The sequence below is a fragment of the Lactuca virosa genome, chromosome 9, assembly GCF_052849685.1.
Source record: "Lactuca virosa cultivar CGN04683 chromosome 9, Lactuca_virosa_CGN04683_v6, whole genome shotgun sequence".
NCBI lineage: Eukaryota > Viridiplantae > Streptophyta > Magnoliopsida > Asterales > Asteraceae > Lactuca > Lactuca virosa.
Genome location: NC_136434.1, coordinates 95,325,007 through 95,397,095, shown reverse-complemented (window position 1 = coordinate 95,397,095; position 72,089 = coordinate 95,325,007). Strand labels below are relative to the sequence as shown.

Below are 72,089 nucleotides of genomic sequence, written 5' to 3'. Positions count from 1 at the left end.
TGCGATCTAACTAACTGCAAGATACTTCTTAACTTATTATCAAATCCACTAAGGTGTATTACTTGGTACTATTCCATGTAAACACTTTATTTATTAAGAGCACGAACTCTGACTGCTAAACGGAAACGTGTCTATTAATAAGGAACTCACCATTAATGTATCTCTTTCATTTCTTTCTTCTATACTAACAAGATTATCTCTTTCATCCATTTAGGACTCCAAAGAATATTCTTGATTCTTAATTTGTTGATTTCTAAATCATGTTATGACTTTTACTAGCACGACTCTTTAAGCCTTCTGCATCTCGAGTTTTCTTGAGATTCCAAGTACTTTGGCTTAAATCAATAATTCACTTAGATCTATCTCCATAGAATCTAAGTATCCTTTCTTGTTCCTATTATGTGTTCCATAGTGAAATAACTCCTAAACCAAGTAAAATTTTACACTTAGCAAAGTTAGCACATTGTTTCCTATTTCAACACAAGGGATAACATCGCTCTCACTAGATATATAATTGATATGGACTATCTTTTGTTTCTCGTAATTCAACATTTTGAATTTCTCATCAAAGAAAATGATCTAAGCATGAGATGCTTGTTATAGTCCATCAATGGGCTTCTCAAGTCTGCATATTTTTCACAACCCATATTGGTTTGAATAATTTTGTGTTCCTATCCATGATTTTCATGTTTTGAAGATCTATAAACACTACATGGTTTTAATGCCAAGTGTTTGATTAATCTAAATTTTAAACATACATGGACTGAATCGTATTCCTCATAGCATCTTCAATTGTAGTTTATAGGGACTTCTACAGCTTCTCATAGCTGATAGAATCTAATCATAATCAATCAGTGACTCACTTCCCATGTGACAATAAGTCAACAAGGTCCATGATGTCTTCTATGAGATCTATATGAAAGAGGTAGAGGGATTCCATTTTTCTTAATAGGTTTTAACCTCGAATTAAGTGCTTGTGTTTTTCTTTAGGCTCTTCGGTAGTTGAATATGGAGTCTTATCATGATCGATATGGCTCCTACTAGCTCTTTTGGATATCATCTCTCTCTTTCGAAAGACTTCCCTTCGAGCAACAAATACTTTGTTCTCAGAGGGTTTCCAAAAACATAGTTGGGGTGTCCAACGAAATAACTCATCTCATAGAGCGTTTGATAAACTTTCTTAGTTTGTACAAGACCAAGGACTTTTGTAACACTTATTGATGGTACGATCCATGAACTATTTTTAAGCACAGTACGACTCATCAATTACAAATCAAACAATGATTTGTTTCTCTATCCAACTATATTGCTTATGCCAGTACTCTGGTTTGAGACAATATGTGAACTGTTTCACAATTCCATTAAATTATATTTAACCTTTTAATCAAGATTTTCACTATCCTATTGGATATGAGTTTCTTATATTTTTGCTCAGATGACTCTGAACTTAATTTTGTGACCAATTTTGTGATAAATAGAGTGCCACGAAGTGACAACAACTGTAGCCCAAGCCCATAAATTTTTACTATTTCTTCCATATTTAAAGCCATTAACTCATAACCTAGGGTATCCTTCTTAGCCTCTAACCTATCTTAATGAAACCCTAGCCTCATTTCTTGTTTGTGAGCTTGATTGATTGAATAGAGGCCTTGTTCTTGGATTTTGTTGAATCTTGAACAAGAAGGAAGTTCATTGAGGTGTAAGGAAGCAAAGAGCTAACATGGATCCCTCATCCCCTTTAGATTTTGGAGTATTTGGAGGTATAAAGATCACATCTTGATCCTTGATGTTTTTGTTTCAAGTTTTGGCTCATTTAGATGTTTGGTTCCTTCCATGAATGCTCTTGGAGTTTGAGGAACTTCAGAACTTGTTGTGACTCTCAAATGATCCTTAGGTTTATGAAAATGAGAAAAGAGTCACGACTGGAGCTATTTTGGGCCCATGATCAAAGTAGAGTCATATAAAGGACTTAATGGATGTAGGGTTTTAGATCTAGCTTTGGGATGGAGTCCTAATGGATAAAGTTGGAAACTTTTTCCATTAAGTCAGTGAAAGGAACAAGATATGAAGTTATGGGCCTTAGTCTAAAGTAATTAAGCACTTAATGAGCATTTTGGCTATCTGTCAGAAGTCATGACGTGAGAATGGGTTTATCACGATGTAACGGTGCTCAAAATCACGATTGTTTTATCCTCGCTCTGTCACGACGTGACACATGGGCTGTCACAACGTGACGTTGACTTCGGGTAAGTTGTCCATTGACTTTGTGGACCTTTTACCGTTGACTTTTAACCCGTTTGACTTGGGGTCAAACTTGGAGGATTTTGGTTGTTGCCTAGGGGTTCATCTCTTTTGGTGATTAGCAGTTCATGGGTTTGAGCTGTGAAAGGAGTTAGATCACGACTGTGTTTCTTCGGGTGTGCTGTTCAAGTGAGTTTCTCACCATGCCACGTATCCCAGTATATATCCTTTGCATGTTAGGATAGAGTTGTTGTTAGAGCACAAGTATATTAGTGGCTAAGGTAACTCATTTGTATGTGTGTGTGTGTGTATATATATATATATATATATATATATATATATATATGTGTGTGTGTGTGTGTGTGTGTGCAGTATAGGACACTTAGTGTCATTGTATGCTAGAGTGGAAGGGTCTTGCGTGTTGAGTGTATGGTACTGTTAGTGGTTACGTTTGGTTAGGTTAGCTGGGGTAGACCAGACTGACCAACGAAGGACTTATTGAGAAGTAGTCAATGGTAGGAAACTAGGGAAGGATAGTTGATAAAGGTATGGGCATGTTGGTATATTGTTATGTTTTTATGTTACATGATTAGGTCATTAATGTATTTTTTTTGCACAACAGGTCATTAAACTTACAAGTTACATGTCAAATAAGTCACTTCCGTTAATTTTTAATGGTTCCCCGGTTACCGAATCTACGTGGCTGGTTGACTTGTACTACTATGGCCACACCATATTTTTTACTTTGTTAAAATTTAACAAAAGTGACTTAATTGACAAGTAACTTGTAAGTTTAATAACCTATTGTGCAAAAAATAGTTTAGTGACGAAATCGGGTAAATAACAATAGTTGATTGTGCTACACTGACATTTTCCCAAAGTAAAAAAATATGACGTGGCCACAAAAGTACAAGTCAGCCAGCCACATTGGCTCGGTAACTGGGGAACCGTTAAAATTTAGCAGAAGTGACTTATTTGACATGTAACTTGTAAGTTTAATGACTTATTGTGCAAAAAAAATACATTAGTGACCAAATAAGGTAAATGACAATAGTTGATTGTGCTACACTGACATTTAGTTTATTTGGGTTCTATGTAGTTTAAGTTGGATAGCCTGATAACTCTTGAGCTAATACCTGATTATGATGTTCTTGTCTGATTGTTTGCTCTTGGGTGGGTCATTTGTTCGATTGTCTAGCTGATCCCCGACTACATGTGACTTTATGAATTATATGGAAAGACTGTGGTTGGATATACTTTTTAAGCACTAATACAAGAATGTCAAAAATGATATAATTTTTCTGTTTCATTGTTGAATACTTCTCAAAACTTCTTTAGAGGCATGTCCTAGTATTCTATGCCAAATAACTTGTTTACTGAAAACCTCCATGATTATGTTGTTTTTGTTTAGCGGCTCCAAGTAATATAACTCATCACATTCCTTACCCGTCCTAATTAGGTTCTTTGAATGCAAGCCATATATAAAATAAGAGTCTGGAAGGAATGTCAGTGAACATTCCAAGTCACGAGAAAGTCGACTAACAGATAATGAATTGCAATTGAAGTTTGGGACGTTAAGGATGTGTTTTAATTCAAAAACTTGCGAAAGTTGAATGTTACCAGTCCCAGTGATGGGAACTGTTTCACCATTTGAGGATGGTGATTGTGGTGCCATCTTTGTTTTCTTTAATGAATTTAAACCAATTCTTATGAGAGGTAATATGTTCGCTAGATCCATAGTCAATAATCCATGAGTTTTTAGGGCTATTTGTATTAATCATTTTTGCTTGAGGAGTATATGGGATCTTACCTGCCATGTTTGCCTTAGGAGAGTGTTCTTGTAGTTTCATTGCTTGAATCATTTGGACAAGTTTGTTGTATTCTTCTTTGGTTATGTTCGGAGTGCTTTGTTCATTGATAACAACGACATTGACCGTCTTTGACTGAGATTTCTTTGTTGGTTGGCTTTTAGAATTAGTGGATTTTATATTCCACCATTCTGGATAACCGACTAACTCGAAGCAACAATCGATAATATGCCCTGCCTTTTGACAGTTTTTGCACCACCTATCATCATTCTTCTTTCCCTGATCATCTCTCCTTTGTTTGTGTGATTATTGGTTCTTGGTGGTTATAGATTAAAACTCCTTCCATTCGCTTGAAAAATTGTCGCTTCACCTGTGGTGTGTCGAGTGGATCCAACAATACGTTGTTGTTCATCTTGACTAACGAGATGATAAGCGATTCCAAGTGTAGGTAGTGGATCAGAACTTAGGATTTGAGTATTGATCATATTGTATTCTTTATTAAGTCCCACTAGGAAATCATAAATTCCCACCTTGTCAAGCAATCTTGTGATTTCTTTGGACATGTCGCACCTACATCCTTAACATTTGCTTGTTGGCAATTGAGTTATTTATTGGATTTCATCTCAAACACTTCTTTGTGTGGTATAATACGTGGAAACAGTCATTCCTACTTGGTTTATTGTGATGATCGTGTGTCTGAGCTCATAGGCCGTTGGCACGTTTTCTTTGCCGAATCTTTCTTCAAGATCAACCCATATGTCGTGGGCAATGATCGCATATTTGAAACTGCTTTTGATCTCTTGTCCATGGAACTAACGAGTCATCCCCGTACCATGACATTGCATCGTTTCCAGTTCATCAAATATGTGGAGTCGTTGGCAGGCATTGGCATCGACCCATCAACGAATCTTATATTGTTTTTCTACATATAAGGCATTAGTCATCTCACTTTTTCAATCACTATAATTCTCATCGTGAAGTAGATTTTCACCTACAAAGTTCAGACCTGGGTGAACTACGGAAGTAAGAAAGAATGGAGACGAGATGTATATGGTTTGTGTCTCCTTGCCGTTGGAATTATCGCCAGAGCCGCTGCCCGTAATTTTTCAAGAGGCAAAACTAGGTTTTATTCTCCAGGTTTTGCTTTGATACCATAAAAATTTTAGAAGAGAAGATCCATTATTTTCTTATTATTGAACGAATTACAACGCCCTCATATTTATAGGGTAACAAATGACTTGTAATGTAAATGTAAAACCTAAATAAGGAATTATCAAAAGAAATATAGGGTAAAACAAAAGAATTATAATGTTAATATAAAACCTAAATAAGGAATTATCAAAAGCTAAGTAAAACAAGGAAAGTGAATAAGGAAACAAAAAGAAACAGCCTATATCTGATATGTATCTCAACAATTTTGCAATATTTTAAATATTTTTATCTAACAAGTAGAGATACTTGATGAAGTTGTATCTCTAATTTTTCCGTTTTTGAAAGCATTTCAAGTAAGACATTGATAAGTTTGTTTAAATATGTTGGCTTCCATTCCCCAATAAAAAGATACAATGTTATATAGTTATTAAATTATGAGTGGGTATACCAAATAATCTCAAATAAAATATGAAGCAGATAAATTATTTAGTATGTATAATTTGAAAAACTCTGATATAGGTATTTGTAGTTTTGAATCCATTTAAGACATTATGTATTTCACTTGTTAACAGATCCATTTTACTAAATAATTTAGGATAAACAATAATATGAAAATTTTATATGCCACATGTGACATGCTTGTAAAAAAGAGAAAGGCAATTGCGGACGGAAACATATCTTCGGGTTCTGATATTCCCAACCACTTCTTGTGATTGCCAGCTAAATATTTGTTACATCATCCTTACAACTGTGCAAGCCTAATTTTCTAATTTAATTAATTACATTTTCATATTTAGAACTATAAAGATTCCACGTTTTAGAGAAATTTCTCCATATTTGAAGCGTAGTACATATTTAAGGATAAAAATGTTAACGTAGACAAGATATAATATCGAACAATTTGTGATTTTAAATAGTTATATACACAAAATAGTAAAAGAAATAGTCTTTTGCTTAATTTTTGTTATTAAGGCCAGTAGGTGTACAAACCAATCAATGTTCGTTGGTCGATGGACCTCCTCACGACATCCATTTTCCCGCAACTTCTTCCTAACTTTTTTTTTTTTTTTTTTTCCTTTTTTCATTTTAAAGTTATCACTATAAATTCTACATTTATTACTCCTTATTTCACACAACTTTATATCATTTTTTTTTGTTGTTGTAACCTCCATAACTCCATTTACCAAAATGAATACAAAAATCCCCCTAACAATCTCAACCTCAACCTGTGATCTGGTCCAAACAAATCGCATGGAAATGGTTCAACAACACGGTTTCGAAATGTTTTCGCTTTCGATCCATCACTTTACTGGCCACAACTTGATTACCCTATTTTTTCACCCCCACACCAACCACAACCACAACAATTTCACTATCAACATATACCACAATATTACTATATGCCACCCTAGCTAGATCAACATTATTTCTCAAATTTTCTCCTATCCCGAAATACATTCTGGGAAGTCAACCCCCGACCGAGTTGAAAATCGAGTTTGTTTGGGAAACACAACCACAACCGCAACCCAAACCTGAATCCTTTCTGATACCACCCAAACCCAATGGAATAGGAAAGGGAAAAGCTCCGATAAAAAAAAGAAAAGAGACCACCTCAACAATGGACACCAGATGAAAAGAAAGTACTAGCGGAATCACGGGTCGACATTTACGAGGTTCCCGTGAACGGAAATACTCAACCAAACAATCATTTTTGTGACACATTATCAATCTCAACGAAATTAGACGTGGCGAGTACGGTACAAAGAACCAATATACGACCTAGTTTTGTGAAATGAATAAGATGGTTACAAAGTTCAAGTGGATGTATAACAACTTGATGAGTCCATGAAAAAATGGGAAAAGCTATATAAACATTTTTGAGATACGCTTGACATATTTAAAATTAACAATAAAAGGAGGTCATTCAAATTTGTCGAAATCTGAAAGTTTTTATCCGGTTCCCAAAAATGGAAAAACGTTTACGAAAAGAAGAAGGTAACTCAAAAAGACTCAGAAACGAGTTACACAATTTCATCGAATGCTCATTTTGGGTTTGATTTGAACCAAGATGATGAGCTTAGCTCGAGATAGTCCACCCAATTAGTAGAGATAAAACAAAGAAAAATACAACTTTCATCTAATGCATGGGGTTTTGCGATAGAAATTTCATATTGTGAATTATTTATTTTTTGTTCTAGCGCTTCTTTTTTTTTCTCACACTTTTTTTTTCTCTCTCTCAATTTGCTTTATCAAAATGCAAACATGTTTTGAAATTCAAATTATATATTTCGAAACTATTTGTTTCTTGCATGTGTCATCAAGTTTGTATTTTTCTTATATTGTTTTTTATTAACTTTTTTTTTACTATATAATGGTTTTTATTATTAAGTTAATAAAATATTATTCTTTTATTATTTTAAATATTTAGAAATTTATAAAATTATAATTCAATATATTTAATTAAAAAATAAAAACAAAAGTAAGATAAGATGTGACCATTGTATATCAGCAAGGATAATAAAGTAAGGATAGTAAGGGGAGGTGATGGAAAATGGTGATGATAAGAGAGTGAAAATGTGAGAGATGATGAGAGATCCACCTGCCAAAATAATTTTTTATAGTTTGTTGAACGTGAACTATTTTACTAAAATAGTTGAATAACACAAATAAAGTTAAATTATGAATCTTTTTAAATCATAGAACCAACAAACTAATCTTATTTATATAATTCTAATATTTATAGTGGACGATGCATGTTCACAAATTAAAAAAAAAAAAAAAACTCATTTTCTTTATTTGTTTTTAAATTTTTATGATTAATATTTTATTAAAGAAACTAAATATATCAAAATTCATAAAAAAACATTTTCTACAATAGACATCCATATTAATATATATAAAAGTAAAAAAAAAAATTAATTTTACAGCTTGTTCAGATGCACAGTGTGAATCTCGAATTTGTATGTACTTCAGATTTACAATATGAATCTGAAAACTGAATTACATATAGTTTAAATTCACATTGTGAATGCTAAAAACTAAATTATATACAATTCAGATTCACAATGTAAATCTGACGAGATCAAGCTGTAAAAAATATAACACCTTGTTTTGAGTCGTTTCTAAATTCAGGGACGTGACCCAAAGATCAGTTATTATAAGGCTTCGGGTTTTAGGGAAAGAGAGGTTTAGACCCATTTGGATGTGGATAATATGGATTTTGTGCTCCAAGAGTTCGGTTTGTGCTTTGGAGCACAAGGGTATATTGGTAAAGTAATGGGTGGGTTAGGTTGTCTAACCAGTACGTCGGGCGTACTCCTGAGTACGTTGTGCGTACTGGGCCCGCACCCCGATTCTGGATCAGCCACGTACACTGGGAATATGAGCCAGGTACGCCGTGTGTACGTTCGTCTGTGGGCTATTGGAGTTTTTGGGCTCGAGTTTAGTTGGGCTTTTGCTTTTTTGGGTTTGGGCCTTAGACCTTTTTATGATATTGGATCATTTATGGGCTTTAGGCCATCTTGGATCTCTTAGGCCTATGTTTGGCCTAAGGGTCCTTTAGTTTGGGCTTGGGCCATTAGTGGGCTTAGTTTAGGCGTAGGCCATTGTTGGGCCTTATGATTATGAGCTTAACCTTAGATAGTAACTAAGGTTGGTATTGATTATGTTCAATGTGAGGAACCTTTGTGCGGCAGACTTAGGCTTGGAATTTGCTATCTTTTAGATTAGGAGGTGAGTTTCCTTCAGTATACTCGTGGGTCGAAGGCACCAATGTCGGTCTACTAGGTTATGTTTGTAGGATGATAATTGTCTTTGTGACAATTTCCTATTATGTGTGTTGTCTCTTTGACTCTTGTTGTTATGATTATATGCTAGTTGTAGGGGTGAAATAGACTCGATATCGGTTGAAAGAGACCGAAGGGGTTGAAATATGACCAATATCGGTTGAAAGAGACCGAAGGGGTTGAAATATACCCAGTACCGGTTGAAAGAGACCGAAGGGGGTGAATAGACCCAGTACCGGTTGAAAGAAACCGAAATGGTGGAAATGTACCCAATACCAGTTGAAAGAGACCGAATGGGGTGAAATAGACCCAATTATGTTTTGACTGTTACAGATGTATGGTATGAGGTATTTTGGGGAAGCTCACTAAGCTTTGTGCTTACAGAATTCAGTTTACGGTTTTCAGTTTATGTTTCAGGTACTTCTAGCTCGAAAGGGAAGGGCCTGACTTGATCGCACCGCAACCGCCCATGTTTTCCGCATTATGTGATTTTGAGATTTTGTACTCTGATGTTATTTCACTATGATACACTTTCGAAATCACTATCATTTTTTCATTTTTAAATCAAGATAAATATCCAATTTCATAAAGTTGTAATCAATATAAAACCATTTGTTCACAAGCCAAAATCCAAAATCAGAGTTAATAAGAAAACATCGCAGGAGTCTCAAATTATAAAAATAGCTGATGAGAGTGTGTATAGTCATGTCTTCACCTTCCCACAATCCCTAGAAGTACCTGAAACATTTTAATTCACAACTGTAAGCACAAAGCTTAGTGAGTTCCCCAAAATATCACATATGACACAAATAACCAAACATAACAGCAACGACCAGCTTCAGCTAACCGCCTGTTTTAGCCAACAGCCTACTTTAGCTAAGTGCATGTTTCACCCAACAAAGTATGAAAAATTACATGCATCAATAAAGGCTCTAAGCTTATTGGACCCACTATTATATGTTTGGGTTGGAATATACCCCACGATTGGGCCCACTATTTTGTATAATATGTGGTATTTTGGGGGAACTCACTAAACTTAGTGTTTACGGTTTATGTTTAAAATTTTTTCAGGTCTGGTTTCAAAAGGAAAGGCCCGACTTGATCGCACTGCAACCCTTGGGGATTTATTCCACATTAATTGTTTACAATTTTACTCTGATGTTTTCAGAATACTTTTACTCTGATCGTCTTTTTTAACATTGAATGAATGGTTTTGACTTACTAAAAATGAATTTTTTACTCATTATTTTTGGGACGTTACAAAGCTAAATCCAAGAGATGGGGATAAAGATGATTACCATATTTCATTCTAAGCAATTAAAATGGAGAAATGTTTGGACGTGATTACATTTTTTAGCAATCTGATTCTCTACTGGTGACGCTCTTAGAAGTCAGAGGCGGCGAACCCTAACGGAGGTGTGCGACGGTGGAGGTGGGAGATGATGATGGTGGTTGGGATGAGAAGTGGTCGGTGACATACGACTCACCCTCTACACTGAACATGAAATGGAAGGAGATAGGGATCGACGTTAGGATCAGTCGTTGGGTATGACGATGAACCTTTGAAGATCGTCTTCGTCGGCCAACACAGTTGTTGCCTTCATTCTCTTTCTCGTAAACTTATTTCGTCGTAGTGTTGGTGTAGAGGCGGTAAAGCAAAAGTAATGGGCTATACATTCGGTGCACTGCAGACACAAACAAAGAACAAAAGACATGTGTCCCCCGTTGATCCTACCTAACAAAGTGTAACATCCCAAGTTCGGAAGCAAGAAGTTGGAGGGTGCTAAGTGTAAATTTAAGAAAGGGACTCGACGAGTAGGTCCGCTTACTCGCCGAGTCGGAGCGGGATTCTATCGTGGCTTAAGTGGCCAACTCGCCGAGTCGGCGGCTTGGACTCGACGAGTTGGTGCTGGAATGAGAAACCCTAATCCTGAGGGTTGCACCCTATTTAAAGGACTTTATGTCCTTCTCCCAGCCTCCTAATCCCCCAGAGAGTTCCAGAAAACCCTAATTTCGTGTGAGACTTCATTGTTGAGGAGATTGGAGCTTGGAAGCGGAATTTGGTGGAAGGAGCTTGAGAAATTGGAGGCTAGAATCAAGGGGCTTGCGTAGATCTGGGATCTACATCTGTTTGGGCACATCTCAGAGGTAAGGAGCCATTATCTTAAGCTATTTCCTTTTTGGGTTCATCCTTGGTGGTTGATTTGGAGTTCCTTAACTTGTTTGAGATCTAATTCGGGTTTGGAGCTTAGATCTGAGGTTGCTACTCCAGATCTAAGCTTGTGATGGTCCATAATGTCATAAAGCTCCTGTCTAAGAGTTATTGGTGAAGCCCCTTTGTCATAAACCCTAGCCCTAGAGTGTTTTGGGCTTATATCTCCTTGGTTTCACGTAAAGTTTGCAACTTTATGTGAGGGTTAGACTGTAGAAGAGTGAATCTATGGATTGAAGCCCCTGCATGGCTCGAAAAGCCACTGTATGGATTGAGAACTGGAGAGACTCGGCGAGTCACATGGGTGTACTCGACGAGTTGTATGAACATAGGCATGGACTCGACGAGTTGGAGAATAACTCGGCGAGTATGTTGAAGATTGCCTTGGACTCGGCGAGTCTGGTCGTAGAACCCAACCTCTTTTGGTTAAAGCTTTGGATTAGTGAGTCGGTTGGCGACTCAGTGAGTTGGTTAGGATAGAATTCCGAGATCGTTGAACTCGACGAGTTGAGTCGTGTTATGGGAGTTTCTGAGTATAAGAACTCTACGAGTCGACGGGTTGACTCGGCGAGTAGAGTCAACCAGGAAGGTTGACTTTAACTGAGGACTTTGACTTTGACCGAGAGTTGACCAGTTTGACTTCCAAGGGCATTTTGGTAATTTTGGTATTTATGGAATTGGTTCCTTGGTAGTGTGCTGTGGTGAAGTTCGTGTCGGTGGTCGGAGCAGCTTGGTCGTATCTCTTCAGTCGGCAATTGCAGGTGAGTTATCCTCACTATATCGACAGGGTCTACGGCACCAAGGCCGGCCCTTTATCGGATGGAAATTCGGGTATTGTTTGTTATGTTATTGTTTTGCTAGATCTGCATCCTGGTATTTAGGATGGTGTTATGTTAGTGACCTAGTTAAGGTCGGTACCCGGCATATAGGGTAATGTTATGCTAGTGACCGGTTAGGTCGGAATCCTGGTTAGGATGTTGATATGCTATGTGATCTGTTAGACTGTTTGTCTGGTTAAGGATTTGTTATGTGATTAATGGTTTTATGTGCACATGGTTGTTTGACAAGGGTTGGGTTGAGGCGGGTCCTGCTTTGTGCTGTAGGCCAACATACCTAGGGCGGACCGGATATTCCGAAGGCCCAGCGAGCGGTCCGGATAGGCTGAAGGCCCCAAGAGGGCGGACCAGACGTGCCGAGGCTTGGAGAGTGGACCAGGCCGACTGAAGGCCCGGTGTGGGCGGACCAGTCATACTGTAGACTCAGAGAGTGGACCAGGTGGATTGAAGGCCCGGTGCGGGTGGACCAATCACACTGTAGACTCGATGTACATGGCTAGACTCGGAGGGTGGACCAGGTGGACTGAAGGCCCGGTGCGGGCGGACCAGTCACATAGTAGACCCGAAGCGTATGGCTGTTCTATTTGTGATATGTTATGAGTATGCTTATGTGTGGTTGGTATTTTGGGGGTAACTCACTAAGCTTTCGGGCTTACAGTTCAGTGTATTGTTTTAGGTACTTCAGGAGATCGTGGCAAGGCGAAAGCGTGATCGTACCGCTCCTCATGTTTTATGATTTATGTGATATGGTTCTAGGGGATACTCTGATGTTTAAACTATTTTGAAAACGAGATGTATGAACTTAATGGTTTTTGAATGAATTAAAATGTTTTAAATTGGCTCAATTTTTATGGGTGTTACACAAAGAGGATGGTAGAAGCGGTGGAGGGACCAAATAAAACGATTATGGGGGACGAAACTAGAACAAAATGAAAGTTGTGTGACCAAAGTTAGAAATGACAAAAGGAAGGGACAAAAATTGACAAAAGCTGAAAATGATGTGGCTAAAGCCTAAACTCCTAGAAATATTCTATTGTTAAGCCTTTTAATATATATATATATATATATATATATATATATATATATATATATATATATATATATATATATATATATATATTAATGATTTTGTTCCATTCATTTGCAAACTATCTTAATGATTAAGCTTTAACTTCACATTCCATTTCTTAATTTTCAAACATGGAATTAGTATTTAGAATTCAATCACTTAAAAAAAAATCAAAAACCTCCAAAATGTTAATGAACAAAAATCAAAACGCCAATTGATTGACTTACAAAAGAAATCTAAATAATGCAATATACTTTTGTCAATTTACTATAATAATAATAATAATAATATATGACGTATCAAAATCAACATCACTAATAATTGCCACATAATATATATAAATATGAAACTACAAATTTTCCAATCAAAATCATTATCACATGTAAGCTTTGATAATGACAACTAGCGAAAAAAATATATTTTCCTTTTCAAAGTTAGTAATTTAAAAAAGAAAAATGCATAGGTTTATTAAATGTGTAAATCCAAATTTAAATGGAGCAATAATTAAAGCGGTTCTACCTTATGCTTTTCTAAACTAGAGTTTAGGGTTCTGGTTCTAGATGGTCTCATATTCTTCAAACTTAATCCAATATTAATATATTTCAAATCTCAATTACTTCTTTACTAATTGTCCGATAGACATTATCACAGTGAGTGATATTGATTCTTGAAGACGAAATGCATGCGACCTATCAGTACGATTTTAAAAACTGAAACATCACATTTATTTTCTATTCTTCTATTTCGATTATCAATTGTTCAAATTATCAACATCAAACAATATGTGCTTCACTCCTTTTCTTGTTTTCCATTATTTATTAGGGTTAGCCGATTAGGGCTGATTATTTTCATGCCATTGATTACAAAATACAGATTTTCAATTGTCAAGTCTTGAATACTTCTGTGTGGATTTTACTTTTGGAATTTCCGAATTTGGGTTGGAACAAACTCAAAGAAGCAGTCAGCAAGTCATGGCTATCAAGTAGCATGTATTTCCATTAATCCATTACTTCTAGTATTTTGTTTTTCCAATTGTAGTTGTCTTGGTGATTTAAGAAAAGAAGAGGTTTTATAACGTTAAGTACAGTAAAGGCCACATGGCTTCATATTTTTGTTCGCTTAGAGTCCTCAAACTGAGTGAGCCGCCCCAAGTACTTTTTTTGGGAACGACGTACATTTATTAAGCCACTACCTAAAAAGAACAAGGCAAGGCAAAGAAAACAAACAAACAGAGGCTACACAATGTTAAAAGGGAAAGAACACTAGTCCACCCATATACAATTCCCAAACTGCCCTCTATGATTAAACCAACGAAAGACAAGGGAAATAACATTTTCAAACAAACCCACCTTAGAAATTCACACCTAGCTAAAGAGCTAATCATTTCGCGCTCTACTAATACACCACATGTAACCATAAAAAATGGCTAAAAGAACCTTGCGTTTCTTTGGACAGTTGCCTCACTTGGCAGCAATAGCTATAAGCTCCCTGATGGAACTGAAGTTCCACTGAGGGATGTTGCACCAACCAAAGATTTTTTGCAGAACATCATGAGCCTAAGAGCATCCGACAAACATATGATCAACGTCCTGGAGAGAGCTCAATCAGTAGGGATTCTACCAATGCAAGCCCGCCAAATAAAACAATTTACTTTTAAAGGCACCAACGAAATCAAAATAGTGGTGTTATACATTTCATTCGTTATGAAGGAGTCGATTAATAACCTTAAATCGTGCACATAGAACTTTCCATCAATGGATAGAAATGAATTCCAAACATCAATGGAATTGCTCAGAGTTGTAGTCGACACTGCACCTTTCAAGGCTTCAAATTCATCAATTTCCACCTGTTGCCTCGACTGCCTCTTCCACGCCCAAACACCCTCCCTAGCACAGATTCAGTCACTTATACTACATGATTTTTTCTTATATAAAGCAAAAATACGAGGGAATATCAAAGCGAGATCCTCGTCCCCGCTTTAATTTACAAGCTAGAAAAGAGTGCCCTTACCAGACCCAATTTGGGGCATCATAACCGAAGGGAGGCTTATAGTGATGTCTTCACGGGTGGTGATCGTCTTTGTGATGTTTTGCCAAACACATGGGACATAATTTTTTGGAAAGATTCGAAACTGGTTTCTTGGATAAAGTGTGAGTCCCACAAATTACCTTTCTCCACAGGGCGTCCGGGTTCATTTTGAACTGCCAAATCCATTTAAACAACAAGACCCAATTTGGAGAGGTCATCGAACCAATGCCCATCCATCCTTTGTCCTTAGGAACTAACACAAACTTACAAGAAACCCAATGAATTCGGTTCTTCTTCTCGTTACTTCCCCACAAAAATCTCCTCCGACATCTCTCAAGCAAATCCGTAACATCCCAAGTTCGGAAGCAAGAAGTTGAAGGGTGCTAAGTGAAAATAAAGGAAGGGACTCGACGAGTAGGTCTCTTGACTCGCCGAGTCGAAGCGGGTGCGTGGCACGGGGTTAAGTGGCCTGACTCGGCGAGTCGGCGGCTGGACTCGACGAGTCAGTGCTGGTCGAGGAAAAACCCTAATCTTCGGGGTTACACCCTATTTAAAGGACTTAATGTCCTCCCCTCAGCTCCCTTAGCCCCCTTTGAGACCCTAAAACCCTAGAATCGTGAGTGAGAGCCATTGGAAGCAAACTGGAGCATTGTTAAGTGTTTTGTGAAGAGATCTTGAAGATCAAGAAGCTTGGATCAAGGAGATTTGTGGAGATTCAGATTACTCTTCAGCAGGAGGTCGTTTTGGAGGTAATGAATCGTTATCCTTGGCTTTCCCCTTTCTAGATCCATTTTCATGGAAGTTTTAGGGCTTGTTTGGAGATGATATGATGAGATCTTGGTGTATAAGTTAGATCTGGAGTTGAAACTCCAGATCTGAGCTCTATTTGGATCGAAGATGCAGAAAGCCCTTTTGGTTGCTATGCAAAAGCCTTTCCCCAAGAGTTAAGACCCTTTCTAGCTTGGTTTTTGGTATTATGGGGCAAGAAGCACGTAAAGGTAGCAACTTTATGTTGCTAATGGACTCTAGAGACCCCGATCTATTGTTTGGAGCAAAGGAGCAGCTCTGTGTCTCGAGATTTTGGGAATGCACGTATGGACTCGACGAGTCTGGGAGATGACTCGGCGAGTCGGGCTAGAGATCAGACTTTGAGTCATGTAGTAACTTGGCGAGTCGCATGGGTGACTCGGTGAGTCTTATGATGATGAGCTTGGACTCGACGAGTTGGAAGAACAAATCGGCGAGTCTATTGAAGATTGTCGTGGACTCGGCGAGTCTATTCTTGGACTCGGTGAGTCTGGTCGCAGAACCCCTAACCCCTTTTGGTTAAGACGCAGATCAGTGAGTCGAGGGGTGACTCACTGAGTTGGACAGGATGGGACTCGGAGATCGTTGGACTCGACGAGTCTTGGGGTGACTCGGCGAGTAGACTCGGGTTATGGGAATTTCTGAGTATAGGGACTCGACGAGTCGACGGGTCGACTAGGCAAGTAGAGTCAGTCAGGGAGGTTGACTTTGACTGAGGACTTTGACTTTGACCAAGAGTTGACCAGTTTGACATCCAAGGGTATTTTGGTGATTTTGGTATTTATGGAATTGGTTCTTTGGTAGTGTTCGGTGGTTGAGTTCGTGTCGGTGATCAGAGCAGCTGATCTTATCCTTTCAGTCGGCAATTGTGAGGTGAGTTATCCTCTCTATATCAACAGGGTCTACGGCACCAAGGCCGGCCCTTTATCGGATGGAAATCCGGGTATTGTTTGTTATGTTATTGTTTTGCTAGATCTGCATCCTGGTATTTAGGATGGTGTTATGTTAGTGACCTGGTTAAGGTCGGTACCCAGGATATAGGGTAATGTTATGCTAGTGACCGGTTAGGTCGGAATCCTGGTTAGGATGTTGATATGCTATGTGATCTGTTAGATTGTTTGTCTGGTTGAGGATTGTTATGTGATTGATTGTTTTATGTGCACATGGTTGTTTGACGGGGGTTGGGTTGAGGCGGGTCCTGCTTTGTGCTGAAGGCCATCATACCCAGGGCGGACCGTATATTCCGAAGGCCCAGCGAGCGGTCCGGATAGGCTGAAGGCCCCAAGAGGGCGGACCTGACGTGCCGAGGCTCGGGGAGTGGACCAGGCCGACTGAAGGCCCGGTGCGGGCGGACCAGTCATACTGTAGACTCAGAGAGTGGACCAGGTGGATTGAAGGCCCGATGTGGGCGGACCAATCACACTGTAGACTCTACGTACATGGCTAGACTCGGAGGGTGGACCAGGTGGACTGAAGGTCCGGTGCGGGCGGACCAGTCACATAGTAGACCCGATGTGCATGGTTGTTCTATTTATGATATGTTATGAGTGTGATATGTGTGGTTGGTATTTTGGGGGTAACTCACTAAGCTTTCGGGCTTATAGTTTCAGTGTATTGTTTCAGGTACTTCAGGAGATCGTGGCAAGGCGAAGGCGTGATCGTACCGCTCCTCATGTTTTATGATTTATATGATATGGTTATGGGGGATACTCTGATGTTTAAACTATTTTGAAAACGAGTTGTATGAACGTAATGGTTTTTGAATGATTAAAATGTTTTAATTTGGCTCAAATTTTATGGGTGTTACAAAATCAATAACAGAACTTGATGCTCTAAATAGCAAGAAGTAAAACAACGGTAAGCTACCAAGGAATGCTTTCATGAAAGTAACTCTACCTCCAAAAGATAGCGTTTTAGACTTCCATGAAGATATTTTTCTTTCAACTCTCTCAATGACGGGCATCCAATTCTTTATGGGCCATGCTTGATCCCACTGGAAATCCTAAATATTTAAATGGAAAGGAAGTCGACTCACAACCAAGAACACGACCACAATAAGCAATCTCACCCTCCGAAACACCAACGCCATCAACCTTAGACTTATGAAAGTTTACCTTTAAACCGGAGGCCGCATGGAAACATCGATGGATACAGGCCAAGTTAGCGAAATTACTACTCTCCCAAGTTCCAATTAAAATAGCGTCATCAGCGTAACAAAGATGCGATATCTGTAACGTCCTATTTTCATAACCAAAAATTTTCATTTTTATTTTAGGTAAAACATCGCAATTATAAACTCCATGTTAAGAAATTAATTGTTCCAAATTACATTTAATGAAAACAGAGTAATAAAATAAATGCAGAATCACACCTTCGCCATCCCACAATCACCGATGATACCTGAAAACATAAACAACCGGGTATGCATGAAGTTGATTGGTTTTATAGGTTACAAAAAAACATGTGGCGGAAAATAACTTAACTCTTAAGTTCACATGAAATCTAATTGGATCTATGTTTCACTATTGAATTTTATAAACTATGAACATCAAAGAACCCTATGGAAAGTCTAATTTAATCGAAACTCATAAGTGGGTTAGGGTTTACATAACTTTTGATTATTATTGTAAATAACCAATGAAACCCTTCTTCAAAAGCTCTTGGAAGCAGGCACCAGAAATCTCATGCATCTGATGGTTCAAGCCCAAACCCTAGCAACTAAGGAAACTTCGAGAGAGAGTGGAGAGGGGATGATTTTCGGCTATTCTCTTTAGAGAAGGAGTGGCCAAAAATATGAAGGGTTAAGGCCCTATTTATAGTTGCACCAAGAAACCCTAATTTGAATATAATTAAATTATTTCAAATTAGGTAATTATCCAATCTCCTAATTATATTCAAGGGATATTCTAGAAACCTTAGAATATACCTCAAAACCGTCCACCACTTGTGGAAGGTTCGAGAAACCCTTTTGTTTAACTATTGAACAATTAAAGCTTAGGTTCTTTACTTTTAATTAATCCAATTAATACTAAAATCAATTCTCATTAATTTCTGATTAATTCTTAATTAAATAATATTATTTCTAATTAATTTATCATTCTCATAATATATTAATAAATCACTTATTACTAGTTATTAATAATATAATAAATTAATAAATCAGCATCTCTCTCCAAAAGTCATCATATTCAATTACTAGGTTTGAGGGCAACCCAAACGGACTTTACTAATAATTCATGTATATACAATTTAGTTATTGGCTTAGAGACCTAATCCAATAGATAAGTCTATAACTACAATTGCAAGTATAAATTTATTATTAAACAACAAAGGGTGCTTCCTAAAGCAACTCCCTTCTCTGATCTGATCATACATCAGTCCTAAGATAAATGATCAAATATTACTTCGTTCTACAAGATATCATATGGACGCGAGACATGGATTAGAATCAATCTCTTGTCCAAAATTTTATTTCTCGATTTCTGATTTGTGATGATGTCATAAAAATTCTAATTGAACACAACAATTCAGTCATGGTTGGGCCCAACACTACAAGTCAACACCAAATCACCGAGGGGCCCAAACATATCGCTTTTCCCATTAGGGAAAAGGAACGAATAAACTTTGACTTATATGCTTGTATCCTTTACTCACCAAATCATACGTGACCCTACATTTTATAACATCATGTTACTGATGCGTTTTCGCAATACCAATGCATAACTGACTTGTAAATTACAACTCATATATCTCCCTTTTAAGAATATAAGATCTTATTGTCTTAGAATTACTTTTGAAAGATTCCATTAAGTAATTCTCTGAGCATGGGTTTATCCAATACTCAAATCTCCATTTCTAAGTACTCATGAATGTTGTAACAACCTCGTTGTTATTTCTAATCTCTATAGACAATCTACAAACCAATTCATGACAGTCTTAATTCACTACTTACTTTCAAAAGTATGAACAACTGTGGAATATGAATAATTAGATTATCCAGGAAGTAAAACATGCAAATCAAAACACAAGAATAAATAATTGACAAAGGCAGTAAATAAACTCATAAATAATCTCTATTATTTAATCAACAAAATCAATTAAATTTATTCTGTTACAAATTTCAAACTAATAATCTAACTACTAAAACAAATATTATCTCTCAAACCAATGCTCCTAGCATGTTGATTATGCTTAACCCTACTCAGAGCCTTCGTGGAAGGATTTGTAGGATTGTCTTCTGATGACACTCTCTTCACCAGGATATGGCTTTCTTCAACTCAATGTCTGATGTAATGTTACTTTCGGTCGATATGTCTGGATTTACCATGATCTATCGGTACTTTGGCCAAAATAACCACTCCTACATTATCACATAAAAGTTCCATTGGCTCCTGAGTGGCCGTAACTATTCCGAGATTGCCAATGAAGTTCTTCAGCCAAGCTGCTTCATATGATGCTTCACTTGCTTGTATGTACTATGATTCACAAGTAGAATCAACCGCCATGTCCTTCTTGGAACTTTTCCAAGTAACAGCTCCACCATTGAATAGGAACACCCAGCCAGATTGACAACGAAAGTTATCTCTATCTGTTTGAAAGTTGGTGTCATTATACCCACTCACTGTCAATGCAACGCCCGGTTCCTGGTACGTATTTAAAAAAGAATTATTCATATTTGTTAAGGGACTCGATGAGTTGGAGGCGCCAAACTCGTCGAGTAGGAACAGGATATGTTAGACGCGGGACTTGAAGCCTACTCGAAGAGTCGAGGAGCCTCGAATCGACGAGTAGGTCTGCCAGAGTGAAACCATAATTTTCAGGGTTTGCACCCTATTTAAAGGCCTTAACACCCTTATTGTGGCCTCCCTCATCGCCTCCCATAGTCCAGAAAACCTTAATTCGAAACCCTAACCTATTTTAAGTGTTCTTGAGCCATTGTTGTGTACTTTTGGTGATTTTGAAGCTTGAGAGGAGAGAAGAAGCTTGGGGGTTCAAGAGGAAGCAAGTGGATCCAGAGTTTGTGCTCCATTTCCAGCTCACCTGAGGTATAAAGTTTATACCTTGTCCATTCATCTATTAGATCTCTTTTTGGAGTAGTTTAGGGGTTTAAGGAGCCATTTTTGGAACCATTCATGAATGCAAGCATGTCTTGGGGGGGGGGGGGTATTAACTTCAGATCGGGAACCTTTGAGGGGCTCCATGGCATAAAGGTGCTAACTTTATGGCGATGAGAGTCTCATGCAACTTGTGAACCTCATTTTAGGGCCTTTTGAGCTAGATAACCCATGCATGAACGTAAAGTTTTTAACTTTACGTGTTATATCGACCCTAGGAGGCAAGATCTACGTTTTGGATGCATTAAGCTCGACTAAAATGGACTGTATGGATTTAGACTTTAGGGAACTCGACGAGTCGTTCTTAGGACTTTGCGAGTTGGGTCATGGTTCCCCAACCTTTACTGTTTCTGAGCAAACTTGTTGAGTCTGGAAGATGACTCAGCAGGTTGGACGTGTTTAAGGACTGGAAGATCAAGGAACTCGACGAGTCCAAGGATGGACTCGGCAAGTTGATAAGCAAATGTCCCGACTTGTATGAAGGAGAACTTGATGAGTCCAAGGAAGAACTCGACAAGTTCGAACGGAAAGTCCCGATTCTGTCATAAGGAGAAACTCGTCGCGTTAGAGGGTAACTAAACGAGTTAGATCGCGAGTTCGAGGTTCTTTGAATCATGGAACTCGACGAGTTGACGGACCAACTCGGTGAGTTTAATCAACCAGAATGTTGCCTTGGAAAAGAAGGTTGATTTTGACCAGGGTGTTGACCTTTGACTTGACCATTGACCAGAGTCGTCCCTTAAAAGGGTTATAAGTTTGAAATAGTAATTAAAAAAGATGTTATGTGTAGGAGTTTGAGGAGAGTCGATCCGAGCACCGAGGACAGTTCAGTTACTGTACGACATTGAGGTGAGTTACCTTCCAGTAGAAGTGGGTCTAAGACACAAATGCCAGCCCACTAGTAGGTGATTATAGATGAGATGATTGTCTTTGTGATAATTGTCTGGTATTCCACTATCTGATATGTTTTTTGTGCCAGTATGCTATGTTGTTATGTAGTAGAGATAGCAGGTGAAATAGTCCTCGGTTATCGGTTGAAAGAGACTGAAGAGGAGGCCAACACCCATATATGCTAGGCTGTATACGATTGATATGGTTATGCTAGATTATTATGTGGTAGTGGTAGGGGGTGAAATAGTCACCGGTTACCGGTTGAAAGAGACCGAAGGGGGGGGCACCGCCCAGATATGCTAGGCAGGTTACTGGTTGAAAGAGACCGAAGGGGTGGCCAGCACCCAGATATGCTAGGCATTATGTGATTATATGGTATGTGGTATGATGGGGAACTCACTAAGCTTTGTGCTTACGATTTTCAGTTTTGGTTTCAGGTACTTCTTCCTCAAAGGGAAAGGAGCCGGCATGGTATTAGCGCATCACACACACGATTTTCCGCACTAGAGATCTATGGGATTTATACTCTGATATGATTTTGTTATGACATGTTCTGACTATGGATACATTATTTTGATATATGTATTATTACTATGTGATTTTCAGACAAATGATTTTATATTTGCTTAATTTAAAATGAAATTTTTGGTCCGTATTTTTGGGATGTTACAAGTTGGTATTAGAGCCTTGGTTTGAGGGTTTCGGACACACCTTCGGGGGTGTCTGGACTCAAATCGAGGGTTTGAAATATTTTATAAAAAAATAGTTTTTCTAAAATTTAAAAATAAAGAGTTTCGAGAAAGAAGAAGGTGTGTGTGGTGCGTGCAATCGGCCGAGCTTAAGTAAGTTTTCCCTAAGATACCCATACATGTTATGTTATGATATGATAGGATAATGAGAACTGCATGCTAGATTAGGGCTGAGGATTTAGGAAGGATGCATTATATGCCTATTATATGTGTATGAGAACTGCATGCTAGATTAGAGCTAAGGATCTAGGAAGATGCCTTATGTGCCTGCTATATGTGCTTATTGAATTTCATGCTAGAACTGATTAGGCAGTGATGAGATGGACTGAATAGGATATGCTTGGTTTGTTACTCAATGCTCGAATGTTGCTTGCTTTGTGCTTTAAGGAGTTCTAGATACCTTTAGCTAACTAGTAAATGAATACGTTGAGTTACATATTGCGAGGACTAAGTAATTTCAGAAGGTTAGGTCTAACCCTATTTCGCAGTTCTTGTTTGAGTCCAACCGTTGTAGGGTAGGACCTCTCATTCGAAGAATTATCTGGTCTGAGTGATATGTAATGGTATTCACGAGCTAGTTAGGTAAAGGTAACAAGAATTTCTGATGCAGCTGATGGCGGAGAGTAGGTCGGAGAGTTACCCTAGGGTAAGCCTAGGATGAGATTAGAGCAGTGAGCAGTAGCAGTAGAAGGGACTTGGTGAAGTCAAGGCAATCCTTGAGGAAACTATGGATAGATGTGGAAGGTAGTATGGGCCCATAGTACTGAAAGAAGAGGATCCATACACAGGTCAAGGAGGGCTGAGATAGAACCAGGGAACTTGTAGAAAGTGTCAAACCTCTCGAGATTATATATGACCCTGACGATTCTATGTTTTGTTTCAGAATTGTGGTGACACATGACGAAGCAGGAGGTTCAGGGTCTGGGTCAGGATCAGGTTCAGGTTCGGGTGCAGGCTCCGATCCAGTTGATGACGGACTACACAAGTTCATCGCGTTTGAGATCACGAGAGGCATCCTTGAGGCGACCCCGGTTATTTTCGGGTCGATCAAGGAAGGGATTATCGAGCTGATGGAGGATCGCCACAGGGCGTTCAGGAGCGACGTGGCAGCTGGCCAGTTAGGGACATGCATACTCTCCTTCAAGGATTCCAGGGGATGTGGTGCGCCAGACTTCTACGGGGTGAAGGACCCCATTATGGCCAGGAGGTGGATTGCAGACATCGAGTCTGCTCAGTTGACGAGCTTCTGCCCTGTGGGGTCGAAGGTCCGGTACGCTGCAGGTTGTTTGAGAGACCGAGCTCGAGATTGGTGGGAGGCGGTTAGTGATTATTTGGGAGCCCCAACCATTGAGGCTAAGACTTGGTCGAACTTTGTGACCAGATTTAGGGCGGAGTTTGCGCCGGCTGAGGAGCTACAACAGTTGGCCAGGGAGTTTCTGGATATGAGGCAGACGACTGAGTCGGTGGCGGAGATTACCGCCAAGTTTCGGGAGAGGGCCTTACTGGTGCCTCAGTATGCAGGGGATGAGGAGATGAGGAAGACAAGGTATCACGACATGTTGAGGGCTGACATCCGAAAACATGTCAGCTACTCGGCATGCTCGACTCTGGAGGACATGATTGCAAGGGCGAGGGAGAGGGAGATTGACATAGAGAACCTCTTGAAGAGGAAGGCGGAGGTTGGGCAGGTTACTGAGGTTTCGAGGAAGAAACCCATGGGATCCAACTCTAGGTCGAAGGGCCAGCAGGGCTGGGGCCGCTGTGGGAAATGCGGAAAGGCGCACGAGGGAGTCTACAAATTAGGGGATCGGGCTGCTATAAGTATGGCAAGCTCGGACACGTTGGCAGGGATTGTGCTGCCCCTACCCCCACCCTCCAGACATCATACCTGATTTGATTTCATTGCAATCAGAAGGGCCACAAGAAGGCCAACTGCCCTCGATTGACATCAGGAGCGCCATTGGCGGCGCCAGCTCCAGCTACCTTACAAATCACGGATGGTCGACAGGGCAAGACAGATGCTCCAGTGGTGAGGAGCCAGGCCTTCCAGCTGGCCGCCGAGGAGGCGCATGCCGCACCGGATGTGGTGACGGGTATGTTTTCTTCTCCCTAACTCTTATTACATTTTGGTTGTGTTATTTATGTTATATGTTATATGTTGTTAGAACAAAGTTCTAGTAGGATCGATAGATTCTAAGCAGAAAAACAATTAAAGACATAATGATGAACACAGGAATGGTTTAACTGATGTCGAATGATTAAACTTTAACACCTCAGAAGAGATCGATTAAGAACTTCGACTGTAGAGGTGTTAAGGGTTACAAAGCAATAATCGCGATAATCACGTTAGTTTCTAAGGCATACATGCATGCACTATTTATAGCTAAACCCTATAATAATCACGGATGGACAGGCCTAATTCGGATATACAATACTAAGCCCATGATGCAACATAACATACCCAACAATCTCCCCCTTTGCGTCAATGGAGCCGAAAGCTCAGTTCGGTTGAGCTATAGAAGACTTCTTGATAGTCTTGAACACCTTCGGTATGATGGCCAAAAGAGTATGACGAAACGTGATATACCACCGAAGCATGTCCGTGAAGTTCTTCTTGTCTGCCTCAGAGTTCTGCTTGCACCGATGGATGATACTAATTATGTGCTCTAAGCAGTCTGTTGAGAACATATGTTTGTCAACAAGAGCGAAAAGAAATCTATTGGCATCGCCTCATGTGAACATCACCGTGAGATGTGTAGAATCAATTTGGCCCATCTTCATTTTATTCACATCTCCAGGTTTTGTTGTTGGCTTTACATGGGTTTCTTATTCATCACTTTAGCTATCTCCTTATCCATTGCAGCTACTTCATGGATATAGGAGGCCAACATCCTCTTCAAATGATCCAGGATCGGCTCGTATTCTTTCAGATTAGTGAGCAGTATGTTAAACAACAAGATCCAATCATGAGGATTCAAATTTGGAAGTTCTGCCAGGGATATAACCGAAACTGAGTTTGCTGAACCTCGAGTTATTTTGAAATTAACATTGATAAACTTCCCGGCAGATGAAGGTTTCAGCACCTTGACAGTAATAATCTTCTGTGCACTCCATGTCAAGTACTGAGGTTGACCGAACTTCAGATAAAAATCGATAAGTTCGCGATCAACTTTAGGATGAGGGAAGGGAACTTGGACAGTCGAATCAAAGCAATGAAATGTAAATGCCTTTCGTGTTATAGGCATATCGAACTGTGAGTCCCTTGAATTTTCACAATCAAAAGAAGCGACAGGTTCCAGCCAGTACACGCTTGGAAACTCTATTGCCTCTTTGATGAGTGTTTCTCTTGTCCAGAGAGGAAACAAGGCCTTTTTACAGTTTATAGCATCTTGCTCTTCCTTGTTCTTTCGCTTCCTTTCTTCAGCTTCCTTCGCAACCCGAAGGGTTTCATCCAGTTCTTTATCCCTTTTCTTTCGTTTCAGGGATTCGGCTATAGTTTCATCTTCATCACTATCATCAGCCAATCCCTTTTTCTTATCTTGATTACCAGAACCCGAACTTCATTACCCTTCGGTTCGGTTTTGACAGTGACCTTCGGTTGAGTAGCATGAGCACCTTGTCCCCCTTGTTTTGGAGGTACGAATCTCTCCGAAACACCCTTCATTTCATGTAAGAGAGGAAGGGCAGGAAGAAGCTTGGAAGTCAGATGATTCTTGATGGTCAGAGTAAGGATTGGATCATGAGCACTAAGAAGATTGGTAAGCATATTCTTGACATCCCCAGCACAACTCTGAAAAACAGCTCGCTCTGTTTTTAACAATGAAATCTCCTTTTCAGCTTGAGCTAATTGCACTTTCTGAACGTCAATAGTAGAGGCTTGTCGTGCAAGATCTTCCTTTAATGCACTCTCCTTTGCTAAATCAGCTTGGAGTGTTTGAAGATGAGAAGTCACTGAGCTAATTAGAGAAGTGTTCTCTGCTTGAATGGAAGAACGAACAGACTCAAATTTAGCTTGCTCCTCTTTTAGTGACTTTGATAAAGAATCAATGGAAGCGTTTACTTTGGCTGTATTTGTATCAGCATGTCCTTTGAGTGATTCAAGAAAAATCTGAGAGCTGGGAACAAGTTCTGCAACTTCAGTAGTGGCCTTCTTGCAAGAAGAAGTAGAATCCTCAACGGCCTTCGTCGATTTGTCAATGGCCCCAGTATATTGCTCAAAAGCGGTGTCCATAAAAGCCTTGAGTACAACATCGTTGTATGACTTGTTAGAGGCAAGCAATTTATCAAGATTTTCATCAATACTCTGCAACTGTTGTCGTGAGACAGGAGCCTCTTCATCGTCGTCTGTTGGAAGTCGATAAGGACTGTAATAAGTCGAGTCAAACTCAACATTATCACCACCAATAGTATCACCAGAATCGGTTGAAGGTGAGGATGAAAGAGGTTTGGAAGTAACAGGAGGTTCGGTTTCAGTATTCGCCCCCGTATCAGATACGTTGACGTTTACTAGAGGTTCGGTTATTGTGGTGGTAGGAGGGGTTGTAGTAGTGGCTTGTGAAAAGATAGGAGGGGGTAAAGGAGTTGTAGAAATTGGTATGGTACTAACTGGTGGTGGTGGTGGTACAAAAGTTGTGGTTTTTGATGTAGTAGGTGATGGAATAGGAGCAACCAAAACTGGAACAGTGGTGGAGATGGAGGAGGTGTTGGAACTGTGTCATTAAGAGGTTCGGTTGGAGTTGGAGAACGAGGAGGTGTGTTACCTCTCGGTGATTCATGATGCTGAATTTCCTCTTCTTCATCCTCCTCATCATTATCTGAGCGTGAAGGAGAAGGACTCTTTGATTTCTATGCCATTTTTTTAACCTTCTTTGGAGCCGAAGAATCACCCTTGTCAGCCTTTCGCTTTTTAGACTTGGAAGGTTTAGAAGAAGGACCTTCGGTTGTCACTTTCTTGGTAGTTGCCCTTTTGCCTCGATTGGCTGGCTTCTCCACAACATCCAAAGCAGCTTGCTGTTCAGGAGTCAGTACTCTCGGTTCTTTGGGAGGAAGCTTTCGGTATTCAGCCATCACCTTACTTTCGGCTGACACACACCTGTACATCGTCTCAGGTATGGAACCATTGTGGGAGAACTTTGTGGCATCAGAGAAGATGATCTTCTTCGTATGAAAGGTAGCCACAGACGAGACCAGGGCATCCTTCATTACTGGAATCTGCAAATAATCAATAGCCCTTCGCGTGATGATGGTCCAGAAGCGACCACAAGAAATTTCAGAATGTCTCGTTGAAGTGTTGAGACTTTGCACCACTTGTGACCAAATAATCGACCCATAGTCGAGATTAATCCCATTGTAGAGACCATAGAGAATGGTCAGAAAACCCTTACTGGTACCATCTGACCCAGCAACCCTCTCTGCCAAACTTTTGTTGAGAAGAGTAAGCAATCCATTCCATTGCAGCGGGAAACATGATTTCTTAACATTCGTCACTGTGGTAAGAACATCAGTGTAGCCTATATCGTAGAGCAATGTAAATAGTTGGGTTGTGGTTATGAAATCCAGAGAGATAACAGAGGCATCGACGACAAGCTGTAACAGGGAACATAATCGTCTTTTCGAAATTGATGCCTTGGGTGAGAAGATTTGAAAGTAGATCCTCTCCTTGTTCTTGTCATAGGTTGTAGTAGAATAGACTTCAGATAGAAGAGACATTGGGACAGATTCCACTTGTGTGAGTACGATAACCAGTGGAGAGTATTTAAGGCATTCAACAACTTGGAGCATGTACGAATCATACAGAAACGAGTTCAGTTGAATGATCATGTTTAGATTGGGTTTGATCACGAGCAATGAGGACGAAGCAGTTTGATCTTGAACAGATGAGGAATCTGCCATTGTTGAGATAAGGAAGAAGATGAACAGTTGCAGATCGTCTGGTGTATTGAGAGAATTTGAAGAAGGTAAGAAGGTACAATATGAGTGAGAAACCCTTTATATACCGTTGCCACGAGAGAGAAAGAATCTTCGTGATAATGATACGATCACTGAAACGTCGCCTGAAAAAGCGCGATGTGACAGCTTGGTTTCCCCAGATAGACGTCATCAAGCATGGGTTTAGGAACTGTTCAAATTCATGCGCCCAAAATCTTATCCACATATCGTCTTTTCAAATTCACCTTCGCTCCAGATGTGATAACAGCCATTTTCGCGCCTAAAAGAAACTTCAAACAGGCTATAGGAAACAACAACCAGAATGTTGGAAAATCACAAAGTATTTTCGTGCAAGAGTGTGACAAAAATTAAGAAATAAAGCAAAATGTGTATAGGATGTGAGTGATGTCTGTTAGAAGACATAAAGCAGATGATTCCGGGCAAGAATCTCTTCCTTCAAAGTCAAGAGAGACTTGAAGTGCTTGCGTGGTTTCCCGAAACAATACGATCGAGTGCTTGTAAAGAAACACCGAAAGGCTTCTTTTAAATAATAGGCTAAGGGTGGCTTATCTTCAACCGAACGTCGATTCTTAACATAAGACCGAACGTTGGATGAAGTACTTGTGAGACCGATGTGGTCTGTTGAACAAGTAGGTTGGATATAATTTGCTGTGACTAAAGATGTTATATAAATCTCAAAAACAAAACTAAACTGGATCTTTTTGGGAAGAAATGTCTTGGTGTTAGACAATTTCATAAAAGATCACGCAAAAAGAAAATGAGATTGTGTTAGGTAACAAGATCTTGAATATAAAGATTCACCGTCAATTCATTGTTGGTGTTGGATTGTGGGTTTCACTCAGCACGTGGTTTACGTATCTAAGATCATAAACACAGATTTTATGCAACCATAAACCTCATTGGTAAAAGTTGAGAGTCTCAAGGGTTACAGTGGTGAACCGAAAGTTGATGGAGAATATAAGGAAGGTGGTTAAGGAACCGAAAGTACCTCTGCTATATAAACGTGACAAAGCAGAAAACTTTTAACTCATTTGAGAAGAGTAAGGTAGCTCTTGACTTGCGTGGATTTTAACAGCCTGATTGGGAAGAAACGATAGGTATAGATTGAATCATTAAGGCCTAGCTCTTAGTCTTAGAGGCTTCGGTCGACATGCAGCAGCATGCTTCTAGGGACACTTAACTAGTTCATATGAAAAGAATCATACCTGCCTTAGCTCCAAATTATATTGCACTGAAATACTTGGGACCTAATTAAAAAGAACAAGCAAACAAACAAACCACACAAACAAAACAAACTAAACAAAACAAAAAAACTTTTAGAAAAATATTTTTGGAGTTTTGAAATTTTCTGAAAAATAATAAAAACAGAAAAATAAAATAAAAGAAAAAATATTTTTGGATTTTTGAAGTTTTCTAAAAAATAATAAAAACAGAAAAATAAAATAAAAGAAAAAATATTTTTGGATTTTTGAAGTTTTCTGAAAAATAATAAAAACAGAAAAATAAACCAAAAGGAATTAGCACAAAATACTCGTAAAAAATAATAAAAAAATGAAAGAGAAAATAGAGTAAGAAATAGACTTAAAAAAATAAACAAAATTTACAGCCGAAACCAAACCTTAAAAGAGTGAAGCGAAATAAGCCGAGCGTTCGGTTCATTTCGGTTCCTTAAAATTCCGGAGCCGAAATAGACCGAGCGTTCGGTTCATTTCGGTTCCCGAAAATTATGGAGCCGAAATAGACCGAGCGTTCGGTTCATTTCGGTTCCCGAAAAATCCGGAACCGAAATAGACCGAGCGTTCGCTCTATTTTGCTTGTCTAATTTTTAGAGAGAGATTTGAGGATTCGGTACCGACTCTGCTTCCATCATTCCCAAACCTTGTAAAATTTTATTGAAGCTTGCTTCTGGTAAGGCTTTAGTAAATATGTCAGCCAGTTGATCAGAGGACCGAACGAAATGTACTTCCACGTTCCTATCTTCTACATGGTCCTTGATGAAATGGTATCTAAGTGCAATATGCTTAGTCTTTGAGTGTTGCACTGGATTGTGGCATATTCTTATCGCATTTTCTGAGTCACAATAGAGAGGTATTTTCTTCATGCTTAGCCCGTAGTCCCTTAGTTGGCTTTGTATCCATATCACTTGAGAGGTACAGGATGCTGCAGCTATGTACTCAGCTTCGGCTGTTGAAAGAGACACACAGGTTTGCTTCATGGACTGCCAGCTAACAAGTTTTCTATCAAGGAATTGGCATCCACCAGTTGTGCTCTTTCGGTCCAGACCACATCCTCCAAGATCGGCGTCAGAAAAGGCTTGAACAAAAAATCCAGATCTAGCAGGGTACCAAAGACCGAGAGAGGAGGTTCGCTTCAGATAACGGAAAATATTCTTCATTGCCACCATGTGAGGTTCTCTTGGATTAGCTTGAAACCTGGCACAATAACAAACAGAAAACATAATGTCTGGTCTACTAGCCGTTAGATACATAAGAGAACCTATCATTTGACGATAGAGTGTTATGTCAACAACAGGTTTTTCCAAAGACGGTGTTAACTTTGTGCCAAACGCCATAGGAACCTTCACTTTTGAATCTCCCGTCATACCGAACTTTCCCAGCAAGTTCTTGGTGTAGGCCTCCTGGTTGATAAAAATATCTTCTGGTCCCTATCTTATATTCAAACCAAGGAAAAAATTAATCGGACCCATTGCGCTCATTTCAAATTTAGTCTCCATCAACTTCCTGAATTCAGCCGTTAAGCTAGGATTCGTGGAGCCAAAGATGATGTCATCGACATAAATCTGAACTATCATTACATATTCGCCCTCTTTCTTTCGGAAGAAGGTTGGGTCAACCGAACCTTGCTTGAATTTTGACATTTTAAGAAAGCGAGTTAAATTTTCATACCATGCCCTTGGTGCTTGCTTCAGACCATATACAGCTTTATCTAACACATAGCAGTGGTCAGGGTATTTCTCATTCACGAACCCAGGTGGTTGCTCAACATACACCGTTTCCTCTAGTTCTCCATTCAAGAAAGCACATTTCACATCCATTTGGAAAACTTCAAAGTTTTTATGAGCAGCATATGCCAGAAAGATTCTAACTGATTCCAACCTTGCTACAGGAGCGAAGGTCTCCTCATAATCTATCCCTTCTTCTTGGCAATATCCCTTTACTACTAACCGAGCCTTATTTCGTATAACGTTCCCCTCTTTATCCAAATTATTCCTGAAGACCCATTTTAAGCCGACCACCGAAGCATCCTTTGGAGTGGGAATCAACTTCCAAACTCGATTACGTTCAAACTCATGGAGTTCATCTTGCATGGCTTGTACCCAATCAGCGTGATCAAGTGCAGCATTAACCGTCTTCGGTTCGACTTTGGAGACAAACAAGTTAAACATACAGAATTCAACATTAGAGAATAATGCAGTTTGTTTCGCTTTCACTTGAGAACGTGTCAGAACTCGCTCAGATGATTCAACAATTATTTGTGCTTTAGGATGATCCTTAGTCCATTTCGTTAGAGGAGGGTAATTTGGGTCATAGGCTGGATCCAACTCTGCATTTACTTCTTCTTCAAGTTCTGATTGATCACCTTCGTCATTTGAATTCTCTTTCTCCCCCTCAAATGGCGAAGCGTATCCCATGTCAGGTTCAGGATGCTCCCCCTCGGTTGGAGTTGGATGCTCCCCCTCGGTTGGAGTTGGATTCTCCCCCTCGGTTAGAGTATCAGGGGTTGTTTTTGGTGCAGATGAACCCTCCCCCTTGAACGTTGAGCTGTTGTTTGGAGAGTCAGTTGAGGGTTGACCATCAGTCGGTTTAGGAGGTTCATTTTCCGTTTCCTTTGCAGCTTCATCAATGATCTTTTTCAGATTATCGATTTTGTTGTCTGCTGCTTTCGCCTCTGAGTGTGCAGCCTTTTCTGGTTCATCAAATAGCCTCATGTATTCTTCAAACAAGTTGGAAATGGGAACCGAGACTTGTCTTGATTCAGGAAATATTTCCCCCAAGGCACTTTCGTTTCTTTGAATTTTCTTCATGTAGTTGTCATCAAAGGTCACATAGTATGTCTCTTCAATACGTTTGGAACGTTTGTTCAAAACTCTGTATGCCTTTGAAGTGAGTGAATAACCAAGAAAAATTCCCTCATCGGCTTTGACGTCAAACTTAATTTGGTTCTCTTTGGAATTGAAAATGAAGCACCTCGAACCGAACACGTGGAAAAATTTGACGTTGGGCTTTCGATTGTTCAGAATCTCATACGAAGTGATAGAGAATCGTTTGTTGAGTAAGGATCGGTTATGAGTATAGCACGCGGTTGCAACTGCATCGGCCCAGAAGTATAGCGGAAGAGAAACGAAGCTTAGCATGGTTCGGGCTACCTCACATAGAGAAAGGTTTTGTCTTTCAACAATCCCATTCTGTTGTGGTGTATAGGGGGCCGAGAAGTTGTGAGATATCCCCTTTTCAGCCAGAAAGTCCTCAAAATCTTTATTCTTGAATTCAAGCCCATTGTCGCTTCTGATATTCCTCACCAGCTTTCGCAGCTGCACTTCCACTTGCTTGATGAACGTCTTCAACTTGGGAGTCGCGTCTGATTTCTGTTTAAGAAAGAAAACCCAGGTGAAGCGTGAAAAATCATCTACTATGACAAGAATGTACTTACTACCACCGAAGCTTTCGATAGCCGAAGGTCCACACAAGTCAATATGCAAAAGTTCAAGAGCTTCAACAATCTTTGTATTGATACGTGTAGAATGGCTCTTTCTGGTTTGTTTGCCCATCTCACATGCTGCACATAGGTGTTCCTTATCAAACTTGAGAAGAGGAAGGCCTCGAAAATGATCACCAAGCACCAACTTATTAATGTCTTTGAAGTTCAGGTGTGATAGGCATCGATGCCACAACCAGCTTTCATCAGTGTTCGCCTTTGACAGCAGGCATATTGCTGGTTTTCCTCGAATTGGGTTGAGATTTAAAGGATACATCCCTCCCTTGTGTTCAGACTTCAACAGAACCTTTTTGGATTTCTTCTCAATGATTTCTGATCCCTCATCATCGAATGAAACCTTCAAACCAGTTCCCACAACCAATTGTGATACACTGATGAGGTTGTGCTGCAACCCTTCCACATAAGCTACTTTTCTAATCGAGAAGTCTCCGTTGGTTATCATTCCATATCCTTTGATTGTGCCATAAGAGTTATTTCCATACTTCACACATCCACCATCCTTAAGGGACCGAAATTCCCTCAGCTCTTCCCTCCTTCCTGTCATGTGACGTGAGCAGCCACTGTCTATGTACCATTCGTCATCGAACTGCTCATCACTTATAACCTGCAAATTCAAGCAGATTTAGGAACCCAAAGTTTCTTGGGCCCCGGTGAGTCTTTTACAGAAAAAGGAATAGCAGTAGAAATATCAACCAAATAAGTTCGTTTTATTAGAGTTGTTTGGTCTTTTCTTTTGATGGTATACACCTTGATTTTGTTTTTATCTTGTTTAAATTGTGGTGTATTAGATGGTGTGTTGTTAGATGGTTTTGGGATATTCCTTTTAATCCTAGGGTTAACTGACTTTTTCTTATTATTGATATCTGAATCAAGCTTTCCCTTTCCTTTGATGTCCTTCACTGAATTCGATTTTCTTTGGGAGTAGGAAGGACCGAAACTCGACTTTCGGTTGTTAGCTTTGGCGTTGGGACCGAAACTAGACGTTCGGTTCTGAGCGCTGGTGTTGGAACCGAAACTCGACGTTCGGTTATGAGCTTTGGAATAGTAAGAGATTGGACTAAAATTTTCTTTCCCTTTTAGCTTTTCCTTTTCTTTGGTAATGGACTCTTTCTTGGAAGGAACGTAGTTGGGGTTTTGAGATTGCCAATAACGTTTTCGCTCATTCAGATTTTTCATGTATCTTTGATTTCTTTGGCGTTTCTGTTCAGCTAACTCCTTCTGAGATTTGTAAATATTGAAGCTTGATTTTGGCTCCTCCTTTTGAGTTTCGGCAGTCTTGGAAGGAACGTTCGGTGTTTTCTTTGGTTCTTCAGGGATCTCTTTTGTTCCACTTGTGCTTGGTTTGTCAAAACTTGAGGGTTTGTTGATGGGTTCTGCAACGTATCTACCTTTTACCCTCCAAGAGGTTTGCTCCGATAAGCCGATGGTTTCGTATGCGTTATCAATAGGGGCTGACCAGAAATAATCGTCGCACCCTTCAGCATTGTCTTTGTCGACCAAGATTTTTAATTCTGCTGTTTGTTTTGCAGTGACCCCTGTAACAGCATATACCTGATTTGGCACAGTTTGAACCTTTTGATAAACCATTGCTTTATCTTTGAGTTTCTGTGGCTTGTCCTTTGACAGGCGAGCGTATTCAACCGAGTTTTCAGATATGAGGGGTTTCTCATTCTCGGTTTGGTTTTTCATAAAATTAGAACAATCAACCACGTCTTCTACCGAGATTTCGCTCATCTCACTTTCCTCATCAAATTCAGACATATTTTCTATATTCATTTTATGTTCTGAAATTAATTTGGTGTTAGACGAGTCAAATGATTAAATGGTCTCGGACTTAATTTTTAACCTATCATTTTCATCTAAAAGATTTTTGAGCATACACTTATGTTCCTTAGAGTCAATGAAGGTCTCTATTTTGTCCAGTCCGATTTTATAAGCGATGGATGTCTCTTCTGAGGACATTATGGATTCACATTCAGCAATGACCTCATCCTCCTTAAATTCAAGAAAGGGTAAGATCATCTTATGAATCTTTTTCCCTATTTCACAACTTAAGTGCAATTGAGCAATATTTGTATATAAGCGTTTAGCAATTAAACAAAAAACATTCCTTTGTTTCAAAAACTTTAAATTTTCTCGTTGCAAATAAATAATTTCATCCCTAGCCCTATTTAACTCTGTCTCCTTCAGCTCAATCCACATCCTTCTCTCCTCACTCTTTGAAGACACCCTACTGAGTTGGTCAGTTAGGTTAGAGTTCGGTAAGAGAGTTTGCATGAGACTACCACTTAAGTTAGAAAATTTAAAATTTAATTCATTTAATTCTTCTTCATAATTTGTTACTGGAACTTTAAGTGATTCAAGGATGGATTGTACTTTTTTGATCAACCGATCACAGTCGTTGATATTCTCGCTCACGGGCTTGGCTGCAAAGCACTTGTCCTCAGTTAGGTTCGGCTTCTTACTCGCACTTTCGGTTGGTCTACCAGCTGTAACCATCAAACATTTTCCAGCCGAACCTGTATCCTTCGCCACATAAACTCTTCCATGTGTGGGCTTTCTCACTTCTTCATCCTCAGAATCGGTTGACCAGACTTCAACGCCACCAAACTCATCTTCATCCGCATTTTCCTGCACAATTAAGGCATTCATTGAACTGTTAGTTGCCTTCTTTTTCTTGATCTCTTCCAACTTTCACATGTAATACGCCTCATCATCTTCACCATCTCTTTTCTCAGCCATCTTCCTCAGCATGCAATCTTTGGCAAAGTGGTTCTTGCCATGACAGTAATTGTAGTCGAATCCAGAGTCTCCTGCAAGCTTGCTCTCCTTCTTGTCGTCATCCTTTTGAGAAGTATTCTTCGCTTCATCTTTCACCTTCTCAGAACAGTAACTTCCCTGCCAGTTTCGGTTCTTATTGACAGGGAACTTCTTTCGTGCAAACCTTTTTGGATTGGTGACCATCATTGCATACTCTTCGCTTGTAAGGTCACATTCAGACATATCTGACTCCTCCTCTTCTTCTGCAACACTTTTGCCTTTTGAGACAAGGGCTAACGATCCCACACCCGAAACTACCTTCGCCTCCTTGGTTACCACACTCTCATGGGATTTGAGTATGCCCACAAGTTTCGCTAGTGAATAAGATTTGAATTGTTCGTGAGCTTTCACTGTTGAAACCACTGCCATCCATTCTGGCCTTAAACCATTCATGAAGGTTACCTTTTGCTCGATCAATTTTCTTTCTATGCCATGCTTGATCATCTTGATAAGGAGATTATTGAAGCGATCGAAGGTTTGTATCAGTTTCTCTTCTGGTTTCTGTTCGAAAACTCCAAATTCAGAGAGTAGCAAGGTTTGAATACAGTGTTCTGGATCTTCATCGGTTGAATAAAGTTCCTTCAACCTATCCCAGATTTCTTTAGCCGTTGTGTATGAACCAACTAACCGAAAAGTGTCAGATTGTAGTGCGAATCTGATCATTCTCATGGCCTACACATTACATAGCAACTTGTCCTTTTCATCCCGTGGCATCTTATCTACGTCCGCCACAAGCTTATTATATTCTTTTTGAGACTTCACTGTCGTGTTCGTTCCAGAGTGAACAAACGGCCCAAGCGTGATAGCTTCCCAGATGAGATAACCATTATCTTCAGATCCAACCACGTAGTCTTCACAGTGATGCGCCCATACTTCATAATCTTGAGTGTAAAGAATGGGAACCCTTGTAGTGGATCCAATGTTGTTAGAGATGTTGATGGGATTAGTTTGAGAATCTTCGTGAGACATGGTGAGCCTTTCCTTAGAACCGCTAGAATCCGACCTCTAAACTTGAGATTAGGGTTTTATCAAACACTAGAGTTACCGTCGACAGGAAGAAGACGACTTCTTTATATTCGATAAAAGCGGAAACCCTAAAGAATTCTTAATACAGAAGGAATGTGTATTGATCACACAGTCTCCTGCTCTGATACCAATTGTTAGAACAAAGTTCTAGTAGGATCGATAGATTCTAAGGAGAAAAACAATTAAAGATGTAATGATGAACACATGAATGGTTTAACTGATGTCGAATGATTAAACTTTAACACCTCAGAAGAGCTCGATTATTAACTACGACTGTAGAGGTGTTTAGGGTTACAAAGCAATAATCACTATAATCACGTTAGTTTCTAAGGCATACATGCATGCACTATTTATAGCTAAACCCTATAATAATCACGGATAGACAGGCCCAATCCGGATATACAATACTAAGCCCATGACGCAACATAACATACCCAACATATGTGTTTTGTTAGGATCATTCCATGTGAATGATATTCCAGTACAGGTGTTATTTTACTCGGGGGCTACCCGATCATTTGTCTCTCTTGCTCTTAGCAATAGGTTTTTGAGTCATCAGGGATGTTGGATTGCCCTCTAGGGGTCGAGATTGCTGAAGACCGATCTGTCCGGGCATTAGAGGTCTTCATAGATTGTGTTTTGAGGCTATATGACGAGCGCTACCTTGTGGATTTGGTTCCCATTCTGTTGCGTGGGAACAAGGTTGTCATAGGCATGGATTGGCTGAGCCCTAGTGGGGCGCTGATCGACTGTGCGCAGCAGTTGGTGCGTGTCAGGACCCCGAGTGGGGGAGAGCTGGTGATTCATGGCGAGAGGCCGCAACATGGACCAGCTATGTGTTCAGCAGCGAGGGCTAGGCGCTACCTTCAGCAGGGTTGTGCAGGGTATGTCGCCTACATTATTGATACCCGGGAGGCGGGTAAGGCGACTGTGAGTGATGTACCAGTGGTGCAAGAGTACCCAAACATATTTCCAGAGGAGCTGCCTGGGATACCTCCGGAGAGACAGGTGGAGTTCAGGATCGACCTAGTCCCCGATGCGGCCCCGGTAGCCAAGGCACCATATCGGTTGGCTCCTCCCGAGATGTAGGAGTTGTCTACACAGCTGCAGGAGCTATTAGACACAGGATTCATCAGGCCGAGCAGTTCGCCTTGGGGAGCCCCGATCCTGTTTGTGAAGAAAAAGGACGGGTAACATCGGATGTGTATAGACTACCGGGAGCTAAACAAGGTAACAGTGAAGACCCGTTACCCACTCCCGATGATTTATGATTTCTTCGACCAACTATAGGGGGCATCTTGGTTTTCAAAGATAGATCTGCGTTCAGGCTACCATCAGATGAGGGTCAGAGACGAGGATGTGCAGAAGACTGCTTTCCGGACTCGCTATGGCCACTACGAGTTCATGGTGATGCCCTTTGGGCGCACCAATGCTCCTGCCGCGTTCATGGACCTCATGAACCGCGTGTGCAGACCGATGTTGGATCGGTCTGTGATCGTCTTCATTGATGACATCTTTGTTTACTCCAAGACGCAGGAGCAGCATGAGGAGCACTTATGAGAGGTTTTGGATACCCTGAGGAGGGAGAGTTTGTACGCCAAGTTCTCTAAGTGTAAGTTCTGGTTGCGCGAGGTGCAGTTTATGGGGAACCTTGTCAACTAGAATGGGATTTTGGTTGACCCGGCCAAAGTAGAGGTCGTGATGAGATGGGAGGTTCCGAAGTCTCCATCTGAGATTCAGAGTTTCCTATGGTTAGCAGGCTATTACCGGAGATTCATTCAGGATTTCTCCAAGATAGCAGTACACTTGACCCGACTGACGAAGAAGGCCGTTGTCTTTCGCTGGGGGCCTGAGCAGCAGGCAGCGTTTGAGACTTTGAGACAGAGATTATGCGAGGCAGCGATCTTAGCCTTGCTAGAGGGCGTAGAGGATTTTCTAGTGTACTGTGACGCGTCCATCTCGGGTTTGGGCGCACTATTGATGCAGAGGGGGCACATCATCGCTTACGCCTTGAGACAGTTGAAGCCTCACGAGGTGAACTACCCGACGCATGATCTGGAGTTGGGGGCGGTTGTTTTTGCCCTCAAGATTTGGTGGCATTACCGCTATGGGGTCCGATGTACCATTTACACGGACCACAAGAGTTTGAGGTACCTCATGGATCGGCCGAATCTGAACATTAGGCAGCGTCGGTGGCTAGATGTGGTGAAGGACTACGACTGTGAGATCCTCTACCACCCGGGGAAGGCCAACGTTGTGGACGATGCGCTTAGCAGCAAGGCAGCCCCAATCAGAGATATTTGCTTGAGGATGACAGTGGTAGCTCCGCTTTTGAAGCAGATCCGAGAGGCGCAAGTTGAGGATATGAAGGAGGAGCGCCGGAAGTGCAAGCGGATCATAGGCCAGGTGGCCTCGTTTGACTATGACAGTCGTGGGTTGCTGACCCTGCATGGGAGGGTCTGGGGTCCATACTGGGGCGGAGTACGACGGATTTTGATGGATGAGGCCCACAAGTCCAGATTTTCCATCCATCCTAGGGCAACGAAGATGTATAGAGATCTTCGCCCTGACTACTGGTGGCCCTGCATGAAGTGGGATGTAGCCTGGTACGTCGAGAGATGCCTGACCTACAGGAAGGTCAAGGCCGAGCACCAGAGGCCTCACGGAAAGACGCAGCCGTTGGATATCCCTATGTGGAAATGGGAAGATATTACTATGGATTTCATCACGAAGCTTCCCAGGACCGCATTGTGAGTGGATTCGATGTGGGTCATCGTGGATTGATTGACCAAGAGTGCCCATTTCATTTCGATCCAGGAGATCATTTCGGCCGAGAAGCTGGCCGACATCTACATCCGAGAGGTGGTAGCACGACACTGAGTGCTAGTCTTCGTGATTTCTGACCAAGACGTGCGATTCACTTCCATATTCTGGAAGAAATTCCATGACGAGTTGGGCACTCGTCTGCATTTTAGCACGGCCTTCCACCCTCAGACGGATGGCCAGAGTGAGCGGACTATCCAGTCCTTGGAGGACATGCTGCGAGCATGCGTTTTAGAATTTGGTGGTAGCTGGGATACCTACCTTCCATTGGCAGAGTTTTCCTACAATAATAGCTACCACGCGACTATCGACCGTCCTCCCTTCGAGATGTTGTATGGGAGGAAGTGATGGACCCCGATATGTTGGGGAGAGGTTGGGCAGAGGGTCATGCGGAGTACCAAAGTGGTGCTCAAGACGACGGAGAGGATACAGTAGGTCAGGAGCAGGCTTCAGACTGCTCAGAGTCGGCAGAAGAGCTACGCCGACAGACGCCGATCGGACCTAGAGTTCCAGGTCGGGGATAGGGTTCTCCTGAAGGTGTCACCATGGAAAGGTGTCATCCGGTTCAGGATGCGGGGCAAGTTGGGCCCCATATACATCAGAACTTTTAGGGTTGCAGCCTGGGTGGGCAAGGTGGCGTATAGGATAGATATGCCAGCTGAGCTTAGTCAGATCCACAGTACCTTTCATGTCTCCCAACTGCGGAAGTGCCTGGTAGACGACTCAGCGGTGGTACCTCTAGAGGATATTCAGGTGGATGACAGTCTGAACTACATTGAGCGCCCAGTAGCCATCCTTGACAGGAAGACGAAGGATCTGAGGAACAAGAAGGTTGAGTTGGTGAAGGTGCAATGGCAGCATCGCAAGGGCTCAGAATGGACTTGGGAGTCGGAGGATGAGATGAGGGAGCACTACCCCGAGCTTTTTCCGGATGTAGCAGCAGACTTCGAGGACGAAGTCTAAAATAAGTGGGGGAGATTTGCAACGCTCGGTTCCTGGTACGTATTTAAATAAGAATTATTCATATTTGTTCAGGGAATCGATGTGTTGGAGGCCCCAAACTCGTCCAGTAGAAACTGGATATGTTGGACGCGGGACTTCAAGCCTACTCGACGAGTCGAGGAGCCTCGAATCGACCAGTAGGTCTGCCAGAGTGAAACCCTAATTTTTAGGGTTTGAACCCTATTTAAAGGCCTTAACACCCCCATTGTGGCCTCCCTCATCGCCTCCCTTAGTCCAAAAAACCCTAATTCGAAACCCTAACCTATTTTGAGTGTTGTTGAGCCATTGTTGTGTACTTTTGGTGATTTTGAAGCTTGAGAGAAAAGAAGAAGCTTGGGGGTTCAAGAGGAAGCAAGTGGATCCAGAGTTTGTGCTCCCTTTCCAGCTAACCTGAGGTATAAATTTTATACATTGTCCATTCATCTATTAGATCTCTTTTTGGAGTAGTTTAGCGCTTTAAGGGCCATTTTTTGAACCATTCATGAATGAAAGCATGTCTTCGGGTATTGACTTCAGATCTGGAACCTTTGAGGGGCTCCATGGCATAAAGGTGCCAAATTTATGGCCATGAGAGTCCCATGCAACTTGTAACTTTACGTGTTATATCGACCCTAGGAGGCCAGATCTACGTTTTGGATGCATTAAGCCCGACTAAAATCGACTGTATGGATTTAGACTTTGGGGAACTCGATGAGTCGTTCTTAGGACTCGGCGAGTTGGGTCGTGGTTCCCCAACCTTTACTGTTTCTGAGCAAACTTGTTGAGTCTGGCAGATGACTCAGCAGGTTGGACGTGTTTAAGGACTAGAAGATCAATGAACTCGACGAGTCCAAGGATGGACTCAACAAGTTTATGAGCAAATGTCCCAACTTGTATGACGGAGAATTCGACGAGTTCGAACAGAAAGTCCCGATTCTGTCGTAAGGAGAAACTCGGTGAGTTAGAGGGTAACTTGACGAGTTAGATCGCGAGTTCGAGGTTCTCTGAATCATGGAACTCAACGAGTTGACGGATCAACTTGGCGAGTTGAATCAACCAGAATGTTGCCTTGGACCAAAAGGTTGACTTTGACCAAGGTGTTACCTTTGGCTTGTCCATTGACCAGAGTCGACCCTTAAAAGGGTTATAAGTTTGAAAGAGTAAGTAAAAAAGATGTTATGTGTAGGAGTTTGAGGAGAGTCGATCCAAGCACCGAGGACAGTTCAGTTACTGCACAACATTGAGGTGAGTTACCTTCCAGTAGAAGTGGGTCTAAGGCACAAATGTCGTCCCACTAGTAGGTGATTATAGATGAGATGATTGTCTGGTATGCCACTATCTGATATGTTTTATGTGCCAGTATGCTATGTTGTTATGTGGTAGAGATAGTGGGTGAAATAGTCCCCGGTTACCGGTTGAAAGAGACCGAAGAGGAGGCCAGCACCCATATATGCTAGGCTGTATACGATTGATATGTTTATGCTAGATTATTATGTGGTAGTGGTAGGGGTGAAATAGTCCTCGGTTACCGGTTGAAAGAGACCGAAGGGGAGGCCACCACCCAGATACGCTAGGCAAGTTACCGGTTGAAAGAGATCGAAGGGGAGTCCAGCACCCAGATATGCTAGGCATTATATGATTATAAGGTATGTGGTATGATGGGGGAACTCACTAAGCTTTGTGCTTACGATTTTCAGTTTTGGTTTCAGGTACTTGTTCCTCGAAGGGAAAGGAGACGGCACTATAGCAGCACATCACACACACGATTTTTCGCACTGGAGTTCTATGGGATTTATACTCTGATATGATTTTGTTATGACATGTTCTAACTATGGATACATTGGTTTGATATATGTATTATTACTATGTGATTTTCAGACAAATGATTTTATATTTGCTTAATTTAAAATGAAATTTTTGGTCCGTATTTTTGGGATGTTACAGTCAATGTATCACTGCCACCAAGGACTAGAACCATGTCCTTTGTCCTTCCCAGATACTTGACAATGTTCTTTACTGCTATCCAATGAGCTCTGCTAGGATTTCCCTTAGAGCATCTTACCATGCTTAAAGCAAAAGACACATCAGGACTAGTATAAGTCGTAGCGTACATGATCGACCCTACAGCCGAAGCATATGGGACTCGACTCATTTATGATATCTCTTCATATGTACTAGGGCTTTGAGTCTTAATCAACTTGGCATTGCTTTGAATAGGTTGCTCTTTTTTCTTGGAGTTTTCCATACTAAAATGTTTTAGTACCTTATCGAAGTATGTACTCTGACTAAGACCAATTAGTCCATTCTTTCTATCCCTTAAAATTCTTATCCTAAGAATATAGGCTGTGTCTCCCATATCTCTCATACTAAACCACTTTCCAAGCCAAGACTTTACTTCTTGCAGAGTTGGAATGTCATTTCCTATGAGAAGTATGTCATCAACATAAAATACCATAAATGTTTCTATACTCCCACTAGCCTTTGCATACACACATGACTCATCCTCACTCCTGCATAAACCAAATTCGTTGACTTTCTCATTAAAGCAATGATTCCAGCTGCGAGACGCTTGTTTCAATCCATAAATGGATTTCTGAAGCTTACACATTATATTATGATACTTTGCATCCATAAAACCTTCTAGTTGACTCATGTACACATCTTCATCCAACTTCTCGTTAAGGAAAGCAGTTTTGACATCCATCTGTCATATTTCATAAGCATGAAAGGCAACTATGGCAAGCATTATCCTAATAGAATTTATCTTGGCCATTAGTGAGAAGGTCTCATCATAATCAATCCGTGGGGTTTGAGTAAAGCCCTTCGCAATTAGTCTGTGTACCTTTCCATCCATCTCGGTCTTATTATTGGATATCCATTTGCAAGCCACTGTCTTTCGACCAGGTTCTTGATCAACCAAATTCCGAACTTGGTTATTATACATGGACTTGATCTCGCTATCCATTTCCTCTTTCCACTAGGCAGCCTCAGGGCTTGCCATCGCTTCCTTGTAGTTTGTTGGCTCATCCAAATTCACCAGTGCACTATCACTAACAAACGTGTCATAATCTGTGGTTATATGAAAACCATAGAACTCAGGTGGTATGCTAACTCTATTGGATTGGCGAAGAGGTAATGAATTGCCAATGGGCTCAACAAGAGTGCCATCCTCTGGTTGAGAGCTAGTGTCTTCTAAGGTTTCTTCATTGGTTGATTCTTGAATCTCTTAAAGGTCAACTGTACTCCCACTATCCTCTTTGCATATGAACTCTCTCTCATGAAAGACTCCCCTTCGTCCTACAAATACCACATTCTCACTAGGTATGTAGAACTAATATCTAAAGGACTTTTGTGGGTAGCCAATGAAAATATACTTCTCACTTCTAGTTTCTAGCTTGTTATGAGTCTTTCGTCTAACGAATGCTTCACAACCCCTGACCTTGATATGTGCTAACGAGGGAACTTTTCCAATCCACATCTCAAGAGGTGTTTTGGAAACCTTCTTGGTAGAGAAAATATTAAGGATATGGGTGGCTGTCTCCAAGGCATACCGCCATAAAGAAATAGGAAGAGAAGCTCGACTCATTATCGAACGAACCATGTCTAATAAGGTCCGATTACGCCTCTTAGCCACACCATTAAGTTGTGGTGTCATAGGAGGAGTCAATTGTGAAACCATTCCACATTCCTTGAGAAAGTCGTGGAACTCGATACTAAGATACGCTCCGCTCTATCAGATCGAAGCATCTTTATCTTCTTGCATAATTGATTCTCGACTTCATGTTTAAAATCTTTGAACTTTTCAAAGGTTTCTGATTTATGTTTGATCAAGTAGATATAACCATATCTGCTATAATCATCTATAAATGTCACATAAAATCGATTACTATCCCTTGTGGTAGATCTGAAGGGTCCACACACATCTGTGTGTATGGGATCCAACAAACCTTCACCTCTTTCACAAGATCTAGTGAAAGGTGATTTTTTCATCTTGCCCAAAAGACAAGATTCGCATTCGTCATCTGGCCTTAAGTCAAATGATTCCAACACTTGGGCGATTCTTGTTAATGTGCCCAACACGACAGTGCCACAAGCTTGCCTTGTCTAATCCATTATACGAATCAATATGGAATACACTATTGCCTAAGCTATCAACACAAATCACGGTTTCGTACACAACATTACAAGTTAAAGCTTCAAACATAAAAATACCATTTTTATAAACCAACATTGATCCATTCACATCATTAAACGAATATCGAAAACCTTGTCTAAATAGTACATGAAAAGAAATAATGTTTCACGTCATTTCGACGAATAGCAACAATCAACCAAATCTAATCTAACATCGCCACCAAGCACAAGACCATAAGTTCCAATCTTGGTAATAAGAGAAGATCGACTATTTCCCATGATCAGATTCATCCTTTCATGATCCATCTTCTCACTTTCTCTTAGCCCCTACAAATCAGGACAAACGCGAAAACCACATTTTGTATTAAGGACCCAAGAACGAGTAGGTTGTGAGTTATTAGTTTGAATAGTGTAAATACCTGCAACCGATGGCTTCACTTTTCCATCCTTGATGTCTTGCAAGTACTTGGGGCAGCTCCATTTCCAATTACCCTTTTCATTACAGTAGAAGGAAGTGGCCTCTTTGGGATCACTAACAAAAGGAATGTTAGAACTGGGCCTTTCTTTTGGGTCATTGCTAGATGACCCAACATGGGCCTTTCCCTTCCAATTAATCTTAGGAGAACCTTTCCTCTTCTTTCCTTTGTTTTGCCCAATGGCATGGACAGGAGCACTAGTAGGAGTAGAGTTTTGATTTTTCTTCAAATCCGACTCAGCTGTCTGCAATAGGTTGTAGAGTTAGGCCAATGTGGTTTCAGTATTGTTCAAATGATAAGGCAAAATGAACTGATCAAAATAAGGTGGAAAGGAGTTGAGGACCATGTCAATGGCCAACTCCTCGTTGAAATTCACATTTAGCCTTTCAAGGCGCTCCACATATCTTTATATTCTTTGCACATGATTGCATAACGACTCTCCTTCCTTTAACTTGCAAGCCATTATTGCTTTGACGACCTTATACTTTTCTCGGTGAGCTATCATGTGAAACTTTTCCACAAGATCCACGTTCATCTCGTATGGCCAGTAGTCCTCATAGAACCTTTGCAACTCAGGAACCATAGTGGCAACCATGATGCAAGCAACCTTTGTTGCGTCGTCATGATGTTTCTTGTAGAAGATGATTTCTTCAATAGTAACAGTGGACCCATTGATTTCAATAAATTTTTTTCAAGGACATACTCTTTACCCTCGAATCGAAGATCCATCTTGATTTTGCACATCCAATCATTGTAGTTGGTACCATCTAATGTCACCTTGGACACGATTGAAATTAGGGAGAAGTTCGAGTTGTGGGTGGAAGTTTGAGAAGTAGAAGCATCACCAGGAGTAGACATCTATAGACAAAAAGTAGTTTTAGTTAGATGATATAAATCCTTAATATTTTGACCCATAATAAATATTCAAGGCTAGGATCCAATATAAAAATTCACAACTAAGAAGATGGATGTCGTAATCTTTTCGCAAATTTATGAAGGTAGGTAAAAAAAATTCACCAATGTCAAACTATGAAATTCCAAGATCTTTTGAGATTCATTGAACCTTATCAATGACATGTTTAATCTCAGATTTTGCTCTTCTGTTTGTGACTGGGATGTCGAGGATCACAAACATGATGTGAATAACCATGCAAACACGCTTGGGAACCTCGATGTCTTTTATTATCTCTAATTAATGTGTCGATTAACCGCACACGATCAACTAACAATGATAATTTTTGAGATGCCCATCATTTCTCTTTAAACTCCTTATTAATGTGTCAGTTAAACAAACACACTCCACTAACGACATATTAAAGTATAATGTGCATTTTCATGGATTAACATACTATTCATATTTTTCCAAAATGTTGAGCTTATTACTGTGTTGTGTTAAATGTGAATACTAGAATAGTCTCATTTACAACGGTTTGGGCCTGTCCATATGTGATTATGTTTTGCTAGGGTTAGACTATTTAATGTGCATGCATGTATCTTATTAGGGTTAACGATTGTATTGCCCAACCTAGCTTTCATAGAGAAGTTCATGTTGAACTCTTCTAAAGCTATTCAATATAAGCATTCGACACTATTTAATCTTCATTATTCTTGTTATTTATTCACATCATTTTTAGAATCTATAGATCTAAGTTATTGTTATAGATAATACGTGATGAACAGTACGACTTTGAATGATATATCGATAGTGGCTGTTCGCGTCACATGACTGGAAGGAGAGAAGAAATAAGAGAATTCCGAACATCAAAAGATGGTGGCAGAGTAAAGTTTGGAAACAATGAAACACGAGAAATCAAACGCTACGAGATGATCACTAATGGCGAATTCTCAATTCGGAAGGTAGTGTATGTAGAAGGCCTGCAACATAACCTAATAAGTGTCTCACAATTGGTTGTAGGTACTGGACTAAAAGTGTCATTTGATGATGACGGTTCTGAAATAATTGAGAAAAAAATAAAAGCAGTGCTTCTGAAATCCAAAAGAAAGGGAGAGATGTATCCTTTGAACTTAAAACCGATCAAAAGGAAGCCTTCAATTTGCATTCTTACGAAAGCATCTTCGGATGTTAGTTGGTTATGGAACCGAAGGTTCTCTCATCTGAATTTCAAGGATATCAACAAACTTGTACTTGGTGATCTTGTTCGAGGACTGCCTCTTCTGAAGTTTGAGAAGGAACATATGTGTGCTGCTTATGAGCTAGGAAAGCAAAGTAGAAAGAGTCACTCGACAATCATCAATACTATAATAATCGAACCACTGGGACTTTTGCACATCGCTCTTTGTGGCCCATATGCCATCGAAAGCATTGGTGGTAAAAAGTATATTCTGATTATTTTTGATGACTTTTCAAGATTTACCTAGGTTTTCTTTCTTAGACAGAAATCAGATGCCACTTCGAAGGTGAAGGATTTCATCAAGCAGATCGATCTTCAATTACGAAAGCCCGTTCAGAATGTTCGCAGTGATAACGGATCTGAATTCAAAAACCAAGAGTTTGAAGAATTCTTGATGGAAAAAAGGGTTTCTCACAACTTCTCTGCTCCTTACACTCCACAACAGAACAATGTTGTTGAAAGACGAAACTACTCTCTTTGTGAAGCTGCAAGGACAATGTTATCCTTTGTGAATCTTCCACTTTACTTCTGGGCTGATGCAATCGAAACTGCTTGTTTCACTCAGAACCGCCCTCTAATCAATAAAAGATTATTAATCACACCTTATGAGATTCTGAATAATAGAAAACCTAACGTTAAGTTCTTTCATGTCTTTGGTTCCAGGTGCTTCATATTCAACTCTAAAGAATATAGGAGCAAATTTGATGCGAAAGCTGATGAAGGCATTTTTCTGGGATACTCGTTAACTTTGAAGGCATATAGTGTTCTGAACAAGAAATCAAGAAATATTGAAGAAACCTATTATGTCACCTTTGATGATAACTACATGAAGAAGTTTCAGAAATCAGATTGTTAATCTGAGGAGATCTTTCCTTCAAAGAATCTGATGACCAATCCTCTTTCAAATTTGTATGAGGAATTTCTGATCTGTTTGATGAGCCTGAAAAAGCCATCTCTTCTGAATCAAAAGCAAAGTACAATCAAGGGGATGAGCTAAAGAAAATTGTCAATGATGCTGCTAGAAACATTGAAACCTCTCAGGAGACACAAATTCTGAAAGCTTCTGATCTACCATCTAAAATAGCAACTTCTGATGCTTCATTCCAGGGGGAGAGCTCCTCTTCAAACTCAAATCCCAATGTTCCAATCCAGGGGGAGAATCTGATTCCGAACGAAGGACCAAGTGCAAACTTCCAGGAGGAGAATGATGACTCTGAAGCACAATCAAAATTCGAAGATGTGAATGCTGAATTGGATCCAACCTACGATCCGAGCTATCCTCCTTTGACCAAATGGACTAAAGATTACCCAAGAACTCAAGTGAATTGAGATTTATCCTCAGGACTTCTAACAAGGGAACAACACAAAGCGAAAGAAAGAACATTATTTTCAAAAATGGAATTTTGCATGTTTAATTCGTTCATCTCCAAGATTGAGCCTAAAACGGTGAAGACAGCTCTTGATCATGCTGATTGGGTTCAAGCCATGCAGGAAGAACTCAATGAATTTGAGCGTAATAAATTATGGAGATTAGTCCCCACTCCGAAGGATACTTCAGTTGTCGGAATGAAATGGGTGTTTCAAAACAAGTTAGATAAGGAAGGCAATGTGATTCGGAATAAAGCACGTCTAGTTGTGAAAGGATATTGCCAAGAGGAAGGTATAGACTACGAAGAGACGTTCGCACCAATTTCAAGACTTGAATCCATTTCGATCTTTCTTGCATATGATGCTCACAAAAATTTTGAAGTCTTTCAGATTGATGTGAAGTTTGCATTTTTAAATGGTGAGCTTGAGGAAACGGTCTATGTGGAACAACCACCAGGTTTCGTAAACGAGAAATTTCCAAATCATTGCTATGTTTTCGGTTGACCCAACCTTCTTTCGCAACAAAGATGGTGACCATCTAACGATCGTTCAAATTTATGTTGACGATATCATTTTCGGATCCACTAATCCTAAATTAACAGCTGAATTCTGAAAACTGATGGAGACTAATTTTGAAAAGAGCTCAATGGGTCCTATTAACTTTTTCCTTGGTTTAAACATAAGACTGGGTTCGGAAGGCATTTTTATTAATCAAGAAGCCTACACGAAGACCTTGCTTGCGAAATTTGGAATGGTGGGTGATTCAAAGGTCAAGGTTCCAATGACATTCAAAACAAAGCTTACTCCATCCTTGGACAAGCCAGCAGTTGATATAACTCTATATAGACAGATGATTGGATCTTTAATGTATCTAACATCGGGTCGTCCAGATATTATGTTTGCTGTTTGTTATTGTGCCAGGTTTCAGGGGAATCCTCGTGAACCACATATGATTGTTGTGAAAAACATCTTACGATACCTCAAAAGAACAACCTCTCTCGGAATTTGGTTCCCTTCCAACTCCGGATTCTTTGTGCAAGCCTATTCGATGCTGATCTTGGTGGATGTGGTCTCGATCACAAAAGCACATCAAGCGGATGTCATTTTCTAGATGGCAAACTTGTTAGTTGGCAATCGAAGAAGCAGACCCGTGTCTCTCTATCTACTGCAGAAGTCGAATATATTGCAGTTGCATCATGCACTTCTCAAGTGATATGGATTTAGAATCAACTAAGGGACTATGGGATCAACATGAAGAGGATTCCACTATATTGTGATTCTGAAAGCGCAATCAGAATCTGCCATAATCCAGTGCAACACTCAAACACATAACACTGCGATATCATTTTATAAAGGATCACGTTGAGGATGGAAACGTTGAAGTACACTTTGTTAGATCCTCTGATCAGTTGGCTGATATCTCCACAAAGGCCTTACCTGAAGCTACGTTCAATCATATTTTACAAGGTCTCGGAATGATAGAAGCTGACTCAGTTCTGAAACCCCTCTCGTAATCGGAATTTACTGTTCACATTCCGAGCTTCATAATGGTACGGATTCTACTGTTCATCAGGGTTTCAAAATGCTTCTGTATACTTTGTACATTTACTATCTTCCAATTGATTCCGAGCTTCAGAACGCTTCGGAAGTCACTGTTCATTTATGCTTCTGAATTTATTTTCTTAAATATTGTTTCTTTATTTTGTGTTTTTCTTTTATTTATTTTCAGAAAATTTGAAAATAAAAAATATTTTCTTTATTTATGTTTTATCTTTTTCAGAAAATCCAAAAATCACAAAAATATTTTTTTTTAATTTGTGTGTTATTTTCAGAATATGTTTATAATTTAGGTACAACTTCTTGTTATCTCAATTCAGAATTATGGGGCAGGTATAATTCCAAATCTGAGTGCTAGCTAAGTGTCCCTAGAAGCATGTTGCTGCATATTGTCCTATGCCTTTGAGACTTTATGTTTGATGCCTTAATGAAACTTTCATTCCGATCGTTTCTTCCCAATCAGGCTAAGAGTTGAATGCTTTGTCACTAATTCACATAAGTCATTGAACTACGTTACTCTTCTCACACTGAGTTAAGAGTTGAATGCTTTGTCACTAACTTTTAGTAGAGGTACACTTTCTCTTTCGGAACCAACCTCATATTTCTCCATCAACCTCGTATTCACAAAACGTAACCCTTGAGACTCTCAACAATTACCAATGAGGTTTATGGTTACACAAAATCTGTGCTTATGATCTTAAAATCGTTATCACCATGATTTGAGTGAAACCCAAAATTCGAAACCTATTTCTGAATTGACGGTGAACAATCAAATGTTCTAGAATTTTCACCAATGAATTGATGATTAAAACCTTATTGGTTAGTACAATTGTCGTGTGAAATCTCATTTTTCTTTTTGAGTGATCTTAAAGAAATGTTCTCGACCTAAGACGTTTCTTCCCAAAAGATCCAGATTTTTTATTTTTCTTGAGATTTCCTTTATATCCAACCACTTAAATAATTTCCAAAGCATACTTGTTCTTATGGCTACACTGGTTAAACAAGTACTTCACTCCGAATTTTGAACTTATGTTGAGTTTCAGAATTTGATTGAAGCTCAAGCTACCCATGCAGCCTACTTCAAAGAAGCCTTTCACTATTTCTTAATAAATAGATGATCGTATTTCAACAGGATGCCACACAAGCACTTCCGAGTCTCTCTTGACTCAGAGCGAAGAGATCGTTGCCCAAGATCAATCTGAATTTCATGTCAATTTTATTTTGACATCACAAATCCCAAAAATTTATTCTGTTTTATTTCTTTTTCTTTTGCACACTCTTGCACAAAAATCTTTATGATTTTTCCAAGTCTGGTTCTAATTCATGTGGATTACTGTTATTCCGAGAACAGATTATGGTTGAGTGACATATTATTCCGAAACGTCAGAACTAAAAAGGCGGTTTTTTGGGGATAAGGATTCAAATAAGGCGCGTTTATTTCAAGTCAGAACTAAAAAGGCGGTTTCTTGGGGATAAGGATTCAAATAAGGCGCGTTTATTTCAAATCCCTGACATCACGCGTGTCAGATATAACGTCGCCTAACATATACAGCTGTCACATCTTTCATGGCTGATTTATCGGGATATGGCAATGTCAAGGCATGATTTTCTCTCACCTATCATGACGTATATAAGGGTTTCGACGATTGCTTTTCTCTCACAGCTCACAAATCTCTCAAGGCAAATAGAAAAACCCTTTTCGCTCTCTACTCACTATTCATCTTCTTCAACTACTACCATGGTCGGATCATCTGAAACAACATCGTTTGCTGACCAAACAACATATGTGATCATGATGAACCTAAAGCCTGGTCAAAATCTCATTCTTGATTTGGATTCATCACGATACAATGACCCCCTAAAGCCGATGATAGAATGTCTGAGGTATTCTCCACTTGCTCAAGCTTTGACAATGACAGAATCGATTCCTCTGGTTCGTCTCTCCAAGGCGTACTCCTCTGCAACACACATTCAGGCTAACGCCATCATCACTTTTGAGGTTGTTACCAATAGGACCTCTATCAACAAAGCTCGTTTCACCAGAATGCTAGGCCTTAATTTATCAGAAGGCCTTGTTGATCCAGACTCGATTACATCAACTGATGTCATCAACATGTTTTATCAGATGGGATATATTGGGGATATTTCTCTTTTATCCAAGTTCAGGAAGCCCAATCTTCCTCAATTGTGGAACAGACTGTTTTTACGCTGTTATTTAAAAGCTTTTCAGAACAAATAGCAGGATCAGACAGTGCAAGTAAGCTCTTTTGCACCATTATCTATGGCCTCTACTATGAGATAAATCTGGATTTTGGTTCTATCCTCTAGACTCAACTCATTTAGAGTAGTTCCTCTTCTTCTCGCAACACTGAGATCTCTTGTGCATGTTTTTGGTCAATCGTTGTTAAACGAGAACTTGTTAACTTCAAAGTTCCCTTCTCAGAGGAATCTGCTGTTGCTGCGATTCCGATCCTTCAGACGTTGACATTTGTGATATCTGAACCAACTAAGTTCACATTTGCGGGATCGATTCCGGAGGTGATGCTTGTGAAGGTGCCCTTTGACAATGTGATAGTCAATGAGTATCGAAAGCAGCCTGTTTCTGGTGCTCGCCATATGCCAGACGACTTGCGAAAGGCAATTGAGGAGGCAAACAAACCGAAGAGGGGCAAAAAACGAAAGGGCAAAACTGGTCCTTCCGAAGTTGTTAAAACTCCGAAGAAGAAAGTTAATAACCCCGCTCGAAAAACAAGGTCACCTTGTCCAGTGGTTCAGGAGGCTTCAGGGTCAAGAAATCAATCGGATATTCGTGAGGGTGAAACAGTTCAGAACGAAATCGAAGATACCGCTGCCACTTCAGTGCCAACTACTATAAATCTAATTCTGAAGTTATCTACTCCACCTACTTCATCTACTCTTGTCTTTGATTTTTTTCAGATGAACACTCCACCATCCTCTCCAATAACCACTTCACCTCCAATCACAACCATTATACCAGTAACCATTACTCCACTACCAAAGATCTATGTGGGTGTTTCTCTTCCACAAGTTTCTGTTCCCCTATCCACCCCATTCTTTACGAATTCCACAACCACAACTACAACCAAGGTCAGTAAACCTGAAGTCACTATCAACGTATCTGATACGAGGGTAGGTGTCGATTTTGGTGTTACTAAGGGTCCTGGCACATCTACTGTTTCACTTTTTCGAGAAGATGATCCAGACATCGTTTTTGGGGATGATCAAGAAGCTTTTCAAGATTTCACTTTCAACCCCTTTGCCATTCATCAGAACAGCGATGATGACGATGCCCCAATGACTCAGGGGCAATTTAAACAACTTAGTGCCAAGTTGGATTCAATTTTGGAGTCCTTTGTCACGTCTTCCAGCTATGAGTCCATGTTGAAGTCATATAGAACAACGGTTGAGATGCTCACAAAAGGGAATGCCAAAGTCCTTGCTAAAGCTACAAAGACTATCCGAGCATCAGAGTCAACCATTTTCGATGCGACCGCAAAATTTGAAAAACTACATGAAGAAGTAATGAAGTCCATGGATGACTTCCGTAGATCTTCTGATGAAAACACCGAGCATGTTAATAAGGTCGTTACAGGTCTTGGATCTACACTGCAGGTTGAGAGGGAAGCTCTTTCGCGTGTTCTCTCTGCAATTAAGTTGACAATTCTGAGCTCAACATCGCTATTGAGTCTAAGATTGACAAACTTCAGTCTGACCTTGGAGCAGAAAACAAACTCATGGGCAAACTAGCTCAAAATACAGAAAAAACTAAGGTCCTTAAGGTAAAGCTGAACTACGCCAACAAGAAATTGGATGACTTGGAATCAGAGAAGGATGTGGTTAAAAGTTGTGTTTCAGATATTAATCAATATCTGGAAAGCCTCGTTGAAACTCCTGATTCAATGCTTACGGTTTCAGTACGGCAACATCTTGCAGATAAACTCAAACCAGTTTTTACGATGCTCAATAGACTTGAAGGTGTTTCGGAAAGTGATGCTCTTCCGAAACAAAGGGGATAAATTAAAGAAAAGCCTAAGCAAAAGACTGGTGAACCAACTGGTGATACCGAGGAAAAACCAAAACTGAATCCTAATGATCAGAAAGATAATAAAACTTCTGGATCAAAAGGAAAAGAAAAAGTGATTGATGAAGAAGAAGAAGAAGAAGAAGAGTTGTCTGAGGGTGAGAAGCTCATAAGAGAGAAGCATGACAAGGAGCTTGATGATATTCTGAAACTTCGAAAAGAGTTAGAAGCAAAGGAGGCTGAAGCTAGAATTACGAAGGTCATTTTAGAAACTCAGAAGTCCCTCTTTCCTCTGTGGACTCTTAAGAGGATTCAGATGGAAGCAGTTGATGATCCGAGCTCTCATTGGTTGAAGCCTTCAGTATCATTCTAGCCGGAAAATACTGCTGACTCTCAACTCGACTTTCCGATCACTCCTATGGCTTTTCTATTCAGATACTTCGAGAAGATTGAGAAGGCACCACTATCGGATTATAATGTTAATCACATCCTCTTCTCTTTCTATCTCAAGTATGGAAATCCCCAATTCTAAACTTGGAGTTTAAATAAGACTGTCGCTGTGAAGGTTTATACTGCGATTGCAACTGAAAACTTCATCAATGTCAAATTCAAAGGATTCAGAGGAGCCAATTGTTTAGAAACTGAATCTACACTTGCTGATTTGCCATGTATGAATCCTTACGATTGGATTTTGTTTGTTCCTGATCATGTCCAAAGACGAATAGAAGTACGAGCCGATCGTAGCTCATCTGAAGAGGATGCAAACCAGCTACATTCACGAGATCGCAAAGATGGATGTGGAAATAGCAGCCGTTCTGAAAAAGAAGTCGATTCAGAAACCTGAGGAGGAATTAAAGGATCTCAACAAGATGAAGCTAGGAAAACTTACAAAGGAAAATTGGAGCATAGTATACCAACGAAGGACTGATCAAATTGTTCAGAGGTGTATGTTTTTCCTGCTGGACAAAAACTTACACTCAACTTCAACTCCGACTTACATCATGGGACTAACTAAATCCGTTAAAACGAACAATGCCGCTGATCAGAAATGCTTTTCCAATATGATCAAGTGGTACATTGCAGTCAGAAACACCCTTCTTAATTTGATGTCGAAGCTTTTCAAGGTGTAGAAAAGGCAACAACAATAGAAGAATCTCCTTCGCAATTTGACACAAATGGGGTGATTGTTGAGTTTATTATTGTGTTGTGTCAAATGTGAATACTAGAATAGTCTCATTGACAACGGTTTGGGCATGTCCATCCGTGATTATATTTTGCTAGGGTTAGACTATTAAATGTGCATGCATGTATCTTATTAGGGTTAACGATTGTATTGCCCAACTTAGCTTTCACAGAGAAGTTCATGTTGAACTCTTCTAAAGCTATTCAATATAAGCATTTGGCACTATTTGATCTTCATTATTCTTGTTATTTATTCACATAGTTTATAGAATCTATCGATCTAAGTTATTATTGTTTCAACACTAAAGTAACTAGAGTGGGAATTTTTAAAGAAAGTTCTAGTACTTTTATATTATTATACTTTTAAAGAGATTATATCCTATCAAATCCGTTCGGCTAACAACCCTCCACCATACAAGGGAGTGGTGGGTGAGAGTAGACACCCAATGGCGGTCATTTTATAAGTCGCTTTCTTATACCCCCTTATAGTATGACTTCGTGAATGTGGCGTACTAGCGATTAGACCGACTTTTCTTATACATATAATATATTAAACTTTTAATAGTATATATAACGTGTATTTTAAAACTTTTCCAAAATACTAAGTTCGATATTAAATTTTCGAAAATTAATAAAAATTAATTTAATTTAAAATTAAACCAATTATGAATTTAAATCACAAGAGGATTAAATAATTATTTACTATTAAACTATTAATCAAATAATTTAAATTTAAATTTAATCCTAATCCAGTCCATACTAAATTTTGAAAATTAAGGGTATTGGGTTATCCAATTTTAATTATTCTATTTTAACCAATTAAAACAATAATTATCAAATAAAAAACCCTAATAAACCCTAAAGAATTTCAAAATTAAAGGAGGAGGCTAGGGTTTCAAGAACCCTAGCCCACGTCGAAAATTCCAAGACATAGGGTTTAATTTCTATAAACCCTAATTTGATCTATTCAACTATTATACATATTCAATTGAAAACATGGGACTCTGATACCATTGATATGTTTTATAGGTTACAAAAAATCATGTGACGGAAAATAACTTAACTCTTAAGTTCACATGCAACCTAATTGGATCTATATTTTCACTATTGAATGCTATAAACTATGAACATTAAAGAACCCTATGGAAACCCTAGTTTAATCAAAATTCATAAGAGGGTTAGGGTTTACATAAATTTTGATTATTCTTGTAAATAACCAATGAACTCCTTCTTCAAAATCTCGTGGAAGCAAACACCAGAAATCTCGTGTCTTTGATGCTTCACACTCAAACCCTAGCAACTAAGGAAACTTGAAGAGAGAGAGAGAGAAAGAGAGAGAGAGAGAGAGAGAGAGAGAGAGGGCAGAGGGGATGATTTTCGACTATTCTGTTGAGAGGAGGAGTGGCCAAAAATATGAAGGGTTAAGACCCTATTTATAGTTACATTAGGAAACCCTGGAAACCCCAATTTGAATATAATGCAATTATTTCAAATTAGGTAATTATCCAATCTCCTAATTATCTTCAAGGTATATTCTGGAAACCCTAGAATATACCTCAAAACTGTCCAACACTTGTGGAAGGTTCTGGAAACCCTTTGGTACAACTATCGAACAATGACAGCTTAGGTTCTTCATTTTTAGTTAATCCAATTAATCTCAAAATTAATTCTAATTAACTTATGATTAATTATTAATTAAATAATAATATTTCTAGTTAACATATTATTCTCATAATATATTAATAAATCGCTTATTGCTATTTATTAATCATATAATAAGTCAATAAATCAATCTCTCTCTCTCTCTCTCTCCAAAAGTCATCCTATTCAATTACTTGGTTTGAGGGCATCCCAAAAAGACTTTGCAAATAATTCAAGTATATACCAATTTGGTTATTGGCTTAGACACCTAATCCAACAGAAGCTTAGTGAGTTCCCCCAAAAATACCACATACCACAAAACGTATACAAGCATGCATGTTGGGTCCACAGTCAACATATTAGATTACCACCGAGCCACAACATAAGTCTGGATTGCCCTCCCAAACCTCAGCTTATGTCTGGATTGCTCCTAATCCCATAAAAAAAAGTTTGGATTGCCCTCCTGGCCCTCAGCTTATGTTTGTATTGCTTCCTAGCCCACAACATAAGTCTGAATTGCCCTCCTGGCCCTCATTTTATGTGTGGATTGCCTCGGGTATGTTGGCCTGCCGCCTCAACCCCACGCATCACGATATGTCAAAATATATAATCAAACAATTCATCAAGTAAACACATAAGCATAGACAACTATAAATCTACATGTCGAGCAGTTCATTACCGCCTACTAGGCCCCTTACAACATACTGCATCGCTACCGGAAAATCTCCAAGGAATGTGTAGCGATATTTAACCAAAGGTGGGATAGACACCCAAATAGATGATCATACTCTAGAGCCACAACAAAAAACAAGGCACGGACAAAAAATCCTAGATCAAGAACTCTCAGTCTATATTGTGTGACTACATATAGCCCCTAGGGCCTCCCAATAGACAATAACCGTCCAAGTAGTACTCTAACCAGCATACTACTACTCCTACATCTTAGCATACAATGATATATATGTCTATCAGATCATTACAGCAGAGCAACATCCTATACACAAGGACACATAACAAAATCTAGTGGGCCAACATTGGTGCCTTCGACCCACAAGTATAGTAAGAAAAACTCACCTGAAACAAAGAAACCACAAAACAATGCGGCACACTCCCTTTCTACACTAATTGTTCCCACAAATCTACTAGCACCAAAACATGATAAAATCATAATCAACAACCCCAATCCTTCAAGTTTGACTAAATGTCAAACTTGTCAAAACGTCAACGGTCATCAAGTCAACTGCTCCTCACGAGGTGGCAACCTCTTGGTCACGTTGTGACCAGATAAGGACAAAATAATTATGAGTCTTCAATCATCACGAAGTAACAGGAACCTTGTCACGTCGTGAGAGTTGGCCAAAAGAAAACTTGATGGAGTAAGCTCTTAATCCATTATGCCGCAAACTCATCTCCAGGCTTCCATACATCTACAAAACCATAAAAACTGATGCATTAATGTCTTGCATACCCAATGCAAGTCTTGAGTTCAAATTAGGTCACTTTTGAAGAAAAAGGGGGTCAAGGTCTCAAGCAAGAGCTCAAACTTCACCGAACTTCAGATCTTGCTCAACTAACCACCAAAGGACACTAAGGACCCATAAAGTTGCCAACTTTATGGAATTCCAACACTCTAACTCATCTATCCATGAACAATAAAGCATAAAACTCTAGATCTAGCAACAAGAAACAATAAAGCATGAAGCTTGAATACTCACAAGGGTCCGGAGGGGTTGCTATAATATGGTAGTGAGGCTTGCAAGCTTAAACTATGCTCCAAAGATGATCCATTCACCTTCAAGTCACCAATACACCACCAAATGTTCAAGAAATCATAGATGGGGCTAAGGTTTCGTTTGAAATGACTGGAGGATGAAGAAGATACCCTAAGTCATGAGATAAGATCCTTAAATATGGAGAGAACCCAAAAGTTTGTCGGTTTGGGCTGCAACCACTTTCACGACGTTACCATTCTCTTGTCACATTGTAACAAGCTTTCCAGAATACGCGTTTCATTTTTCACTTGTCGCATCATGATATGGTCACGTCATGACACCCAGTTTTACCCAAAAGCGATGCATTTGACTTCTTGCTGCCCTAAACTGATCTGTTATGGAAACTGGGTGTTACTATTCTCCCCCACTTAAATTAGATTTCGTCCTCGAAAGCAGTTCTCGCTTCCAATCTCGAAGTAACCCCTTGTGGGTTACTTCCATGCAGGAAGAGATCGCTTGAAAGCCAACATCTGCAACCATTTCCAAAAATGGTTCCAACCCAGGCTCATAAGCAAATCCTAGCAGAGATTCTAAGATCTGAATAACCTCTATTGTAGCATCGATTAAACAACCGACCACCTCCCTACAATTATACCAACCCTAATTTTAATGATTCTTTGCAACATGAATAAAACATCTTTAGAAAACCTCCTTAAACCATGACGGAGACAACCCACTTCCTTATCTGAATCCTGCAAATCTCTAAGTCTTACACAACCTTTAGGTGGACAGAGCCACCGTAATTGTCACCCAAGCTGACCAATACTCACAAACCTAACCCAACTAAGTCCTTTTGATCTTGCATTGCCCATTGAATATCCAAAGAAGGAAAACACCACCCATGCCATTGCTGACAACCTCGTGTACAGACGCACCAATGAAAAATCTAACAACACCCAACAGATGAGAATAACTAACCTTCACATCAACTATGTTGACCGAAATCCGCAGACTTAATCAGTCTGAGATCTTCCCGGCCAGAAGCCACCTTACGCGAAAATAGAACATGAAACCCACAGATGATTTCCGACATCGCTAACCCTACATAAATATGCGTCGATGAAACTTAGATGAAAATTAATCGATTGAACTAAACTAGACGAAGTACTCGCTCGGTACAAACAACTATGATATCCACTAATAATACTCAAGCTCACACCAATCTACCAACCAGTAACAACACATGGAATCACCCCTTATCCACTAACCAATAACAGCACTCACACTTACCCCCGATTTGATAACCAATAACAACACTCAGACCCACCCCCAATCGGCTAACCAATAACTGTACTCGGGATTACCCCTGATTCGCTAACCAATAACACCACTCGGGCTTACCTCCGATCCACTAACCAATAACTTCACTTGGGCTTACCCCCGATCCACTAACCAATAACAACACTCACAGTTTAACATAACACACACCAAACCAACAAATCTTAACTAACCGAACCAGGCCTTTGGGTCGTGTCTCGGACTTCCAAGCCCCAATCAAACAAGAACAGACAAGGAAGTCCTCCACACAACCCTCAACCTAGGCTCCTAACACCCTAAAGTTTAAAACATGAGGAAGCCCTAAAGATTACTAATGCCACCAAAAATAAGATGATTCGAAAGGAAAATCAAAAGCTGGCGATGACCCCGATGTGAAAATCATAATATTAAGTAGTTGCGCGAAAGTCTTGAATTGGGGAAATCTGGATGAGAACTGAACCTTGGCATAAGGTCTTCCTGCTACGAGGTCTCCACTCTCGCCCACTTGGAATATTCTCAAATCTGGCAGCTTCAAAAATCCTTTAAATCCCAGGCCAACCTAAAATCTACCATTTGATCCCCACCCCTAACATCTAGATACACAGGAGAATCTGAACCCACACACAACATTCACGAATTCCAACATGCATACAAAAACTTCAAAGATAATAATTAATCCATTCGTAAATAAGGTTTCAAATAAAACTTGTGCTAACTAAGATAATTCCGTTCAACTGATCAAGCAAGTTTACAACTGAACCTCATAACATACACAAAAAGATATAGAAGATATCAACAATGCAGTAACTAACTAAAACGAAGAACTGATAACTCAAACTTCAGCCCCCGAAACTCCAGCCGCCCTATACTAACCGTCGTGAAACTGCCAAACTAGGGGTGTAGGGTTCTGCACCTTTCTGAAAATGAGAAAGGGATAACGAGCCCTGATGTGGCTCTCCTGGCCGCAATGGAAACACACTCGTGTACTTCGCCTACAATCCCTACCAGAATGACCCTCCTCGCCACACCTACGACATACAAAAGATCGACACCTTCCATTATGAAATTTCTCACACTTGATACACTCAAAACGTTTCTTCTCAACTGGACCTAAACTCGAGTCGAAGGACTTGAACCGCTTGGCCACTGGCTGATACTGCCCTAAAGTTGTCCTCTCCTCCTTCCTCTAGATCTCCAACTCAATCTCCCTCCTCCTGGCTCTTGAATGAAACTCAGTCAAGGTCTGATACGGTTGAGTCGATACGAACTCTCAAATCTTCGTCATGAGCATACTCTAGTATCACGACATCTGCACCTGCTTTGAAGAGGCATATTCTAGGTAGAAAATGGCTCTCTCCATATACTTCTTGGTGATCTCCTTCAAAGACTCGGTCATCTTCTTAAGCGACAGATGCTCCTGAGCCAGTCACTCTCTCTCCACAAGCGAAACAAAATCTACAAGGAACATCTCTAGAAACTGATCTCAAGTCATTGCGGCTCGCTCTGCCCATGAAAATCCCTAGGTCACAAATCACACTAATCCTTTGCCCCCCAATGGAGAAGAATCGATGCAAATTTCACCTTCCGGTCCTTAGGACATGAAAACGTGTAGAAACACCCTTCCACATCGAATATCAATCTCAAGCCGATAATCAGGTCCTTGTCGTCTCTGAACTCCGGAGGCTTCGATTTACTAAAATCCAAGTACTTCATTGCCCCACCACTCTAGTCGTGCAATGGAGACAACTATAGTGGTTGTGGCATCAATAGCCTGCATGATGGTGACATAATGCCAATCAAACTCCTCAATGAAGGTGGTCTTAACCGACCCAAACAACTTCAAAATCGCCTCCCTAATCGCCATGGCAACTTCAGTGGCAATGATCCTGTGGATCTCCTCATTACTCAGATCTGTCCTCTCAGTGCTGCCAGCACCCGATCCTGAATCTATGATAGCCACCATATTGAAATATACAACAGAAAAGGTTAAACATCAAAACACGATGCTCAACACACCAGGCCTGCCTCATATTAGTTCCTTAGTAGCATCGAGATTCCTTCTGACTCTCATATGGATCCTGTGTTATCAGTAGTACGAGCCTATATTACTTTCCACACCTATCCGTAGTCAATTCAGAATTGATCCCAAGGTCCTAACTTAATGCACTAGACCACCCGTAGTTGTTCTGACACCCAGCTACTACTAAGAGACATAACTAACGTCCTAGGCACTCCTCCTAGGTTGAATGCAATCACACTCCTACATTACTGGTTTCCTTGATCATGCTAGTTGTATATAATACAGAATCAGATAGACAGTCGAATAATTGACTCTACCTTAAGCCCACAACCAAACAATGAACATGAAATAAGGCTAAGTCAATCGTTCTAAGGCTATATAATCCTAACCGTATACAACTATACAACATAAACCTTGCAATCAAAATAATCAAATAGAATATAATAAGCAATTCCTTATGCCATAGAACATCATAGAAATCAAGCAATACTATTCAACAGTTCCTGAAAGAAACCTTAGCTTATCCAGTAGCATGTATTTCTAACAGCTCACATATTAGCAAGTTCAAATTCAAAAAATATAACGAGTATGGGTATTTTGGGAATCACTTTCTTGTTCGGGCTCTGGCTGACTGTACACATCACATCTTCTTGTAAAACCAAGGTTAAGTCAGAGGTCCACGTTCCCAACCCCAAGCAAACAATCAAACAAGAACATGACAAGAGACCGAGCCCATGTCCCTAACCTAACCGTTTATTAAAATTTCTTTTTCAAAAATGTTTTGTGAAAATTTCTTGGATCCTAGTTTGAGTTTGATTCACACAATTGTTCCTCCAAATCCCTCAAACCAAGGCTCTAATACCAACTAGTAACGTCCCATTTTCATAACCAAAAATTTTCATTTCTATTGAAGGTAAAACTTTACAATTAACAGCTCCATGTTAAGAAACCATTTGTTCCAAATTACAATTATTCAAAATCAGAGTAATATATAAATGGGGAATCCTCAATGTTGCTAATGTGTGTGTACAGTCATACCTTCACGTTCCCATAATCATCGGTGGTACCTGAAAACATAAACGACTGGGTAAGCACGAATCTTAGTGATTTCCACTAAAAATACCACATACCACAAAACATATACAAGCATGCATTTTGGGTCCATAGTCATCGGACTGGATTATCCCTGAGCCCACAACACAAGTTTGGATTTCCCTCCTGGCCCTCAGCTTATGTCTGGATTGCTCCCGAGCCCACAATATAAGTCTAGATTGCCTTCCCTGCCCTCAACTTATGTTTGGATTGCTTACGAACCCACAACATAAGTCTGGATTGCCCTCCTTGCCCTCAGCTTATGTCTGGATTGCCCCGTATATGTTGGCATGCCGCCTCAGCCCCACCCATCAAGATTTGTCGACATATATAATCAAACAAATAATCAAGTAGGCACATAAGCAAAGGAAACTATAACTCTACCTTTCGAACAGTTCACTACCGCCTACTAGGGCTCTCATAGCACATTGCTTCGCTACCTACAAATCTCCAAGGAATGCATAGCCATATGTAACCAGAGGTAGGATACACACCCGAACAGGTGATCCTTCTCTACAGCCACAACCGAACAATAAACAAGCAAGAAATCCTAGATCAATAGTTATTGATCTATCCTACGTGACTACATACAACCCCTAGGGCATCCAAATAAACAATAACCAGCATACGTGTACTCTAACCAGCATACCATTACTCCTACATCTTAGCACATAAGGATATATCTATATATATATATATATATATATATATATATATATATATATTGATAGGTTTTGAGCACTACATCATTCCTATGGTGCACATGCAACCCTATTGCTTTGGATCTAGGTTTTTCTCATGTTATACATGCATATCATTATCCAAAGCATAAACCCTAATATATCATACAATTTTCGAAATTGATAACTTAAACATAGTAAGAAGAATACCTTTTCTTGTAGCTTGTTGATCTTGACCTTCAAGAGCTTAGTGCCTCAATTATTGCACCTCTAATGGAGTCACAGACACCAACTAGCAATAGATGAACAAGAGAGAAAGGATGGAAGCTAGAATTTTCGGCTAGCATTTCTTCTAGGAAACAAGTGGCCGAAAAAACCTCATACCAAGGGGTTTTTATATAGTTGTGATGTTAGGGTTTTAGACTGAAACCCTAATTCTCTGCTTAGGCCTTAAGCAATCTATGGAACCCTTCTAGAAGGCCCTTTGGACGAATTCTTCTATGGGCTTCCCATAGAATTCGTCCACCCTTTCTATTTGGAGTCCACAGCCCAACTTGCAACTAACAGTAAATTGCAATATCAGTCCTCATACATTTAATCAGTCTCTTTTGATCACCAAATTAATTCCAAATTAATTTCTTATCAATACTAATTAAATAATATGATTTCTCAATTAATATATTATTTTTATAGTATATTAATAAATCATCTATCAACGTCTTTCTCATAATTCATCCTGTCAAATTGCTATGGTGAAGGCAACCCAAAAGGACCACGCAACTATCGGGTCAAGTACATACCAATTATAGTTATGGGCTTAGACACCTAATCCAACATATATATATATATATATATATATATATATATATATATATATATATATATATATATATATATATATATATATATATATATATATAGTAGATCACTAAATTAATTCCAAATCAATACTAATTAAATCATATGATTTCATATTAATATATTAGAACTTATAATATATTAATAAATCATAAATAACCTCTTCTTAAAAGTCCATCCTATCAAATTGTCGTGGTGATATGCAACCCAAATGGACCATGCTACTCTCGGGTCAAGTACATACCAATTATAGTTATGAGCTTAGACACCTAATCCAACAGTCTCCCACTTGGATAAGTCTAATAACTATAACTGCAAGTATGACTTCAAAATCCGATTAGCAATCGTAGCTCTTAAAAGCCATTGTCGAACTCTGACCTAGTCAATGACGCGTCCTTTAGATAAGGGATCATATAATCCTCCGTTCTGCAAGATATCATGTGGACAAAGACATGGAACATAATCATTCTCAATGTCCAACATTTTGTTTCCCGACTTCTGATTTGTTTGACATAGGACCTAATTGAACACATCAATTCAATCCTGACCGGGCCTGGCACATAAGTCAACACAAAATCATCGAGGGGACTAAGATATCGGTTTTACCCTCCTAGGATAAAAGGAACAAATAAACTTTGACTTATATACTTGTACTATTTACTTGTTAAATCGTACACAACAACACGTTTTGTAACATCAAGTTACTGATGCGTTTACACATTATCAATGCACAACCAACTCGTAAACAACAACTCATATATCTCGGTTAAAGATTATACGATATTATCGTCTCACAATCACTCGTGATAAATTCCATGAAGTGATTCACATGAGCGCGGGTTTAATCCAATACTCAAATCTTATTTCAAGAGCACTCATGAACTTTGCAGCAAACCTTTGCTATGTCTAAACACTTAGACAATCTACAAACCAAATCATGACAGTCTAACCTCATAACTTACTCCCAAAGTATGATTGATTGTGGATAATTTGAACAATCTAATTATTCTGGAAGTAAAACATGCAAAAGTGAAACAATAGTAACCAATCGACACAAGATATTAAACTTTACTCATAAATAAAAATCATTTATATAATCGTCAAATGTCAGTTACATTTATCTATTACAAGTTTCTAAGCATTTATCTAATCACTAAAACTAATATCGTCCTTCAGACCAATGCTCATCGCATGTTGTAAGTGCTTAACCCTACTTAGACCCTTTGTGAGGGGATCTACTGGATTCTCCTCTGACGATACCCTCTTGACTATGAGGAGTCCCTCTTCTACCCGATGTCTGATGAAGTGGTATTTGCTGTCGATATGTCTGGATCTACCAATGTCCCTTGGTTCCTTGGTTAAGGCAACCGCTCCTTCGTTATCACAGAAAATCTCCATAGGCTCTTTTATGGCTGGTACAACTCTGAGATCTCCAATGAAGTTCTTCAACCATATTACCTCATTCGACGCTTCACTCGCTTCTATGTACTCTGATTCGGACGTTGAATCAGGCACAGTCTCCTGTTTGGAACTTTTCTAAGTAATTGCTCCTCCATTTAGGGTAAATACCCAGCCCGAATGAGAGTGGAAGTTATCTCTGTCAGTCTGAAAGCTGGTGTCACTGTACCCTGTCACTCTCAAGTCATCACTCCCACCAAGGGTAAGGACCTAGTCCTTAGTCCTTCGCAGGTACTTAAGAATGTTCTTCACTGCAGTCCAATGAGCTCTACCCGGGTTCCCTTGATATCGGCTGACCATGCTCAACACAAAAGACACATCAGGGAGAGTACATGTCATAGCGTACATGATCGAGCCAGCGGCGGAATCATATGGAACTCGACACATTTCCGCTATCTCAGCATCAGTACTCTGACTCTAAGTCTTACTCAGCTTGGTATTGCTTTGGATTGGCAGTTCCCCTTTCTTGGAATTGTCCATGCTAAAACGTTTCAGCACCTTGTCCAAGTAAGTACTTTGACTAAGTCCTATTATTCTTCTACTTCTTTTTCTCAAAATCCTTATCCTCAGAATGTAAGCAGCTTCCCCTAGATCCTTCATAGCAAAACACTTCCCAAGTTAGGACTTAACCTCTTGCAAGGTCGGGATGTCGTTTCTTATGAGCAGTATGTCATCAACATACAAAACTAGAAAGCTAACTATACTCCAACTAGCCTTGACATACACACATGACTCATCCTCGCTTCTCGAAAATCTAAACTCTTTGACTTTCTCATCGAAACAAAGATTCCATCTGCGAGACGCTTCCTTTAATCCATAGATGGATTTCTCAACCTTGCACACTCTATTAGGATATTTGGCATCCACAAAACCTTCTGGCTGACACATTTAAACATCTTCAGCCAGCCTCCCGTTAAGGAGAGCGGTTTTGACATCCATCTGCCAGATTGCATAATCATGAAACGCAGCGATGTCTAACATAACCCTAATAGACTTGATCTTGGCCACTGGTGAGAAGGTCTCATCATAGTCAGCCCCCCAGGGTTTGAGTAAAGCCCTTCGCAACCAGTCGCGCTTTATATGTGTGCACTTTCTCATCCATGTTGGTCTTCTTCTTGAAGATCCATTTGCACCCAACTGTCTTACGACCCGCTACATTGTCAACCAAGTTCCAAACTTGATTGTAATACATGGACTGAATCTCGCTGTCCATAGCCTCTTTCCATTTAGCAGACTCGGGGCCTGCCATGGCTTCCTTGTAGTTGTTAGGTTCATCCAAATTTACCAGTGTGCTATCACTGATAAATGTATCACCTTCAGCTGTTATATGAAAACCATATAGCACAGGTGAAACACTAACTCTACTAGAACGCCTGAGAGGTACGAACTCGTCAATTGACTCAACCGGAATTTCCTCCTCGGGTTGATTGCTAGTGTTTGAGGTTCCTTCAACGCTTGACTCTTGAAGCTCTTCAAGGTCAATTTGCATCCCACTGTCCCCTTGGCATATGAGTTCTCTCTCACGAAAGACTCCTCTCCTTGCAACGAAGACAAAATTGTCACTCAGTCTATAGAAGAGATATCCAAAGGAATTTTGCGGGTAGCCAATGAAAATACATCGCTCACTCCGAGGTTTGAGCTTGTCGTGAGTCTCGCATCTCATGAAAGCCTCGCAACCTCAAAATTTGATGTGGTCTAACGAGGGAACCTTCCCTGTCCACATCTCGTGAGGTGTTTTGGAAACCTTTTTGGTAGGGACTAGATTAAGGATATGGACGACAGTCTCTAAGGCATACCCCCAGAATGATATAGGTAACGAAGCTCGACTCATCATGGAACGAACCATGTCTAGCAAGGTTCTATTGCGCCTCTCAGCCACACCATTAAGCTGTGGTGTCCTAGGTGGCGTCAATTGTGAAACAATTCCACATTCCTTAAGATAGTCAAAGAACTCGATACTAAGATACTCTCCTCCTCGATCGGATCGCAACATCTTTATCTTCCTGCCCAATTGATTCTCCACTTCTTGCTTAAACTCTTTGAACTTTTCAAAGGTTTCTGACTTATTCTTGATTAAGTAGATATAGCCATACCTACTGTAATCATCAGTAAAAGTCACATAGAAGCGGTTTGCATCCCTTGTGGCGGTTCTGAATGGTCTACACACATCAGTGTGTATGAGATCCAACAGACCTTCACCCCTTTCACAAGTACCAGTGAAGGGTGACTTGGTCATCTTTCCAAGTAAACAAGATTCGCAAGTGTCATCCGACTTTAAGTCAAATGACTCCAAACTCCATCCTTTTGGAGTTGGGCTATGCGCTTCTTGTTGACATGTCCAAGACGACAATGCCACAAGCATGCCTTATCCAAATCATTGGAAGAATCAATGTGTAACACATTATTTCCTAAGTTATCTACAACCATCATAGTTTCATATATACCATTGCAAGGTAATGCTTTAAAATAAAATACACCATTGTAATAAGCATTAATACGACCAATTTCACTATTAAAAGAAAAGGTAGAACCTTGTTTATACAAACTGTGAAAGGAAATAATATTTCTCGCCATATCGGCCGAGTAACAACAATTATTCAAATCTAAATCTAAACCATTACTAAGCAATAAAGAATAAACTCCAATCTTGGTTATAGGCGACACTTTCCTATTTCCCATGATTAAGTTTATCTTCCCGTGCTCCACATCCCTACTTCTTTTTAGTCCCTGCAAATCAAAACAAATGTGAAATCCACAACCTGTATCAAGGACCCAAGAATTAGCATGTGATGAGTTATTAGATTGAATAGTGTAAATACCTGCAAATGAGGTTTTGATCTTCCCATCCTTTATGTCCTGCGAGTACTTGGGGCAGCTTCATTTCCAGTGCCTTTTTTCATGGCAGTGGAAGCACTCTGCATCCTTCGGATTGGAAGAGGGATTAGCATAACCAACTTTGGTCCCACTTGAAGAGGATCCATCAAGAGACTTTACCTTGCGGCTCTTGTAGGGAGCCTTCCTCTTCTTTCCCTTCCCATGTCTAATTTCCATAACAGGGGCATAAGTAGTAGCAGGAGCAGCCACAACCGAGTTGCCTTTCAGGTTGCTTTCTCCAGTCCTCAGAAGGCCTTGAAGCTTGCTAAGTGTGACCTCCTCCTTGTTAATATGATAAGTCATACGAAACTAATCATAACAAGAAGGTAGAGAGTGTAGAATAATATTTATTGCCAAATCTTCATCAAAATTGACATTCAATTTAAGAAAACGGTCCACAAATCTCTGCATCTTTTGCAAGTGGGCCGTGATAGGTTCACCATCCTTCATTTTGGTTGTGATCATGGAGGCAATGATCTCATACCTCTCCTGCCGAGCACTTTGATGGTATCTTTCCATCAAATCTTGATACATTTCAAAAGGATAGTAGTCCTCATAGGACTTCTGCAGCTCAGTAGTCATGGTAGCAATCATTAGACACGACACCTTTGCCGCATCCCTCTCATGAGTACTGTGTTTAACGATTTGTTCGGGAGTAGCAGTGGTGACATCAATCTACTTGAGCTCTTTATCTAGGACATATTCTTTGTCCTCATAACGAAGATCCATTCGGATGTTTCGAATCCAATCATTGAAGTTCGAACCATCGAAAATGACCCTGCCACATAGGTTCATGAGGGAGAAAGAGCCTGAAGGAATTGGTGTGGAAGCATTGTTTGGGATAGACATCTGAAAAATAAGAAGAACAAAGTTTAGGTTAGATGATAATCCTTAATATTACACCCAATATGAAATATTAAGGCTAGGACCCAACACAATATTCTACAATTGCGAAGAGGGATGCTATAATCCAATTGTAAAATATTTGAAGGTAGGTAAATGACGATTTACCAATTTCCACCATGAAAAACGAAATAGATTATTATGTTTTAATTGAAATTGAAATTCCTAGATCCTTTGAGATTCATTGAACTTTTTACTGACATTTTTAAATCTCAATTGTGCCCTTCAAGTTTGTGACTGGGATGCCGAGGATCACAAACAAGGTGTGAATAACCATGCAAATTAACTTGGTACACCCAATGTTACAAATCACCTCATCAATGTGCCGGTTAACCACATGCGCTCCATTGATCTATGATTAACACTAAGCTACCCTTTGCCACACATTGTCAGTCCCAGATTAGTGTGCCGGTTAACCACACACTCTCCACTAACGACTTAACAAGGTGCAAAGTGTAATTTCATAGATTAGCTCCATTTTCACATTTTTCCTAAAGTAACTAAGATTGGGAATTTAATAAAAGTTTAGTTACTTTATTTTTATCATTATACTTTTAATGAGGGAGAATTGGTGTCCTATCCTACCCGTTCGGCTAACGACCCTCCACCAGTCAAGGAAGCGGTGGGTGAGAGTGGACACCATTTTATAGGCAGTAACCTTATACCCCTCTTATAGACCAACTTCGTGAATGAGGCCTACTAACGGTAAGACTGACTTGTCTTATACATACACACACACACACACACACACACATATATATATATATATATATATATATATATATATATAATTAAACTTATAATATTATAAAGTATAAGGGTTGAATTTTAACTTTTAAAACTCTAGGGTTTGGAATTAAAGTTTCATTGATGAGACTTTACAAATTCCAAAACTTGAGGGCAAGTTTTGAAACTTGTCAAAACTCTTCCCATTCATAACTTATGATTTTAATTGGATTTTAATGAAGAGACCTTTCATTTTCCATAACTTGAGGAGAAGTTATGGAGGTCATTAAAATTCATTTAGATCAATTTTCTAACAACTAAAATTATCACATAATTCATGGATGATCTAACTAAACTCATAAACAAGATAATACAAGTCAACAATTTGCAAGCAACTTTGTTTATCATATAAAACAACAATTTTCTCAAAACTTTGACAATTATCTTGTGTTTGGATGAGTACAAGCACTACCATTTCAGAAAAATGTTTTTAATGAACCAAAACAGTTAGTGGTAGTGTTCCCAATGCAATCCAGGCCAAGAAACTCGAAAATCTGCAAACAGAGCCTTCAACTCGTCGAGTGCATGAACTGGACTCGGCGAGTTGCTCTATTACTGAGTGGACTCATCGAGTCAGTTCATGGAATCAGCGAGTTCATCAGTCAAAGGCCAGAAATTCGACTTTTTCAGCTTTGAAAAATTAGTAAGAATCAAATATAACAGAAAACAAACCTAGGCTCTGATACTACTGTTGGGTTTTGAGCACTATAACACTCCTATGGTGCACATGCAACCCTAGATGCTTTGGATCTATGTTTTCTCTAATTATACATGCATTTTCAATTTTTCCAAAGCATTGTCCTAACTAGCATACATTTAAACAATTAAA

At 39.8% G+C, this 72,089-nt stretch overlaps 1 protein-coding gene and 1 pseudogene across 1 annotated transcript; one reads left to right on the top strand and one right to left on the bottom strand.

Moving 5' to 3' along the window:
- Positions 1-28,820: 28,820 nt before the first annotated feature.
- Positions 28,821-46,405, bottom strand: LOC145139570 (uncharacterized; annotated as a pseudogene).
- Positions 46,406-47,360: 955 nt separating this feature from the next.
- Positions 47,361-49,642, top strand: LOC145139569 (uncharacterized). Its single transcript, XM_079073351.1, has 4 exons — positions 47,361-47,974; positions 48,434-48,492; positions 48,687-49,090; positions 49,202-49,642. The coding sequence occupies exons 1-4, from the start codon at positions 47,361-47,363 to the stop codon at positions 49,640-49,642; spliced, it is 1,518 nt and encodes a 505-aa protein (XP_078929477.1).
- Positions 49,643-72,089: the final 22,447 nt, after the last annotated feature.

Excerpts from the sequence above, each read along its gene's own strand:
- LOC145139569 (XM_079073351.1), top strand. The coding sequence starts at position 47,361 with ATGACTGGAAGGAGAGAAGAAATAAGAGAATTCCGAACATCAAAAGAT. Across the intron at positions 47,975-48,433 it reads GAAAGCATTGGTGGTAAAAA|GTGCTTCATATTCAACTCTA; the intron begins GTATATTCTGAT and ends CTTTGGTTCCAG. Across the intron at positions 48,493-48,686 it reads TGATGCGAAAGCTGATGAAG|GAATTTCTGATCTGTTTGAT; the intron begins GCATTTTTCTGG and ends AATTTGTATGAG.